This window comes from Struthio camelus, chromosome Z (genome assembly GCF_040807025.1).
Source record: "Struthio camelus isolate bStrCam1 chromosome Z, bStrCam1.hap1, whole genome shotgun sequence".
NCBI classification, from domain to species: domain Eukaryota; kingdom Metazoa; phylum Chordata; class Aves; order Struthioniformes; family Struthionidae; genus Struthio; species Struthio camelus.
The window spans coordinates 83,583,693-83,655,781 of record NC_090982.1 but is presented as its reverse complement, the minus strand read 5'-3'; the positions used below and the strand labels follow the sequence as shown (position 1 = coordinate 83,655,781).

The following is a 72,089-nucleotide window of genomic DNA, read 5'->3' as shown; positions in this document are numbered from 1 at the left end:
GATATGAAACACCCCTGTGCCCACTATTCTTTGGTTTGAGCATTTATCACATATGGGTAAATGTAGAGAGTGACCGGACAGCAAAGACATTCATGAAATGGTGGTGTGATATCTATGAAGACGTTGAAAATGGTGTTCACTTTCAGAAAGAAAATGTGAATATAATGGGAAGGTGAAAGTAAAAAATGTAACTAGTAGCTTTCTCTAATTACAATGTAAATCACTGAGTGTTCATTTAAAGGAAACTGGTCATGAATTCTTAAGTATTTTCAAAGTTTGGATGCAGCCATATGGTAATAAAAAGAATTCAAAATAAAGTCAGACTTCAGAAATGTCTTCAGTTCCTCTTCTCCGCAAACATTAACTCATTACATTGACCACAGATTTAGCTGTATATTCTACCTGCAGGAATATGATCTTTTTGTCCCAATTGTGTGGTGTAAATCTGTATTATTCATATAAGGAGGAAGCTGAATCCCAGTTTTAAGTAAAAGAAGAAGTCACCCCCAATAAGCCCTAATACATACAGTGCAGCACTGTCTTTCAAAAATGCATTATCTCATAGAAATAGAATCATAAGTTTCAAAACAAATCCTGACATGAATGTGGCAGACACACATGAATTTGCATGAATTTGGCCCAGCCTCTCTTCCCTGACTTTGCAGTGTTACTCCCAATGCGTGACATTTGCATCTTACTTAAAGGATTTTTTTCTCTAACCCTCCCTTCCTATCAGAAGTCGGGCAGGGTGACACTACGGATACTTCAAAGTGACCGTGATTTTAGCATCTTTGTCTCCTGCTTCCCTCTCTCATTTGCTATAGGTAACAAGTTAGCTCCCACTCTGGCCCTTCCAGCTTGAAAGGGGCTACAAGGAGGTTTATGACAACACTGTTGCCCCTATTTCTGCCTCCAAGAAAGCCATTCCTAAAGGAGATCACAATAAAGATCCTAGTCTCAGTCATACGATTATCCTCTGCTAATGTTGCCCACTTCCCCTGGAGTGCAAAATTTGTAACTATTACATGACTTTCATTTTTACATATGTAAGGAAAATGCCTTGATTCCCACAAGCTGTCAGTTAATGTTACAATGCTTTAACTGAGAGGCTGCAAGCATCACCCACTCCTTAAAATGCTAATGATCTGCCTCAGATGTGTGATCACAGAAGCCCATGAGCTAGGCTGTTTTGTAGTCCCCTTGTATTTTTAGCTTATAGCAATGATCTTGTGCTGTGTACTTCTGTTTTTTATTGAAGCCTCCAGTGAGCTCACTAGATAGACCAAATAAAAAAAAAAATTAAAAGCTCACCTCTAAATATTTCTAAGTCATAATCAGAGGGAAAGGAAGAAATAAAACATCACGCGAAAAACGAAATGGGATATACTGCAGAGGCAGAGATATGAAACATCAGCTCTATTTAATCTTCTGCTTGCGGTGCCTAGCCCTAGAGAGCTCTCAGATCTGTATCTGAAGCTATCTGTCTTGCTGTGTCATTGAGAGGCAAAAAAAACTTCATTTCTCCTGGAATCTCCAAATCTGTTTCTGTGGTTCAAACTGATTGCTCAAACAGTCGCTATCACACCTACTTTCGATACGGGAAGTTTAGTTTAGTGATCGTGCTGAGGTTACAGAACAAAAGAAAACATACACACCCACTTCCTTTTTCTTCCTACACCAGAAATGAGTGTCTCAGTGTAAATATGAACTATTTGGTTGTCATCTTGGTAAGGGTTAGGTGCCGAGCAGCACAGATACACCAAGTATTTCAGGAACTTAATGAAAATTAGTTTCAGGAATACCTTTTCAGTAAGTACCATTGCAAACTAGACTAAAGTTGGAATTTGGAGACCTACTCAGAGGCTTGCTACAAAGGTGAAAAGCGGTGAAAGAAGTAGATTTGCTCATTCAGTAAAAGTCGATAATCATGCTCTGGGATGCTGCTAGGGGGTTTTGAATGGCCCTTGTGCCTGTCATCCTTCAGAGGAGTTACGCTTACTAAGCACAGCACATTCTGATTGCTCTACCAGTCAGAGCTCTTCTTTATTATGATCTTGGCTTTATTTCCCCCTTTCTTTTTCTTTCTTTCTTCATGATTATGTAGCTTCAAAAAAAGGGAGAGCTGAGGTGAAGTTTCGGACACCCCTTCCCACTCCATAACTTATTTTAGAGGTTCGTCCATCAGATGCGTTCCCAGAACGTCCCCTCGATGAGGCACATTCAGGGTGGCCTTCTCTAGAAATTCTGTCAGAGTAGTGCTGAACGGTGTTGGGTCTTGATGACTTTACACGTGATCTACGTAAACCTAACCAAGGTCTCAGCTGAGGCTTTGAAGGCTTTGAGACATCTACACAGGGAATTGGACTCCCTTTTTCTGGGTCTTACTCTTAGGATACAAAATAATGTTCAGGCTGTCTCTTTTTTTCCGGAGGAAGTAATTGAGCATCCAGTGTATTTCACCTTTATTGGTTAGGAAAAGAGGCGATAAAAGAATGTAGTCTATTCCTTAGCATTTTATGGTGTCATTTCAATGAAGTTAGATGTTAACTACTTGCATGAAACACTTTTTAATGGAACACACTTTCGCCAGATGGGAGAGAATATGCTGCTTGCTGCTATTTTATTTTTCTGCATTTCCCTGAGGCTCCATCTATATTACAGCCATAACTGAATCTGAAAAACCATTTGCGGCAAGGTTGCCATCTTACCCAACTGCAAAATGTTTAACTAAGTTTCTGAAACCAGGTAAAACATTACAGGGTATCTTAATACCCCTTACAGTTCAAAGATTCAACAAGATCAAAGGGAATTGGTTAGCGCTTCCTCAGCCCTCTTGGTTTCTTCTTGTTGAAACATGTTTTCTGGCTGATGCTAGTCGTGCTTCAATCAAGGTTTTAGGTTCAAATATTTCAGCATGCAGCTGGGTGAACAATCACATTTAAGTGAATGGGGTTCCTCATGATACTAAATGCTGATGGCTGAAGAGACCAGCAAAAGTGCTAGTTCTTGTCACTCTTTATCCTTCCCAAGAGAAAAAGCTGAGCTGTAGGCCTGAGTTATTAATGCTTGATGTAGCTCCAAACTTTGACAAAGGTGCTGGTGTGTGGGTTCACATGGGTTTCTATCAGGGCAACACAACCACCTATGGTCAAGTTGGTCTATGCCTAGAATTTGCTCATGTGTCTGGGATGCGTGAAGAGTTTAAAGAAGGGGTCATGTATGCAATACTGTATTTTCAGCCTGTTTTCGGCTGTAGCTTTCAATACCTTTGAGACCGTGGTTGCAAAGAATCAATCGAGGGTTTAGTTGTCCGTAATACTGAGAAACCGCTGTTTTGTGCATTTTCATCTGCAGAAGTAGGTAACTCCTGCCTAGTGCTTAGGAGCGTGAGCCCTCGAGGGATTTCACCTTTCCAAGCTCTTCATTGCCTCAGGCAACACAGTTGCCTAGAAATAGTTAATGGTGTTCCTTGCAAAGTCTTATTCTCCTTTTAAGGGTCGTTGTTATCTCCACTTTAAGGCTGAACTGAGATTTAAATTTAACTTCACATTATAGAGATGCAAATCACTCTGGTCTCATAAGTATTATATGTCTAAACTATATTTTTCATCATGAAATTCTCTCTTTTGTTTAAGTGTTTCTCTTTAAGCACATTTTTCCATTAAACTAAATATATGTTTAATTTTTTTTCTCCTCCAAAGGCAAGGTCCTTTCAACTCATGCCAGTGTTATTATTTCTCAAAACGAGTTTCATCTTGATCCATAAACATTTTATGCCAAGAATAATGCCATTTTAAAGACAATAAGTGCCTATTTCTGCCTGAGGCCATCGGAAGCCCCGTAAAGGAAGCAGTAGGAATTAAAGACACTTAATCATATTTCCCCATTTTTAACTGTTATTTTTTACACTCCGAAGCAGTTTTTCTATCCTTGCTGAGTCCTATTGAACATCATAAATCTTAATTAAAGATGTAATTTTTTTTCTTTATGAAATCTGAGCTGGAAAGAACATTTCTTATTTTTAAGACTAGCACTGTGTGCAGGCTCATAAAACAAACAAGACTTTTACACTCACAGGGTTTCAAAACCAGTTATTGCTGCCATCATGTCGAATTGGTTCCATAATTATTATTATTGTTGGGTTTGTTGCTTTTATGATTATTATTAATGCCTGAGCTTTACATTTTCTATGCACAAGACATCATGGGGAAAATAATAACTTACACAACGTGCCTATCTGTATGGAAAATAGAGTAAGGATTACAGAAATGTGTCCATCAGCACAAGGATTTGTTCTTAATATATTCATTATAGATTTTTTTTATTTGTTTGATGCAGTAGCTATTTCAGTTAGGTAGCCTGAAATATCAGAACTTGCTGTAAACTTTCATCAGTTCGTTGAAGCTAAGAGAATCACATTGCTTTATGCCAGGAGAAATACTAGCTCTGGTAGCATGACTTTCCCTGCTGTGCCACATACTTTTCTTCTTGAGATGAAAGAGGAGAGGAGTGTTTCATTGTTTTTTTGGTATTGGTGGGAAGGAAGAGATCCTCCACACCTCTCAAGCCAAAATTGTGCGTGCGATGTCTTCTTGTACCTAAAATGGAAAACACTGCAGAAAGGTTTTGATCTGCAGCCTATTAAATTCAATGAGAAGATTTGTGCTGGCTCTTGGTAACAAGCAGTATTTGTTCTGTTTTAATGGCACCCACTGGAGGTAAGTCATTTGGCAGTCTTATTCTGAGCACTAAGGCATTTTAACAGCCTGTTCCAGAATCAAGGAAAATCAACATCAATTTCCCCAAGAATTTCACCACCTTTTCAACTGAGCTCCTAATAGACTAATTGTAGAAGATACCATCACGGTGAACTTTCCTTGGAAAGGAACTGTAGCAGCCACTGGCTACCGGGTTATGATGGCTTTCCAGTTGCTTCTTACCCCAGGAGCAATCTGACGTCATCAAAAAGCAAGTCCTTAAACATAAGAAATTATTGAGCGCTCCCGTCACAGGGAATGTATCAGTACAGACGTGGCCATAAATGTAGTCTCTCTCAGTTCAGCATTTTGCAGACACGTATGGAGGCCAATGACTTTCCTCACTAGAGAACTTCCTATCTTGATTAAGGCTAGCAATGTGTTTACCTGCTAACACACTCATGGCCCTGTTGGTTGGTAGTGACGTGTCCGTTTAAATTTGGCTCTTGTACAGGGTGTTTTTCAAATTAATACTGATACATCTGTGCATTTTAGAAAAAAAAACAAAAGCAAGACTGGAAGTATTGCACACCAAGGAGCAAGCTGTTGGCTGAAGATGTAAGCTAGTGTAAAAAAAATGTGGTTCCGAACTTCCTAGGCACATGAATAACGCTGCTCCTATGAGTAATGCTGTTAAGTCAACAATAAAAGATTCATGTGAATAAGCCTACCTATGGCTAAGTCTTTGTGGTGGTGCGAGCTCATGCTCTCACCTTCTGCTGCAAGGTCACTGTGTTTCTACAGCTGCCAAATCAACCAACGAGGCATCAGCGGCTTTTATTAGGTACTCATACTTACTGTTCTTTAACATACCGTGACCTTCCTCAGTGAAGACTGAATCAAAGGCCATTGATTTACTAGCTGTGAAGTGATGTCTCCTCACTAGCATCTAATTACTTATTTAAAACATCATTTTGCCAGGAAAACCTCTAATTATTTTAGATTTGTATCTCTGCTTTCAAAGGCATTTTGGAAGGCAGCAGAAATGCAAAGAGAATGTGTCTTCCCATCACGGAGTGAGCAACAATACTGGTTGCAGACTTTACTTTGTGTATGTTTTATGCTTATGTGTACAGTACCTGACTTTCAGTGGATATTATGAGTTTGGGAGAAAAACAAGAAGTATTAATTCTGTTCTGTAAATCCGTTGCTGTATTTGGTAGCTTCTATTTCATACACGAGAGTAATCATGTTGTTTCGGTGAGCCTGAAGTGGAGGATCATGATTTTCACGCCTGCTATTTTTTGTAAAGGCTAAAGGACCATGACAGAAAAAACAGGCAGTGGCTTTTGCTCAAGGGAGTATAGGTTTTGATGCAAGAATCATAAAAGAAAGATGTAACTTTATTCTGAAAATCCCTTCATAAGTACTAATATAAGGAATTACCAGAAGCATTCTGGGATTGTGCATGAAGGGAGAAAGAGTAGTTCTGGGTGGGATCGTGTAATTAGGAAATTTGGATTTGAGGATAGGCTAGATCAATATTTCCCCATTATTGACCCTAAATCTAGGTCAATTAATCTTTTTGAAAAAATAAAATGAAATCCAAGGATCATCTTGTGCAGCATTGCTCCAATAGTCTTTACTTGCAACAAAATTAGAAAAGGGAGTTAAACACTGAACATTCCGCCATTACTTTTTCTGGTTTTCCTTTCTTATGTTCCTGGGACTGCACTCATGCTTGCTTTTACAAGAATTTTTGCAGTCACTTTACAGGCTCCATTCTGACACCTTCCAGATACTCAGCAGTCCATATTCTACAGACTGAGAAACACTGGACAGGACAAATTCTCCAGGCTCCTGCCAACTCTATTTTCTATACTGCTGTGATCTTGCATGCTCTTGGGTGTACAAGTGATTTAATGCAGGTGAGCAGGGAACTGACACAGGTCATTTTGGGTTATTTTAGCTTAATTTAATTTTTCAGTTCATGACATAACTTGTTGAAAGCTGATTAACTGTGTTTCTGATTGACTGTTATACCATATTTTTAAAACTGATGAAGAGAACCCCTCCAAACTGCAATATTAACAAAACCTCATTTCACTGTCTCTGATGAAGGATAGTTAGGTTTGCCCACGCTTCTCAGTCTTTTGCTCTTGTGTTGTTTTATCAGCTATTCGGACCATCAAGTTATCCATTTTCTTGCCCAAGTCATAAATGTAAGTAAGTGGTGGGTACTGAGGCAGAGTATTGTTAAAGCTCTTTTGTGAGGGGCACTTAAGGCTGGCATTTCTATATGTACATTTTATGTACGGCTCACAGGTCGAAAGAATGAGAATGGCGTCTGGATTGGTGCAGATACACACTTTATTCCAAGTCACTGACGCAGCAATGCCGTTGACACCAGATGGCTGTTCAATATCTGTAGGATGGCCAAATGTTTCTGATGAGCGTCTGCAGTTTATGAGGCTACTTCTTCCGCTGCCAGGCTGGTAAAGAAATCAATGGCTGATTTTTCAGTAAATCTTATACTGCTTTCCTCTAGCGAGTCTGATGCTGCTAAAGAAGACTTGAGTGAGAGTGTTGCTGCTGCTTTCGTGGGAACTAGAATAGGCCTCAAAACTGACATACGGGCAGATCTGTGTGGAGTAGCTTGAACTGGTTGTCAGTCTTGCACTTGTTCTGTGACTCAATAGAAATCTTATTTTTCAGATTCTGTATCGAGCTATTGACTAAATTTACTGGCACTTAAAAATATACGTTCATTTAAAGGCTACTTCACAGCTGAAAACCTTATCTAGACTTTTCTAGCTATCAGAATGAGTTATTGTATCACAACATTTCTTCTCTCTGTCCTGACCTTGGAAAAAGTTCGGATTAATATACAATCTTGCATTTAAATAGATCTGCTGTGGCTTGAATTAAAAAAGTAGCACCCAAAACCTCAGACTTTACAGATGATGGGATTCAGATCTGCTCTGATAGCTAAGGTCTATGGCTCAGGTCCATCTTTATAATAACATTATGTCAACTTACTTAAAAAAAAAAAAAAAAAACACTTTCCAGCAATTTAATAGGGAAATTATAGCAAATGATCAGTTCCTAGCTCAGTCTTTTTTCAGTGGGTTTAAATAATGTGAATATTTTAATTATGCAATTATTTATGCAATAATGTCCCTGTCAAAGTTAATGTGTTAATAAAGTAAAAACAATCTAAGGATAATTAAATAATCAATGAATAAAAGTGTGTATTCATCCTGAGAACTGACAGGCGTGCCTTGAATAGATACAGACACATTTTCACAAGTCTGTGAGCTGTTTGTGTATACTTTTGGATATAAGAAACTTTGACGCTGTGGATGAACTAAACTTCTGGCTCCCTCTAAGTCCTGGTGAAGTCAATGGAAAGAGTTGTTGACATCAGTGAAAAAAGTGGTCGTGGTGCCTGGCTGGGGAGGTGAGCGGGACCCCAGCTGCACAAACACACCATCAGGCTTGCACATGTACAAGCAATGAACCTGATCCTCCGAGTCCAATCCAGGAAGGCACTGTGCACCTGAAACTCTAGACCCCTAAAAAAGAGGATCCCATATGTATCTCTAGGAGTCTACCCAAGTGAATAGGGCTAAGTTGCGTAGAAAAGGCCTCCATTCCAATAAAAATACAGATGCTCAGCTTTCATGATTTCACCCTTTTCATGACCGTATTCCTGCCACCTAGTTTTTCAGCTCTCAGTCAATTTCTTGACTGAATAGTGAGTGTCCCCTGGAAAACACAATTTCATAAAAAGTGAAAAACATATTCCATGGGTTAGCTGAAAGTCCACAACATATTGAGCTGGGAAAGGTAAAAGGCATTAATTGAAAGAAATTGTTGCAGTCAGGTAAAGCATTTCATTTGAAAAACATACAAATATTTTCCTTTGATTTTTTTCCTAAACAAGTTTTGACTGCTTAAAAATGAGAATGTTCTAGAATTTAATGGCATATTATTTGTGTGTATATTTATATATATCTATGTATCTATTTCTATATAAGAGTACAATACTGAAGGTAAACATAGTATTTTACCTCATCGAAAAGGGATTATTTTGTGATTCCAACTAAAATATTTTTTGATGTCTGATTCATTTCAATTTTACAATTTTTAGTGTGATTCAGAACAGGAAAAAAAATTTTACAGTGTTAGAACTACACACATAATGGAAATTCTGCTTTCCAGAGTCCTGCTAGAATATAAATTCTTATTTTACCTGATATGTTTGAAGTTACTATTTTCTGCTCATCAGTGTGGCCTGAAATACAGTGGCACTTTCTAGATACACCAGTAAGCACCATTCCTGTGTGGAGTCCTTGAATTCTAATAGTAGAATTAAACAAATAAAAGATCTCAATAGTCCATACATCCTATCACTCCTTTAGGAGTACACTGCTGTATGTAGCTCTATGTGCTACTAAAGCTCCCCCCTTTCCTTCACCATCCAGTTTGTCTTTGCGCTACCCAGTGCTTCTGCTGTCTTTTATTCAAAAAGCATCTGTCTGCACGGACAATTTGTGAGAAAATCAGCCCTTGGATGCGTTAAATATCTCCAGAAATGTCTGTCTCTCCCTTGACACGGATGTACTCGACCTCCAACAGGCTATGCCATAACACTAAATGCTGTTCCTTTAACTGTGCTGTGTCCTCCTCTGCTTGCCCACTGGAGCACTGCTAGCGCCGGGCGTAGCAGAAGTGACCTAGAAGATGGCAGAAAGCTCGTGTGCTCCTGAGGTCTCTTGCAGCCTAATTTTGCACAGTGAAATCGAGGTCTTCCACAAGAATGTCTCTTAACCAATATATTACCTACCCAATAAAGCCTGTGTCCTGCAGAGGTATTTGAAACAGGCTCTGGCAACAAAAAAAGACAAGAGTGGAGCTTAAGCTGTGTAGAAAACTGTTGCCTGTCTTTGATGGACATGCCTGTTTCCAGGGCACTGTAACGCCAGATACTACGCCATCATGGACCTACTGATGTGACAGGTATCCTTAGGTTTTATTTTAAATGTTTTTAAGTGACATGAACTGAAGTATTTATTTGCTGGGTTACAATCAAACATCCAGGAAGCAGGGTAGACCATTTCCTCCAGTTCGTTAGGATGAAGTACAGGTAAATGAATCAGATTCATCAGATTAGGGTGAAGTTCAAGACAGCCATAATTAAGGTAAGCAAACCCAGCCGAGTAAGCCTGCTTGTGGCCATTCTGCTGAGGGTCCATGTCTTTGTCCAGCACAAGGGATCCTGATTTTGGGGTGCAGGTGGAATGGGAAGGGGGAAGCACCCACAGGGCTTTGGGGACTGAACAGGGGAAGGTGCTGAACCCAGAGAAGTTTAATATGTAGTTTCTCAAGACTGGTTTACCATACAAAACACAGAAAACTTAGGTGTTAACCTGCCAACTGTAGCCATTCTTGACACCCAGTGTTATGCATAGTATTTTGAAGGCAATAAGGCCTTACGCTCATGACAGGAAATTGTCACAGGTGTATTTATACTTATGGCCTGCTTAAATTCCAGTGCAATGTGTGTTACCACCCTGTCTGTTTCCTGGTAAAATGCAGATACTCATAACATGTTATACATTGCACTTACAGAGAAAGCCTTGCCTATGACTCAACAACCTTTATCCACATTAATTGTTACTACTTCTAGTCACATAGTACCTGGGGGATAATTACTTTAATGTTGTATATTCTGAAAGGGCAGAAGTTGTTCAGGCAGCAACTGCCTAAATAGGTAAAATGAGAGCTAGCGGTCTCGATGGGGGAAGAGGTTGTCCACTCAGGACCTTCTTATCAGTTGAAAGGTCACCTTTTAACAAAATCACAGCACAGCTCAGGTTGGAAGGGACCTCTGAGGGTCAACCAGTTCCATCTCCTGCTCAAAGCAGGCTCTGCTAGGTCACATTGCTCAAAGCTGTGACCAGTCAAGTTTTGAACATCTGTAAGGATGGAGATTCCACAGCATCTTCGAGTTTCTGTTCCACTATTTAACTCTAAATATTTAAGTGATAAAATATTTTTTCCTCGTATCTAGCCAGAATTTCTCATATTCCAGCTCGTCTCTGTTACCTCTCATGCTTCCATTGTGCAAGTCGGAGAAGAGTCTGGCTCCATCTCCTCTGCACCCTCCCTTAGGTAGTTGTAGATGGTGATTAGATCCTCTTTCACCTCCTCATCCTCAAGGATGAAGAGACCTAGCTCCCTCAGCCTCTCCTTGTACATCATGTGGTCCAGCCCCCTAACAGCTTTGGTGCTCTCACCTGGACTTGCGCCAGTATGCCATCTCTTTCATGTGCAGGGGACCCCCAAACTGGATACCATGCTCCGGATGCAGTCTCACGAGAGCCAAATAGAGGAGATGAAGCGCCTCCCTCACCCTGCTGACAACGCTGTTGCTAGCACAGCTCAGTATGCAGCTGGCCCCCTTTGCCGCCAGGGCATGCTGCTGACCCCATTCAGCCTCTCCCCCGGGCCCTCTTACGCGGAGCTGCTTTCTCTGCAGCCTGTCCTGTTGCACGGGGTTAGCCATGCCACAGGCGGGACTCTGCATTTACCTTGCTGAAGTTCAAGAGGTTTCTGTCAGCCCGCTTCTCCAGCCTGCTGAACTCCCTCTGATTTGCAGCCCCGCTCTCCTGCATTTCAGCCACTCCCCACAATCTAGTATGGTCCACAAACTTGCTGAGAGCACACCCCATCCCATTATCCAGTTTAACAGTACTGTCCACGGTATTGACCTCTATGGGATGTCCCTGGCAATTGACCACCAGCAGGACTTCATACCACTCATCTCCACTTTATAAGCCTGATGGCCCAGCTAATTTTCCATTCTCATTATAGTACATTTATCCAGACCATATCTCAGCAATTTGGCTTTAAGGATGTACAGGGAGACTGGGTCAAAGATTTTGTTAAAGTCACGGTATAATAACACCCTCTGCTTTCCCCTTGCCTGCAGAGCCAGAACCAGGAGCCAAACCTCAAACACAAAATATTCCACTAATTTTGTAGTGTGAGAAGTTGAGGCATCGATATTTCTATTGCCCACTGATTTCTAGTGTCACAGTGGAGTATATTAAGGAAAATATGGTTTCCTTAAGAGCTTTCTTAAGAGAAGACGGTGCGTCTTTCACAGGAGCAGAGATTGTTTTGCACATTTCATAAATGAACGGAAGGGGAAAACTGTTAAGTATTTTCTATGCTTACTCATAAGGGAGGAGAATTGCTGCACGCTATGGTGACGGTTTACTTGATAGTTCAGACCTGTAACTCCACACGCTCATCTCCTGCAGGGAGGTCTTGTCTGATGAAAGGGAGGTGCCCTGAGGTAGGCTAACTTCTTCCTCTGAGGGCTTTCAAAGGCACCTGCTTGGAGACTTCACAGGGAATATAGGCAATTGCTTTTCAAATATATGTTTCCTTGAAGCCTGAGAGGTAGGGACAACACAGTTGCTTATATAAGGGGGCTGGATCCCAACAGTGCTCCACGGATTTGTAAAGGTGTGTGATGCATCAGTTTAATTACCCTGGTACTACTCTATTTATGAGCAAGTTCTTCCACTATTTGAAATCAGGCTTCAGTGCATTAGCTTACCCCACTGGCACTAGTCAAGAATCCCCACCAAATACATCGTCCTGATGTAACTAAATCATGGCACATCGTATTTTTAGTTAAACAAAGGCAACTTGGCATTTAGATCATCTTAATCTTTCAGCTGCTGTCCCTTGGCGGGCGTGTAAATTAAGAGCTCTCGTGCTAACCATTGATTTTCTTCCCCAGTACCAGGATCCCAAGGGAACGCATCCTGCTGGTTTTATTCTTGAGGAAGCCCATTCCGCCACTGCACAAAGCTGGCACTGTCAGGAAGATTTAGCTCCTGATGATAAAACATCTTTCATTGTGAATTCTTCTCATCATAAGGAGCTTACAAATCCTAAATCACGGTGGGGCCACCCCTTCTTTTGCTCTCCATACACTGTCATAATTCTTCCACCTTAACTATCACAGGAATGTTGTCTATGCTGCTTATCATGCCTGGGTCAAAGGTGAATATGTGAGCTTCTAGGTCACCGTGATATGAAGTGCTGTGAAATACGGTAATAACAATCTTTCAGGAATCTCCGACGCTGTTCTGTAGCCCTGTAAGTGGTCCTGTGTGACTGCTTTTTGTCTTCTACTGCAGACATGATGCTAGCTTGGAAGAGAAGGTTAAAAATCCTCCTGAAAAGAACTTTTGCATATGGGGAAAGGGCTGGTTTTTAGTCACCAATATTATTGAGGAACAGGGGAGTTTACATAGTGTTCTCTGGTCTACAGTTCAGTTCATAAGCCTTGCAGGCTGGATGTGGGTTGCTAGTGTAAATAGACACTGACTACCCATGGAGTCATTCAGTAACCTTCCAGTGCTCCTTCTCTTTAAAATAAAAACTTATTTGTTCATGGGGAAAAACAAAACCCAAGAGCATCGTCCATGAGCTAAAAGCCTCTTCTGTGATCAGTTATCCTTCTCCGAGGTAAGGATATATATATATATTTTAAATAAGGGAAAAGAGGGGACAAAAGGGTTAAATAGCCACCACTGGTCTCCACAAAGAATTGTGTCTCTGGGGAGTGCTATTAGTCTTTCTGGAGCCTGGACAAATCTGGGGTGTGAAGCATCAAGGTGAATGACAATAAGAAATAAGGGGGCTTCCCTGGGCTTGTGGCAGATAGTGGGGAAAGGCTGGAGGAGTGACACTGAACAAAGTGCTCTTAATTAGGTACTGAATGGAGAGCAGTGTACGCACGTGGTAATTAGAGTAGAAAGGCCCGCTCTTGCCAGTGTGGTCTGAACCCATATAATCGTAATCGAAATAAGAAGCACCGCGAGATGGAGCATGATTTCCTATTGCCAGAGATGCAGAGAGAGCGAGGAAGCTTTTTTTTTTTTTTTGCCTCTCACTGCAAAGGCCAGGAGACACAAAAAAAGTCTTTCCCTCAGTATGTTTAGGTAACGGGTAGAATCTAAATAGACTATATTGCTGTCAGCAGCCCTGCGGGAACAGATGTGGTCAGTCCCTCAAAAAACCTGTTGCTTTTCCCCAGGCCTGAAAGGAGTGAAAATAGAGCCGCGCTTCATAGCAGCACAGCGAACACGCTGTAATAATACTGTGACATTAAACCTAACGCTCACTCAGTGGCAGATAGCAGTCACGCTTTCTGCTCAAAATCCTTTTGGTCTTTACCCTCTCCTCCCTGCCCCTCGTTCTCTCCCTCTCCCACTGTGCTTGACCCCTCTTCCCAGCATGCTTAAAATCCAGAAACAGGCTCACTAATTACTGTGCTTATGATTTGCAACCTGTCCAGCGGTGCCAGGAAGTGAAACACAGTCTTTTCAAGTGCAGAGGAATCAATCTGGCTCCAGTCAAAACACAGGGATGTGTTTCCAGCTAATCTGGAGGTTCAGTGATGACAAGCCCAATCGAACAGAGATGGTCGTCTGTTAAAGTGTACAACAAAGTCAGGAGCTCACTCCATAGGAAGGGAAAGGGGCTTTTTCTTTTTCACTTTGCTTTCTTGAACTCAACTTATGCGATCCCACACACACATGCAAAAAAGGAGGGGGGGGGGGAAGAAGGGGGTTCCTAGACACTTCTGAAGCCTGTTTTCAATCAGATTGATATTTTTAATTCTCAAGGTCAGTTTTCCTCCCACTCCTCCCACTCTGGCCTCCTCCCCCTTTTTTTGAGTTCTAGCAGTAAGTTATTTTTTTTTTTAAGTTATGAGAAGAAACTTTGCAGATTTCAGACTTTTGGTATTGTAAAGTGCAACTGAGTATATAAAAAATATGAGTGCTGGAGCAAAACAGATGTCTCAGATTAGGCTGCTTTTGTAGCATATCTTGACCAAAAACTAATTCTTACCGTAATAAGATAAATCATATTAAATAATATTATGGTGGTAACAAAACATGGCAGTGAAATGTAAAAGATTTTCTATGGTATATTGAAAAATTAAATTATGCATTAACTGAATATTGTAGAAAATGTGAGAATGAATCTGAGTTTTCATACAGTTCTGACTGAACCAGAAAATAACAGATCTTAAGATCAGAACCGAACATTAAGCTATCAACTTTTCCAACCTTTCCCCCTTTTCCTTTTCATGTTTTAAAAAATGAGGAAGAAAACTGAAGGCACACAAAAGCGTAAGTATGTGATTTTTTTTCCCTCAGTGGCAGAATTTACAGGTGCAAGACCCACGTTCCCTGGATTGCCCTCATATATACACCCACCGAGACCATGGCAACAGCATGCCCGCTGTCATGCAACCACAAAATGTCATAGCTGAAGAGATCCGTGACAGCTGATAGGCTGGAGGTGACTTCCAGACCCATGTTCCTCAGCCAAGTAAAGACAGCTTAGAACTTGTGAGGTGGGAATCAGCTGGAAGGCTCCCATTTGGCTCTGCACATGACATCGGAGGAAAAACCTGAGTCTTACCTCTTTTGTGGATGGATTCACCAGTCTTGCATAGCAGAGAACGTGTGGATATATGTTATAAATGCTATTGAAGGATCGCCCCTTACCCACTCTGTAAAGAACAACAAGAATGATGTATGGCCAGCGACCTACCTGTGAGTCTCCCCTGGGCACTGGGTGTGTAACTGTGAACTTTCTATACAGGAAGATTGTTTTTTTCCTTATCCTAGCAATACCAAGGCAGTTACGTGAGAGGGAGAATGATATATATAGAAAATGTTCTTACATTGACTATGATTATATAAGATGCGACATTGGTCTGGCTGGTACACCTGAGATCTTGGGGGATGTCTCAAACTAAACAAGAGCATCCCTGGGTATTGAAGGCATCATTGTAAAGGTGGCAAATATTTTTCATGTCTGACTGGGCTATGCAACTAGTCTAAGTAATTTGCTGCTGCATCCTGTTTTCTCTCACGTGTGAGCAAAATTATCCTGAACTGAAAATGAGTAATCAGAAACTATTTTTGCCCTATAAATGTTGCACATAACCTTTCAGATGCATAGACATATATTTAGTCACAGAGATGCAACCGGAAAGAAAACAAGCATCACTCTTTAAAGTAAAGAATAATAATTTGTGCTTTAGTAAACCATCTCTTATGTTCAAGAGAAAGAAAAGAGTGATATTTTTGATCTGCTTAACTCAATAAAGCTGATGGAAAAGTTGTGGTGGTCAACTGCAATCCTTTCTATAAAAGGTACTTCAGAAAAAGCAAAATTTTCAGGCTTGCACAGTTGATGGTCGACTAGAATCACAGAATAATACAGATTGGAAGGGACCGTTGGAGGTCATAGAGTCCAACCTTCCACTCAAAGCAAGGCCTAATCAGGTTAGATAGCTCAAATCTCTACTGAGGTGATGGGAAAAATCAGTAGGGTTTTGTCTCTTGAAATACTTTAATTTGCACATCATCCCTGAACTCGGCTCACTCAGTTTTAGTGAGGTCTGCTGAGTGACAAGGCTGAGATTGCCTTAGCAAGGAGCAGAAGACCAGCACTGGCTATGAAGGGCAGCTCCATGCAGTCTTCACAATGAGAAACTGCTCAGCTGCCCTAGTGCCACTTCCTCAGAAAAGAGATTTCCTTCGGCTTTAGACATCTAAACTGTAGGTGCTTGCAACTGAGCCAGTTTCCTTAGGCTCCTCCGCAGTCAACCAAGAGAAATAGGTAATTTTAAAGCCTGATCCATCTGACCTACTTTAAATGTCCACTTCAGAATGTAATGAATTGCCTCTTAAAAGTGTCTGTTTCTCTCCACTGGCTGCAGAGGGAACCTGGGAGCCGTAGTGCAGCAATGAGTTTCATCTGATTAAATGGGGGTATTTACAAGGCAGGTATCTTTTAACACTTCCAACACTGGTCAACCACCTTTAATTACCTTTCTAGTTGGTGGAACAGAGGGCATGATTTGACTCACCCTAAAGCAGACATCTACACGAGCAGCTGAATGGCCTAAAATTACCCTGATCAGATATCTACTGACAAGAACAGGAGTCCATAATGATTACTTTCAATATAGATATCAACATTGGAGACACATGAAATTAAGTGCTGAATTCCATCATAGATACCTAAATTTGGTCAGATATATTTCAGCCTACGCAGCTGGAACCTTGTTGAGGTTTGGCAAGATTTATTTATAGTTTGACTCAAGAACTGACTCAGATAGTGACTTCTAACTACTCAACTCTGAAATTTGCAACAAAGATAGACACCTTACTGAAAATGCTTGATAGCCCTAGTTAAGAAAATGACCACTTGATCTTCGTATCTTATTCAGGCATACTTTTTAATCTTTACGTTAAAGAAATGAGCCAGCTAGAGACTAAACTAATTCCCAAGAAAATCAATAGAAAGTCTTTATGGAGAGCCCAGAATGTGGCTGAGCTGGGAAAGAGTCCACTGTAATTCCCAAAGTAGTCGTCTTTTTTTCAGTTGCCAATCCTAATACGTTACCGTTGCTTTCATTGCCTGGAAAATTTAGGTATAATTTTTTAAATAAATAAATAGTAGGAAGAATTCTTTTCTTATTCTTGTTCTCAGGAAATACAAACTATATATAAACATAACTATTGCTCCTCACAGGGTCTTGTCCTGACCAAAGTGACCAAAGTAACATATATTTAGGAGGAAAGAAGGAGAATCCCACATGAGGTAGTTCTGGTAGCAATAGCCCTGAGGAGTCTTTCCTCCTTAACTCCAAATACTTAAAGATTAGCTTAAGCTATGAAGCAGAAGGGATTGCTTTGGTACATTAATAGGAAGAATTGCATGGGATTCCCTTCTGAGTTTGTTGATTTTGAAAGCGGAAAAAAGAATTTCAGGTTAAAAGAAAAGGAAATACAGAAGCACCATAAAGCTTCATAAAGCTGAAGTTGTGAGATTCTGGCTTACAAACCTGCCCTCAAATTGATCTTATTTGAAACAGAGCACCATAAGGATGCTGCCAAATTTCGCTTCCTGGTGTTTGAAGCTGAATCTAACACTGTGTTCTGAAGAAAAGGTTGGATAGCATTTTTATTTTACAAACACTAATTTGCTCAGCAGTTGCTTTCTTCTGAGCTCATTCAGCCTTATTTATGACTGCAGCATTCTTGGGGGAAAAAAAGAAAGAGAACAGGACTGCTATTTAAGGGAAAATGTTTCAGAGGCTTAGCAATTTCTTAAGAATTTGGGTGACTTACATATGAACAGGTAGGCATCTGTCAGAGTGGAATTTCACTGAGCAGCTTAATTAGCTCTTTATGCTATTTAATGTTATGATAAATGACTTACCAGAAGTTATTAATTAAAGTATTAAAGTCTCATTATTTGTTAGTAATGGGGCATATGGGAAGAGGAAAAGGAATAGGACTTGATTATTAACAAATTTCAGGGAACAGTGAGTAAATTGGATAAACAGAGGAAATATACATCTGGCTGCTTCCATTTGTTGTATAAATCATTTCATAGTTTACACTTGTTAAAGAAATCCTTTAAATACTCATGTATGTCCAAATAATTCAAACTACTATTGCTATTGGCTGGTAGTTAAAATAAACCTTTCTAAAGCCAACTTTAAGAAAGCAGGGATTCCTCAAAGGGAAGCCTTGGCTCCTCAGTGTACCTGCGGCCTGTATTCAGCCACACATCAAGCCTGCTGTGAGATCGGTCCCTTTTACTTAGGCATTTGTTAAAAGGGGGGATTGCAAGTAATGTGCTTGTTACAGAGCAGATGAAATGCTATGTGTCACAGGGACAGAAAGAGCTGAACCTCAGTCTCATCTCTGCTCACCCCTTCCCGTGTCCTGCCTTCGGGACTGAAGGTCAGAAATTTCCACCCTTAAATCACAATCTTGTGTTTTCACAGGAGGTGAGATTGTGTTTGGAGACGGGTGTTGCAACTTCTCTTACTTGACTCGAGGTGTCTATCATGCAGGGGTGTCCATCTGAGTTTAGATTCCAGGTTCCTGTTATACTTCATGGAGATTTAGTCACTCTATGGACTCAGAATGGAGTTCGTGGTGTAATTCATCTCTTCATAAACGGGGTCAGAGGAATTTGCACCTGAATACTGTTGATAATAGGGTTAGATTTCTTTTGTCTGTAATGTGAACCTAGATAACTAGTACAGACGGATATTGATGCTACAGATATCTTCAGTCAGGAGAGAGGAACTGCACCACAGTTTTTATTTGGGAGTAGTGGAAGTGTTTATAGCACTCCAACAGTTCTTTTGAAAAGTCAATATGGGTGCATTAAGAATGCACAGGAATAACCCAGTCAAAAAGTGATGAAGGCTTGAATTGCTCTGTCAAGTTCACCCTCTGAGAGGAACAGTTGATGCAATGGAGGGAAATATCCCTGCTGGATAGCTTAGCAGCTTGTGTGATTAAAGTGTATCAGCGAATGTAATCAGACCCCTTTTAACTTTCAGTCAGTGATGGAATTCATTTTCCTCAGATGACTTCTCTGTTGTGATCTTCTCATATTCAATGAGCATTCTCATTCAAAGCTCTGTCTCAAGATGATGCTCAGAAAGCAAATATTATTGTTCTGGTATAGCAGAAGCAGTTCTGGTCATGTATAGCATCCCCCCCTATGGGATCAGGGGGTGGTTTAGAGGACCTTCCACCGGACTTCAAGTCAGGCATGCAAAGAAGGAGAGAGAGGTAGAGGAACCCCTTCAGAAGGCTAATTTTCCTCCCTATTGCTAAAGAAATAAGGGAGTATTTCTCTATGAAATTCCATAAAAAGAACTTCCAAGCGCGAACAAAATCTCTAACGGAAAATCTGACCATATGTTCTCATACTTCTGCTGAAGCTCACAGCAGGTCTCAAAAAGACCTTGAAAACTGTGTCTAATGGGCAGCATAATTGTAAACACTTAACCAAAGGAATTAGCACTGATTTTGGTCTTTGTCCAAAGGCAGAGAGAGAGAGAGGGTTGCTTGGTGCTGTTTCAACAATGAGATTAAAAGGAGAATTCTAGATTCTATTGGACATTTCCTTCCCACCACAACATTTTAATGACCTTGGGAAAATAGCTAACAAGATCAACAACAGCTTGAATGCATTGAAATTTGAAAAACTGCATGGGGTTTACATTTTGGCTAATTATGCAGTGCCTCAGCTAGGACAATGAGGAATGCTATGCTCAGCTGTAGAAATATTTCTGGTCACTGAGAAGCATTTTGGCTAGAACTTCTCCCCACAATCAGAAATTTTCTTGTGCCATAAGCTGAACAACTCCTTTTGTAGATAAATTAAAAGTACATGCATTTAGAGAGGAGGAAAAAAAAGTCTATATAGTACAAGCACAAAGATGAATTACCACTCAAGAGGAAGATTTTGGAGTTACCATTGAACAACAATGATAATAACATCTCATGTTCAGAAGTTGCAAAAAATGTGAATTGAGTACTAGAAAATGCTAGGAAAAAAGGAAGGAAAAACTAGTATGTTATTGTATGCATCCATGGATTATTTACCTTTGGAATCAGTGTCAGAATGGGTATAAAAGAATAACAGTGCAAACGTACAGAGGTGCAGACTGACTTTTGAGGAGACGCTAGACCGTGGTCTTAATAGCTTTAAAATGAGAAAACTGGGTTGATGGTGCACTGTGACTAATATCTGTAAAATGTTGAATGTTATAGGGAAAACACATAGTAAATAATAATTAGGCTTTTTAACAATTAAAAAAAACTATCAGAGGGCACTGAATAAAACTGTCAGGCAGTAGGTTTAAAGTCAATATGAAGAATTACTTTGTAATAAAATGCATTGTTAAGCTATTAATTTACTGCCCGAACATGTTGTGGAGGTCGGATACTAATTATCAAATACGGTTGTTGAGAAACAAGCTGCTGCTTGTGCAGTCCGTAAGATGACGGAAATAGGAGGATATACCAAGTGGAGGATCCTGTTCCACTGTCTCCTTACTGAGACATAAATTCCTTTCCTAAGCATCTGCTGTTAATGCTAGTACGGATAATATAATGGGCCAGATGACCCTTTAGTCTGACCTGTTATAGTGATGCTTACATTCTTATGTTATGTTCATATGCCCTGACTGCCAGACCTAGACCCTCCACCCTGAACAGGAAGATAATCCAGACCTGACTGCATGTACCTACCAAGCCAGAAGAACTTGCATTATGAAGCAGGATGGATCCAAGGGCTTCAGACATCCATGTGGTGTTCGATGAGCTAGACGGATGTCAAGGGAAGAGAATAATACAATGGTGAAAGTAAAGTGACCAAAATATATTTGTCTGAGGGAGGGGGTCAGCAAGAACACCCTGAACAAATAAAAGTGAAAATAGTCTTTCAGTTGTTTTCATGACGCCTGTGAGTTCAAATACCCTCTGTCAGAGGAGGCATTCCATCCATGTTTTTCCAATCTGAAGTGAATTTTTAAATAATTAATCTTCTTTGGATGATACATCGCTGCCCTGGAGACTTTTTGAATAAAGGTGTCAACCCCAGTTAAGTGGAGCTCGATCCCACAGCATTTTGCTGGGAGGCCAGTACTGACCTGCCAAGAGGAAGGCCATATGGGTGTTATTTGAAAGAGCCTTTGAGTACCCTGACGTGCTAACTGGGGGCCTTGATGAGCCTCGTCTTCCCTGAGTAGTTAAGGCTATAGTGCTTAATGGTTAAACAACGCAGCATCTGGCCTACTGACAAAGTTACGTTGCCCTCTCTTTATTCCAGAGATAAAAATATTTGACTCCGTCGTGGAAGGTTTGGTCTGAGGGAAAAGTGAGGGAAACGGGTTTTATCGAACAAGGGGTGTAAGGTGCCAGTCACCCCGTCCTTTCTGTGGCGCCGGTTAGGCGGCGGAGACCTCCGGCCGCCGCAGTCTGGGGGCTGCCAGGTGCCCTGGGAGCCGGTAGCTGTCAGTCACGCGGAATGTTCCAGCAGGAAGGCGGGGCTGCGCGGCGGCTGCCCGCAGCTGCCCAGGACAGCTGGGGGTGGCAGCGCACCGCCACCGGCGGGGTCTAGACCAACGCCACCGGTCGCCGCGCATTACCTGCCTGCGGTCCCCAGGCGGGAGAGGGATAACAGGGGCGCACGCGAGCCCAGCGGCGGCTTTTGGCGCTGGCGGAGGGGAGAAGAAGAGAGCTGAAGTCACTGACGCGGCGGGGGGCGAAGCAGCCTCGGCGGCCTTTTTCCAGGCTCGAAGGCGCCAGGCAGCCTTTCCCAAGGCTCCCCCGCCCCGAGGGAAGCTCTGCTCCCCGGCGGGCTGCGGGCAGCTGGGACGCCGGGTCAGGCAGCTGGGGATCCCCCCGCCCCAGCCACTGAGGGCGGCGGACACACGAGCACGCCCCCCTCCAGGGAGTAATAACCGAAGCGGCCCACCGCCTCGGCTGCGGCCTGCTCGCCCTCGGAGCGCCCGTGGCGGCGGCACGCTGCGCCCGCTGCGGCCTGCTGAGGAGCCCTCGGGCTTGAAGCGGCACCCCCCTCTCCGGGCATGGCCTGCTTGTCCCTTCCTCCTTCTCCCCCCACCCCGCACCTTCCAGCGCAACCACCAGGCACCTTTTCCCTCACGTCATCAGTCGGCGACATCATACCCCAAAGTGAACCGATCCGAGCTCATGTATATACACATACATGTGCTTGCAAATATTGTAACCAGTCCTGTTATGTGTGGAGTTTGAATGTAGAGTTGTTGATTAATTAACTGCATGTTATTATTGTCATTGCTAGTTCTCAACTGCTATTACTGCTGGTGACGCATATTAAACTTTGTTATTTGCTCTGGGCTGTTAATTGTGAACCCATTCATAAGTGACAGGTGGTTCAACTGCCACCTTGAACCTTTTCCTGTAGCGTGGAGTGCTGTGGGGACCAAAGTGTCAAGATGCTCCGTGGATGGCTCAGCCACCCACCTGAGCCTCCTGTAACAGACCTATGGCTTCAGACTGCATTTACTAATTCGTCTGCTTTTCGTCTTTCTGTCATTCAAGCACAGGCGAGGACGATGAGGGGAAACAACATTGCAGTGCAAGCAGAGCACAAGAGCACAAATATGTCATTATTTGAATGCCGCAAAGCATAAGTGTAGATATGAACAACACGAGAGAGACAAGTTTAGTGAGAACTTACGCACTTGACCTGGAACGTTGTGCATCTTGGGATTATACGAAGCCCAAAGGAATCAAAATACTAATAAAAACTGGTATGGAAGAATATTTGGCAAGGTGTTTGAGCAAGCATCTTGTTGGGGATATTCATTCCTGGGAAAAAATAGGATTATGAGAAGCCAACTATGAAAGGGAAGGAGGGAAAGGGAGGTTTTTGAAGGAGGACTTCAAAAACCATCAGGATGGTTGATAATGGGACTGTAAATTGTCAGAAACTGACATTTGATTATTATCATACAGCTTTTGCAAAGCTCTATAAACAAAGAGGTTTTTTTAAATTTGTACATAATTACAGGACAAGAGGCAATGGGCATAAAAACAGGACAAGAGGCAATGGACATAAACTGAAACACAGGAAGTTCCACCTAAACCTGAGAAAAAACTTCTTGACTGTGAGGGTGACACAGTGTTGGAACAGGTTGCCCAGAGAGGTCGTGGAGTCTCCTTCGCTGGAGATATTCAACACCCGCCTGGACGTGATCCTGGGAAATATGCTCTAGAGGACCCTGCTTGAGCAGGGGGGTTGGACTAGATGATCTCCAGAGGTCCCTTCCAACCTAAACCATTCTGTGATTCTGTGATAATTAAGCACTGTATTAAAGATGACAGCATTAAGGTATTGCTGATATCTGTGCAGGGTGGGAAGATATGAATGAATTAATTTTTGTATCTATATCTTAGTAAAAATATTTTACATTTTTTAAATCCTTTGCATCCCCAAGTTTCTCAAAGCATTTCGCATAGTAACTATAGAGGAAAAAAACCTGCCACCTACCCACATGTCTGTTTGTACTATTAAGACAGCATGAGAGTGGCCCATATTGCACAAACCCTGAGCAAACACTGATCTTACCTAATGTTTTTGATTGATATGGGGAAACCTAATATGCTTATTAATGAGAGACAGGTAGGAAACGATACATCGTTTCCTCTTTCAGTCTGGAGATGCCCAACTGCACTACTCAGCTGGCTATCAGGAAGAGGCTTAGCCTCTTACCTCCTCAGTTCTCTTCTGGATTTCACCAATAATATATTGTTATCTGTAAAGATAATAAAAAGTGAAACTGTTTCTCTGTTGGGCATTGACATCCTATTAGCTTTGCTTCCAATACAAATTCCTTCATTTTCTTCTAACCTCCCTGATATCTAGAGTGTATGCTGTAGCTAGAGGAGCATGGAGACACCTTCCCTAAAAGCTGAGATGAATCCCAGAAAAGGTGCAGGTAGACTGCACTAAGTTCGAGATGTTAGTGTAGCCTAGTCTGCAGTGGGCTATCCATGAACAAGAGAGGCTTTCTAGTTTGAAAGCAATGCAGAGATAGACTTCAGGACTAGCGAAAGGACTGGAGGAGCTGTCACCAGAAGAGGAACTACCTAATGAGTGGAGATGAAAGCTCATGTGACTGTTTAGCACAGCAAAAACAAAGGTGGAAGGGGAAACGGCTGCAGTCTCTAGGGAACAAAGAAGGAGAACTGAAAGGACAACGGTTACACAGACGTGTATGAGCTGACTGCAAATAAATTTTGACTGGAAACAACAGAAGCTCCAGATAAGGAGGAATTCAGGAGTAACATCCTAACAGAAGGATGGGCAGGAAATATATTTGTTTTACGTGGAACCCTTCACATCCTCGGAAAGGATTTTTTGAGGTGGTTATTGGCAATATGAGAAACATGAACATCTGACCAAGAACATCTGATATGGTCTTCTACTCCACAGGCAATGTCTTCTAGCACTTTAGCAAAGTGAGGATCTTTGTATCCACCTAAGGCTGTTGGCATCCCTCTTACTCTTCAGTCCCTCCGACTGTCTGTTCCAACTTGTAAGGTCCCTTGGGATTGAGACTGTCCCCTTGTATGCTTAGACAGCCTAGTCCACTAGTTACTACAACATTAAAAGACTATTTTAATGTTGTAATAATCATGATGTCAAACTTAGAACTTAGTAAGCACCAAAGCTCAAGTCTTCCGTGTAACCCTAATTCTGAACTCCTATGCAAATTACGTGCAAATTTTAAGTCCTTCTTTTTCTTTCTTTCTTCTTTCTTTCTTTTCTTTCTTCATCTTTATTAATTCAGTCCGTAAAACCAGCAAGTTAGTCCATCTTACAGCCGGTCACATTGACTTGACAGATAGTCACATTTCCTTTCAGAATCTGGGTAAGATTTCGTTTTCGCAAATGAGCTGCAGTGTCTATCTTGTTTGCACTCTAAGCACAGGTATATATATTCAAACAGAACATATGAGCCAGCCAACAATGCCAGCTCTTCACTCATTTTCAAGCAGGCTTATGATGTCCTTCTTGCAGGTTCTACGTTCTGTTTTAGATGACAACAGAGTAAGAAGCTACAGGGCAGCCTTTGCTGCAAGAAAGTTCATGGCTCATGTGTGTACAGTCACACAGAGACAACTTCACTGGCCGTATATAGTAAGCCTTATAGCTTATTACACCAGGGAGGTTGTTAGGGGGAATATACACCCACACCACAAGGAGGTCCTCCAGTCTCCTCTCACTCACAGTTCTAGCACTGGCTGCTGCTGTAAATGTATTGGAATGAGAGCACTAAAGTTATTTAGTTCCCCTCAAAATTGGATCATATGACAAAACCTGCACGGAAATAGGTCTATAAACAATGTGCAATTCTAACCAGCCAGCCGTAAAAACTAATTAAAGAGGTAGTCTAAATCACAACAAAGTGCACAGAATTTTAAATAACATATCTATGTGTATTCCTGTCCTTTAGCTTAGTCATTCACAATCACTTATCAGTTCTTTTATTACATTAAAACTTGCTTATTCTACAGAGTGAGCTTTCATATATTCACAGAGATCAAACTCATTCCCTCAAAACTCTTCACTTTAAACTTTCTGAGAAGGTGGCAAGAGACTGCAATTAACTGCAATTTGACTTTTCATCACAGCAAATCTTCAAATGCTGGGTCTTCAAGATCTGCTGGGATGGAGGGTAACCATTTACTGTGCTGAAAAAGCAGCCTCTGGAAGATCTCATGGTCTTTAAGGATGGCAGGCTCTGCCTCCCACCCATCTCGTAGCCATACACAGCTGCCATGCAGATAACCCTAGGATTTACAAATGGAGGAAGCCAGTGGTGTATTTAACAGTGGTGTGCTTGGGCTACACTTGCTGGGACTCCTCTGTTAGCAAAGGAGCTGAGGCTTACCTTGAGAGTGGCCACAGAGCCATGCATAGGTAGCTAGATTAGGAGCAGATGTTGGTTCAACCCATAAATTTGCTTTTCATTTAGCAATGCTGAACCATCCCAGATCCTCTTACAAATAGTTAACTCATGGATTGGATTTAGCCGCTGTGATTAACAAAGCTGAAATTCAGTGAATCTCCATGAGTATCCACAGCTCCTAAGAGGTCTGAAAAGTCTAGGGATTGTCAAATCACCTCCTTTGTGTGTTTGTCCTTGTTTTGCTATTGTTTACGACATCTTTGGTTAACCTGCTCTCCTGGCTTCAATTTCACACCATTTTATTTTAACTCACTGTATGCCTTTTATCCTCCCATCGATATCCTTTTCACCAAGTGATATACTCTCTGCTCTGGCCACTTTAGGGTTAATCTGGGATGTTTTGGTCGGACAGCAATTGCTACAAAGCCTTCCCTAAGCTTTGAAGACATGGAACTGATATTTTTACAGCTCTCTCAGTGCTGAGTCTCTGCTGGTTGTAATCCACAGCAATGCACCTGGATGCAATTGTGCTTGGGTAACTAAACCGAACTGATGCGTTTCACTTAGTGGGGACTCCACTTGTTTCATTGTAAAGATTAGAGAGTGATTCAGCATTCATGAGAAAATGTAGCAACAAAAGGTTAGCTGAGCAGTGCTAGGAGTGGAGCCATATTGGGAGCAATTGAAGGAGGAAATGGTCTGGATTTATTGTCTGCATTAAAGATATTGTGGGTCCCATGGATACCACGAGTGTCATGGAGACACAGCTAATAGGATTTTTATTGGATTGCTGTCAGGCTGTTGCACCTGCTTTTGAAGGGGATGGTGCAGTTAGTTTTCTGGCACAACCCTTGAACAAGGAAACAGAAAGAGCTACAGCAGCTGGAAGCTCCAATATTAATTTTTTCAGGAAACTTTTACAAATGCCTTCAAGCTATTCAAGCAAACAATCAGCCAGTCCCTTCTTTCCCTTTGCAAGTACACATTTATAGAAAAATATATTGCAGAAAGGAGTGAAGGTACCGAGGCACCAAGGATTAACTTTTAAGTCTCTTCTCACCGCAGTCCAGGTCTCCAAAGTGTTAGGTAACATTACTTTCCTCCTCCATAGCCTGCTTTGAAGCTCTTTAACCCATCCGTGTAAGTATTGTAAGTTTCTGATCAAGGTGCAGTCTGAGTGCTTTTTAGTGATCACTTCAACCTGTGCAGATCTGACGTATGGTTTACCTCTACGCTTCACATTCAGCAAACCATTTCTTGGCTCCCCATCTTTCTTTTTATTTATTCAAAGCAATCAGTGATCATCTTATCCAACAGATAACTGAGCTGTAGGAAAAAAAAAGAAGAGAATTTTCATCATCAGTTCATTTTCATTATCACCCTGCTTTCTAATGAAGTTGAACATTAGAGAAACTTGGAAGTCATCTAAATTCAGGTCTCCAGTTAAACAAGTCTAGTGTTGATTTAAGGGTGCCTTATTAGATTTTAAGTAGGTTTGGATGAATAATTTGTAACAAGCGATCTCGAGAATTGTATCTCATTTCCTTATTCAGGAGTTACTTGCAAAGGGATTCAAATTATTTCATCCACCACCTAATCCAAATCTCTGTAGTTAAGGGAAGGAAATCAATGCATTCTGGATCAGGACACAAAATATATTTCTTGAATAATTTTGGTCTTGTAATTTGTTCACAAGAACTCACTCCTAAAATCATCCACTCGTGGAGTTGTCATGCTTGAACATCTCTCTAAACTACATGTTGTATTTCTATCCCTGCGTATCTGAATGCTGTGGTTTTTTGGTCTAGATTTGTGATATGAAGACAACACCTCCTGGAATTTTGTACTAGTGGCCTGCAAATGTTTTACATCCTTTGCTTTGAAGGTGCTGTTCTAGAAAATATTTTTACCAATTAACACTTTTAGGTAAAAAAAAAAAAAAAAAAAAAAAAAAAAGACAAGACTATGATTCTCCGAAGTCAACTATTTTAACCTCTGACCGAATACTGAACTCTTGTTTTCAGTTACTGTTATGCTCAAGGAAAACAGTCAATAGCTCCTCTGCATCTTTTTTTCCCCATACTTTTCTTTTTATTCTTTTCCGTCAGTAACGCTACTTACTTGTCTATATACTGATCTCTTGTTGCAACAACTCCAATATCCTCAAGGATACTGAATTTACTAATCTTTTCTTTCTTATTGAACCAGTTACCCTTACAGCTCTCTGATCTTTTCTTAGCCTTCACATCATACTCTACTCACTTTCTAGTAATAAATTCTCCAGTTCCCATATTTCTCTTTGCATTATTCTCCCGTCTCCTTTTGTTTTCATACATATTTAGACTGGTGGTCAATCTAGTCTGGGTATGCTCTGTCTCAAGAGTGACTAGTTCCTGGTTCTGCTAATGAATTTAAAGAAAGCCTGTGAGAGGAAGGGAAGTCATATGGTTAAAAACATCTTTTTGTGTTGAAAGAGATATGGCTTCAATTCCAGACTTCCTTTTTGAGGTCATATCCTGTCCCTATGATAAGTTCCTCATCTCCAAGAGGTATTTCAGTAACAGTTATCCTCAAATACTGTGTCGGAGATAAAAGGATTTAAATTGTTAGTGAAGGATATTGGAATGATTTGCCTAGATAAGAAATTTCTTCCTAAATCCTACTTATATTTTAACTTACCTTTTCCTTTGATATCATACTGCAAATTTAGGATAAGCGAAGTCACTATTAAAATCTATACTGGTATATTGCTAGAATTTTCCCTGGTGTGACATTGTGAGTTTGGGAATTAGACTGTCCTTGAGCAATTCCTAAAAGTGAGCTGGTGGTCTCCCTAGTTTGGAGGGTAAAAGAGCTTAATAATAAGGATGTAGGTTCTTCATGACATCTGCCCTCCTGGCCAGAACATGGTCCTGCATGTGTTTAATTTACTAGTACAGATAAGTTATTTATTGTATTTTCATCATTTAGAGCGGAACTACCTTCATTCAAGGACTGGGCTTTCTCCATATCTTCTGTGAAGCACCTACCAACGTTTCCAGTTCTTTGTAGTAGCTAACAATAATAAAAGAAAATCTAAAAAATATCTCACCTACTTTATAATGTGGATTGACTTAATTCTGGTGGGTTAAACTACATCTGCTTCACGATATATTTCAGAAGTATCCTTTTGCACCTGAAGAACTCTGATGGTTAAAATTTAACAGAAAGACTTCAGATGAGGAATTGCTTACATTGAAATACTGTCAAGGAATATAAACTGTGACTTCAGTTACACACTTGCTTTGATAACATTTTTATCTGTACACAATACATGTGTGTATTTATATTCTGGCAATAATAGATTTTTATAGTTAATGAAAGTGAGGGAAGATAATTCATCTCACCCTAAGGTATGTCAAATAATTGACTTCTGCAGCTGCCTTCTGAAAAAAAATGTGGCCTAAAATGACTAACTCAGGGATCTAACTCTAAGATGCTTAAAGCTAGGTAAGGCAAATCCTAACCGTAACATTTTTATATCTCAGTTTTTTCCACTTGGAAAATACAGAGAATCTGAAACCTGTACTCATTATCTCACAAACATGCACATAGTATTTAAGGGGCAAGCTTGAAGATGTGATGGTAGAGCATGATGTAGAGTTAATTAGTCAAGCAAGAAATCTTTTCCTGGCTTGCTAGAGGGAAAGCGAAGGTTGACTAGACAAAGGGAGGAGGGCAAGGTAGAGTATTCCTGTATGTGACCCGTCTGTTTGGGCTATGAACTGATTAGGATATAGACTGTATCTTTTAATGGGCCTATCTACTTCATGCAAGGCAGCACAGACACAAAAGTTGGCCACGTTTAAATCAGAAATGATAAAATATATCTGTAATTGTTCAATAAGACAGTTGTGGGGTAAGATATAGTCACTCCTCATGGAGTTCCTGTACCCTGGGGATGTGCTCTCTCATGTTGGCACTGGAGTAGGTATAGCTGTATTTCACTCCATTGCTTAGTGTCTATATGCCCTCTGTGTCTTCAGGCAGTCACTCAAGATAGGTGGAGCTAGAAAAATCTACAAAGGAGAGGAGAGGGATGTGTATCACAATAATAGAAGCATAGGTCAAAAGGTTTGAAGAGAAAAAAGGGGGATCACTGATACTCCATGCAGTGTCCTAGCTTTGATTGTGTGTGAAGTTAGTGTCTGTAAAATCTGTCAGTTTAAGATTTTTAGCGAATCGTGTTTTATTTATTGGCCATTCTTGAACCTCCTGCAAAAAGAATGTAAACACCCTGTCAAAGTGCCAACTCTGGTCAGGGATATCATATCACTAACTGAGACAGCAGTATTAGAGAGAGACACTCATTGGGATCAAAACATCAGCTTGTATTGATATAATGGCGATTAAAGATAATGAAAAAAATCACTTTATTTTTGGTTAAAACTCTTTCTCAGCTCTCTCTTTTGTCAGCTGAAAGTTTTGACCATGTCTTTCCTGCAATTACAAATATAAATACTAAGACTACTACTAAATAAAAGTATTGGCTCATAATACTCACTCATATGGTTCCTGAGAGAATAGCAGGCTCATTAGAAAAACATAGTCATCATGTCTAAGGTCTGCTATGGCATCAACCCAATCTTTATAAAAGAGTGTTTCTCCCATTGGGATTGTGAACTCATTCAGATTTCTGCCAGTTTCCAGGATCAAGCCCATGAGTTCAAAGGCTTCTCCTTAGCAACTGGCAGCCAGTTACAGCACTCTTGTTCCAAGGTGGGAACGGCCAAATTCCCACTGCTCTCAGGACATAACACGGGATATATGTCCAGAGTCAAAACCAACAATGCCCCATCTAAGACAGGAATGCAAGAAAAACCCCTCTACATAGATTCATTGATTCATTTCACCCAACTTTTGGTCATCTAAAAGAAGGAGAAGCACATTTACGGAGCAATTCATCCCATCCTGGAAAAATATCTGTGAGATTTTGGGTGATATGTCCTTTGGAGATGTGTATTTTTCTCCAGTGATTACAGAATGACAGCCTCTGACTTAAAAACAACTACGTACTGAATCCAGAGTTAGGTGAGATCCCATCCTATAAGCAATATGCCATACTGTTACTGAGGTGGAAGGAAAAGTTTGTCCCGCACATGCCCTCTTCTTATTTAGTTATTTGTTTTGCAAAGCACTGGGTTTAGGTGTTTAGTTGTTATATAAAGCAGCAAAACAGAGGTTCTTACTAATCAGCATAAAAGCTATGCATATTAAATCATGCCATGGATCCAGGCCCCTCTCTAAAATTGTAAATATATGGCAAAGTATTATCTGTCCATTTCTCCAGCAACGCAAGCACCTGAGGTGGTACTATCCTGCTGAGTCAGCCAGTAAGCCACCTGGCCAGTGGTGACTGTGGTGGTGGCTGGTGATCTTAAGGCTGGTCCAGAAAACAACAAACTGTCACAAGTAAGAATCACTTCAGTTTCATGCAGACTCCTGAGCTGAATTCAATGCAGGGGTGTGAGAGATGAGGTAGATACGAATTGGTAACATAGCAAAAAAAGATTTCCCTTTATCTTTGACATTATCAGACATGAAGATTTAGTAAGCAGCCAATAGACTTTTCTTAGGAAAACAAAGTTATGCTAAGAAATCTCAGGTTGAAGTTAATTTACCAAAAGGTTCATGAACCTTTCAACAAATATAGGTGAAATATCTACAGAGCTTGACCCAAATTTCAAGCTAGACTGTACCAACCCCATGATACTGTGAACAAATATCATGGATATAGCTAATGTGGACTGACAAGCAGACTTGGTTAGCAAAACATTGGTATTTAGTCTTCTTTTATGTAAGAAACCTGTCACTATTCTTTCACTCGTATTAATTTTAATATTGTTGGATAGGTTCACACCGCAATTTCAGATGACGTATCTGACTGACAGACAGTAGGAAAAAGACCTAAATTAAAAATTATAAGGAGGGACAAGTGGACATGACATTACAAGGATCAAAACACAAATTGTCATTTATGTAAGATTTGGGTAAGCCTCTGAACTTTCAGTCATATTAGCTGAAAACTGCTTAGCCTTAGCATCTCCTCTGAGATTCATTTATTCTTTGTACAGAGTAAAAAAAAAAGTTCACGTAACCATGCATTTTATTAAAATGTTATCATTGAGCAGATGTATAGTCTTAAATACAGAGACTCTCTTGGTATATTCAATGACAGTTTATTCAATTACAGTTGGAAAGTCAAATAGAAGGTTCTTCAATCATCCTGTTTTGGTTTTAAGGACAAAACAATACTACTTTGTATCACACAAGAGGAAAAAAAAGAATTACATGATTCAAGGAAATATTATGTCAGATGATGAAATTTTTGCTTCTCTAAAATTATCTCTTAAATTTAAGTGGTCTCTAGGTTCACCAAAGGTCAATTGTATATTTTTTTCCAGTGGTCACATAAAATCTTGGACTTCAGAAAAAGAACACTCCTGCTAAAAAAGTGTTGCTTAAACTGCAGAGCAATATTTGTCATACATATTATATTGGAGATGTCACTGTTGCTCATTAAGCAATTTTTTTTTTCATAAATAGTACTAAAACTATAGCGGCTGAATACTTCATTAGATTGCTTGTTGCATGAACTCCCTGAATTTTGCTAACAACAGACCTGTTTGTTTTGGAATAGTGCAAGAGAAGCTTTACAACGCAGTCTTACCGTTGAGTAACAAATGAATCAGTTCAAATGAAGAAGAAAACTTGTCTGGAATTTTTGCTTAAAGCCAATGTGAATGTGAACTGAATCTTATATTTGGAAAGGTTTGGTGAACTCTTTTTTCCTCCTCATCTCACCATTATTTTTCAGTTCCCTCTGCTTCTTGACTGCAGTTGATAGTAAAACCACAAATGCAGATTAAGTTTGCAAAAGGCTTTCAGACTGCAGACTCCCTTAGAAAGCATCGGACTTTCAGTGCTATTTTTCAGAATCAAAAAGTTCAGTTAGAGGTGGATTTTTCTCCATATCAGCCTTTTGCCAGGGACATTCATTCATCCTACCTGCTGCATGCATGTTCAAGGGACAATTAAAACGGTTATTCTTTCCCCACCGCTCCCACCAATACTGATTTCTGCTCAGATGACCTCCTTTCTTTGCACCTTCCATTAGAAATAGCAGATATGAGCTCGGCTCTGCAGCCATGTCTAAGCACATGTACGTTCACATGCACTCGCTGCAAGATGTGCTTTGACAGCCCCCTGCTAAGGCTTTTCCCAGCTTAAGAAATCATAAGCAGCTTTGGACTGCTTGACCCTGCTGGTTCATCATTTATGATGTTCAAAACATGTACATGGCCAATTTGAGTTTATCTAAACGCTTAAGAGGAAACTCTTCAATTAAAGCGCACACGAGGTGACACTGACAGTAGCTCCCTTACCAATTTGGTGTGGCTAAATCACCATGAGACACTTCATTTCTCTTCATTGCTCTTCATTTCATAAAACCAGAGAGCATCGTATTTGGTGTGGCTGTTTCATAGGACTCATTTTTCATAACCTTGAAAGGAAGGAGTGTTTGCCTATCACACGTTCCAGCAAGATTTCACTGTAGAGTTTGGCTTGGGATATAATTTCTGAGTGCCTCGGGTTCAATAGAAAGAAAAATATGTTTATATATAAAAAACAATGATACCATGTTTTTTCAATATCAATCACACAGAACACTTTATCATTTTAGTAAATGATACTGAATAGTCTTTGTGTCACATCAAACACCAAAGCAATAAATTCACTGGGGGATATTTAAAAGGGTATCTACATTGAATTGAGATATCTTCTAGTCCTTTTTCTAAATTGTCACATTTACTGCCTGCTGCAGAAAGGGGAAGCCACCAATTGATTTCTAATTCTGCAAACCCCAGGGTGTAAATGTGATTAGCAGTAATTGGAGAAGTTCAGCAACTGTTAATTTCTCCTCTCTTTGTTGTTTTTCCTATTTAAAATATTAACGAAACGCGTATGTAGGCCAAAACTGACTCCGATGCAGCTGAACAAAGGATACATATTTAATCAGAGCTGTGGGACCCCGATGCGGTTGTCTGAAACAAATGTGACATGTGCTTCCTCTCAAAAAAGTCAGGCAGCTAATAAACAGCATCAGTATTTTGTTGTAATGTTCATTGTCTACATGATGTCGAGTTTAATGGCATTACACTATGTAAAAAGCCAGAAGTACACTGCTAAATTTGTCTTTCCCAGTTGGCTGTCCCTGAGGAGATTATAATGCAAGCAGTGGCTTTGTTTGTTGCATGCATAAGTGTGCACATGTTCCTAAGTTTTGAGTTGTAAAGGAAGGTGGCAAGAAGAGACATTAACCCCTGCATGACTGAACTTCCCTGTAGGAAGATGCGGTTCTACAGGAGCATCTGTAAGATGTGTGAAAAATAAAATTTGCACTCTTTTTTTTTCTAAACAAGCTTCTCTCCCATCACTAGGTACAAAGATTTGCTAGTACTTTTCATCCTTAGGAAAGACCTTACCTTACCTCCCAGTATCAATGTTTTTCTTTAGCAAACTGGCCTGTCCTGACCTCATAGGACTGTGAAGTGGCTGGAATATTCTAAAATAAGGACATTTTTTTCATCTAGAATTGGTCCTACGTGTCTGGAGTAGCAGTTGCTTTTCATCTCCCGAAACCTGAAATGTGGTTCAGTGGTTGCACAACATTATGCAAAATGCTTTGAGCATCTCAGGAAGCCATTAGATGTCTTGGTTAGCTTAGCCTGGATCACTCACTGTTAGAGGGATCTCGTCGATAAGACCCGCAGCAGTGACAGATGCCAAATACCAGTTTGAAAGGCTAGAAGATTAACACAGCTAGACATAGATATTGTTGTAATTAGTGCATTGCTGACTACCAGCCTGAATGAATACACGTGTAACAGAGATACACCCCAAAACAGCTCCCTTGAAAAGATGTGAAAATGTTGGAAATAAGAACTTTACCATAGCCAGCTGGACTTGAGCTGCAGAGCTCACTCTGGAGTTTAATCACAATCTTGCCATGCTCCCTGCCAGCCAGGAGCCCTAATATTTCAATTTACTGCTCTCAGAGGAGATGAGTAGTAAACTAAAGCCCTTTGTAGTAATCCCTCAGATTATTCCTTAGCAGGTTTTACTCCTACAGGAAAAGAATGGATGTAAAAGGCTTTATTTAACTCATTGCTCCCATTATCCGATACTTGAAAGATTTGGGAAACAGGAGTTCTAGGTGTTCAAATATAGAACTACTGCAGAGAACCTTCTAGTTTCGGGATATATCTTTCTCTTTCAGACTTAACAGTAATTAACACCTTTACAGGTGGAGTAACACCTGTAAGTAAGTAAAACTTTCATGTCTGCCTGATGCTTGTTGTAGACTTTAGCAGGAAATTTCCATGGCAGAGCATAGAAGCCATTTTGATCTCAGAGCTGGTGGCCAGGGGAATATGAAAATCCAGCTGACATATAAAAGAGCAGCTCACAGAAAATAGGTCCCCATCACCTTGTAAGATGAACTATACATCCCCAGGTTTCAGTTCTGAAGTCTTTGAAGTGAGACTGTTCAATTTTCTGAATTCAGATGCCATTTACTGATCACTTATAAATTTATTTTGTCATTTACTCTATATTTCTTTCACTGGAAAACAACTCTGAGTTCTTTTGAAAAGAGAGGTCAAAAGAGTCATTGTCCCTCTGTTTACCTGACCGTAACCAAAGCCATAAGGACCCCAAGCACCATTTCAAATTGGGTTTGGTACTTATGGTCTATCTTTTGTTAGCAACAGCAACTTGACTTTAAAAAAAGGAAGGTATTGCTAAAATAATTTATATATGCAAACACATGTGTATATATGCGTACACACCTGCACACATATATATTTGCAACATTTTCCATAAAGCAAATACTGAGCTCAGGAACTAAACAGTTACAGGTGGGAGTGCTTTTCCTTCTCTAGCAAAATTCAACACTTGTTGCTGTTTGTTTAACGATGAATATTTCTAAGATGCCTTTTTAACTGTAATAGAGTAATTTTTTCCTTCTGTTTTCTTTGAATTGCATCCCAGATGCAGAAAGGAACCTTCATACTGATAGTTAGAAACAGGAAACCTGCCCCTTTGCCGGTGTCTTGTCACCTGTATGAAGTAAGATGGATTTATCCAAGAGTTTTGTTTCATCCTTTGGCTGCTGTCAAAAGCAATTTTTGTACGGAGTGTTTTGCTCCAACGACCCTCTGCACAGCACTATTCTCTGCATGGCGCACACGAGCTTCCAGGAGAAGGCACTGCTGAACACTTCATTGTGCAGAGTAGTCCTCAGCATAGATCATTCCTTAGACTGCTCTGAATACTTACACCATGCACCAGTCCACCTGTGACCTGAACTGCCTTTCAGAGATATTTGTCCCTTTCTGTTAATATCTAGGATGACTATGTCTATATGTCTAAGTGAAGTGAATCTAGGCCCTTGCTCTGCAGTCATCAGAGAAAGATAATAATAAGCCCCCACTGAAAAAGCCAACTGCAGATTTCTTCCCTGAATTACCTACTGGAAGAAGTAATACCATTCACCTCACTAAATGCTAGCTCCTAAGGCAGGAAAATAATCACCACAGGGTTCCCATATACGGAAAAGATATAAACGTTTCCAGAATATGTGTCAGGTTATAGGTCTCTAAAGGTCTTTTCTCTTTGATTAGTGAGGGAAGCCTGAGGTAATGAGAGGTAGGACTAAGCTGGGTAACTCTCACATGACTAACTGACCTGTATCTGTATATATCCGGGTTTATCTTTCTAGAAAGAAGGTTCAATACAGAAAAGAAGGTTGAATACAAGGTTCTTCTTGATTTTGGAGGGCTTGTCAGTATAGTCAATCTTGTCATGATTCATCTCATGAAATAGATCCGTAATTCAGGTCATATGAAAGCACTCCAGGCTCCACTGACTGCATTGACTACTTCTCCAGGAGCAACTGTCTTAGATACAAACTTCTACACTACAGAAACCTGAGGCAGAGGGGAGGAATCCCATCAAAAGCTCCCAGATCCCAAAAGGCATTTTTTTCAAACTAGAAGTCATTGTTATGAATTTTGTTCAAACCTCACATTTTTCAATGAAATAAAACATTAAGGAGAACAAATCCCTTCAATTTTCCTATCCCTCTTTTTTCCAGCTTTGCTATAGAAGAAAAAAGTGAGAAAAGCAGAGAAAAAAATGAATAATTTTTTCATGAAAGAGCTTGAAAACAACAGTTAAGCTTCCTCTTTGTTCAGGAGAAAAGTCTAGGTCTTCACTGAATACTACAGTAATGGAATAAATGAAGTTTAATGAAGTAAAATTATAATAAATCCTACACTTCTTAGAACAGGACCCAGATATAAAATATATAGAAATGCCACAGGAAATGCAGGCCTTGTTACATTCACAAACTAAAGCCATTGCTAAATAGTTTCCAGAGTCAGAAGTTTGAATTTTTCTTCTGTCTCTTGCTATGTATCCCTTTTTCTTCCTTTCCATTTCTGACGTTAGGCATTATATCCTTTCGCTCCATCCTCCATCTCCTCGTATTGTATCTCCTTTCAGGGAGTGTTCTTACTAAAACTTTTTATCATGCTAACCTTCTGCTTGTTTGGAGACCTCTGTTAGGAACTCATTTTTCTTGCTGGTAGCCAAAGGGCAGTTCTAACTAGAAAGCATACAAGAAAATGTAGTTAATAAAGATGCTGAGAGGTATCCATACCTAAGTGAGTCATTGAGATGTCTATACTGCTAAACAAAAGAAGTCAAGGACCAGTCTTTGGCTCAGCGGCTGCGTGACAGTGACTGGCTCACACAAACACGTTGTTTAGAGTTAGATCTTTGTCTTGCAGAATTGTCCCGGAGAGTTCATTGTTGTGCTCCAAAACAGAGACAAAAGACAGCTAACAGTTGGTATGGTGTCAGTTCTTATGCTCCTTTTTTGCTTTCCGTCATAATGAAGATGAACTCTGTGTGTCTTGCTCAAGCCAGCCATAAATCTAGGAAGAATACCAAGGGTTTTTCATCCTAGACTGTAGACAGATGAAGAACACTTGCTTACAGTATTGTCCATGGATTTAGTTGTCCTAAGAAGTCTGAATGCACCTCATTCCCCACGTCAGCGATTTACTGCTGTATTATTTCTGCTTTTAGGCTGATACTATGGAGATAGGAACTATAGAGCTTTGCATGCAAATAAGTTTGGAAAAGTTTGCAGCACTAGGCTTGTATTTTTGGTCTGAAAGTTTTCAGCAATATTGAACTTCAAAGATGGTAGAAAAAGATTTTTCAACCAAGAGAAGAAAGTCTTGGTATAGAGTAAATGTTATTCCTTTTATACAAGAATAAGAAGATCAGAGGAAATTTTTACTTTAAGGCCCTTCAGCTGCTATTATAACTAGTCTGTGTCTTTATTTCTCAATTTGCCTATTTTCTCTCTTCTTACAGTGCACTCCACCCACATTTTCTCCCTAGAACAACCATAAAATTGCATTTACAGTTAATTTTCTATGCTCAGAAATGCAATTTGGATACTTTAAGTAAGGCTGCCTCTTTCTAAAAATGAAGGTCTCTCGCACTGCATTTTTTTTAACCTGGCATACATCTAACTGTGCTCCTCCTGAACTGCAAGCATGATAAATGTGTCAAAAACATTAACATCAAAACCATGTGGTACAAGTTGTTATTTTGACTTCTAATGACACCTTCTGCTCTCTCTCACCGAGATGTTTCCATGAAGTAGCTGAAAACTTTTTCTTATTTTTTGTTGTATGTAGAAACTGGCATTTCGGTTTGTAGTGAAACTCGAAATCTTTCCTTCCTCTATTACTGCGAGGAGAGTAGGGGAATGGCACCTGCTTTTATGCAGGTGTGCATTTATTTGATGGAACTATCTTCAAGACTTGGAGAGCGTTTCTGTCCAAATGCATCCTTAATTCACGATGAATTATCTATCTGACTTTGAGGCTCAGTTCAGTTCAAACGCAGCTGCATACATTTAGCTGGAATGGACTGCTCCCCATCCAAAGAGATCAGGCTAAAAATTTTGCAGACCAGAGGGTACGTTTTTGATAACCTTTAAGTCATAAGACATAGGCCACCTAACTGCTATTGAAGTCATTGGCATCTAAATACCTGCAAAAGGATAGTTCAGGTGATTATCAACAAAAAAGTTCAAGACTCTAACATTCAACCAAAGTCTCGTGATATTACTCTGGAATATTCAGAAGCTCAGGATCCTTCTACCAGGTATTGGTGAAAGAGGTGCCTAGGAAAGGAGGCTCTGGCAATCAGCAAGGAGCTGCCTAAGCTAGCCCCAGTAAAATGCCAAAGCAAGGGTTCAAGACTGCCTACCTCTGAATCTGAATGCAATGCCTATTTTTATTCAGTCTTTCCTAACATGAACCTCTCCTGAAGTCAGGGCTTCAGCCTGGGCATCTGGACAGAGGTGACTTTAAATCCCGTAAACTGACCACGGGTGAGGAAACTCATTTGGCGAGTGAGAATACCGTCTGCAGCCTCTACCCATACTTGGCCAGATGCAAGAACTTGCACCTCAGTGGAGCGCCCTGCTCACTCAGTTATTGCAGATGTGGGGCAAGTCCACCCTCTGCTCACCAGCTCCCGTGCATTCACCCCAGTTCATGAGAGAGTATATCCTAAAATGCATCTTTAAAAGTTTTTCATAACATTAAGACCAGAAGGCATCACTGTAATAACATAGTTAAGCCAGAGAATTTTACCCAGTTCTTACTGTGTTGAGATCTATGCCTTGAAACAGAGCAGGCACCCTTAGGGAAAGACTAGATTTAAAGACTCCACATGATGGCAAGTCTACCACATGCATTGGCAAAGCTGTTCCAGTGATTAATTGCCCTCGCTGTTTAAAAAAAAAAAATTACATCTTGCTTCCTGTTGAATTTTCCAGTGCTAGTTCAATTGTTTCAGTCACAAGTTTCTTAACTTCTAGGTTCTGGCCACAACAGGAAACAGAAGTGCCAAAATACCATGAAAAAATATTTTTGTCCTGTTTTTCCTCCCTCACAAGGAGGAGGAAGCAATGAAGCTAGTGAAAAAGAAGCCAGAGATTTGCTCGGTCTGCACGCAGCTTCACCTCTAATCAGAGTGTGTGGAGAAATTATTTAAGCTAATCTCTTGTTATCAAATCTGCCTCAGCAGTTTCTCACCTAAGTTTCTGAATCTACAGTATCACACAGATAAAGTAGCTTAGCCGAGCTGAACCCCGACACTGAGGTTCAAACAGCATTAGCAATTGCACAGATGCGTACGTGCTTTTCTGACACTGCTGAAAAATTTGGCAGGTCTCACAAGGCTGAGACTTTCTGGAATTCCAGCACATTTTCCTTAGGGTGTAGCTGATGCCCCTTGTTTTATTACGGTATTTGACTATTATTTCACCTGCTTTCTTCCCATCTGGGTTGAGGGGAAGATAGCTCTGCTATGGGCATATTATTCTGCGGTTTCCTACTTTCTGCCTGTATGTTTCTGTGCAGCAGCTGGCAGGAAAGCATGCAGCAAGGGCACTTAACGCACCCACTGAGAGCGAAGCATGTGTTTACATGCCTTCCTGAGCTAGGGTCAGAGCAAAGGTAGATCGTTTGTTTTATTCTGGCTTCCTAACATCAGGACCTGAATTTAACTTCTCCTCCAAGAAATGTTTCGGTGTCAGCTTGGATTCAAGGGTAAAATTCTGGTCATATGTAAAATCATCCACAATATTTGGAGTGTTAGAGAGATGAAAATTCTTGAGGTTTCTTTTCACTTCTTTTCCTCCTTCCTTTCCTTTTAATGTGCTGCTTTAATAGCAGAATGAATGTATGTTTTGCGTTTCAGTTTACACATGGTTATACCATTAAACACCTGGATTTGAAGTAGTTTCGTCCCGGAGGATTTAAATAAATGCGCTACCCCAGTTTCAGAACCCAGCTTACTATGAGTTAGCCATGTGCTACGCAGAGGAATAGTAGCTCAGAAAATGCTATAGCCGTACTGCAAATGTAACTCTCTTGCTGGTCATAATAAAAGAAATCAGCTTGTATTTCTTTAACAGCAAAGCCTCCCTGTGTATTAATTTGGTTCTGCACGACAATACGTCTTGTCAGAGCAGCCAGACAAATATGAAAACATAGACTGATAGAACTGTCAGCAAAGTAATTTATGTCAAAAGGTTGATGATCTTTTCCTGTGCGTTGCCTGGATTTACTTCTGTTTAGAAGCAAGGCAGAGAAAGGCTCCCTAGAGTGGGGTGCACCTATAAAGTTATTTGTTGGCAAAATCAACTGTAAAATCAAATTAGATTTTCAGCAACTTTTTTCAAAATACAACCGAGTGCTCATATTAGATGCTGTGATATTAGCATATGGAGCCTGATTGCCTGATCAAATGTTTGCTTATGTCTTTGGGTTACATTTATCGTATTACAGAGCTAGGATGTGTCCAGTAAGTAATGACGTTTTCTGCGCAATTTGAAAGGACTTTTTTTTAATTATTCCATAAACGTTATGGTAGTCTAGCAGACCAAGAAAGGTGCAGGAAGCTGGATGCTGAAATTATGACAATATCAAATTGGGAATAAAGTGGGAAAACAAAATGGAATTTGGATTGAAACCAGACATTCAGTTTGGATCTGAATACAGTCTGAGTTATTGAAACAGTGTAATTTGCCAGAGGAATTAATTTGTGCCTTAGCAGTTGACTCTCTAAAATTAAGGTTCTTTTATATAAGATATGCCATACCGACAAGCTGCTGATCTCAAATACTTTTTCTTTTTCACAGGTGGGAAGAATTTGTCTCCTGCAACCCAGGAATTTCTGGGTGATGTTCTGCAGTTTAAGGAGTTGATGCAACAGGTTAAACTTGATGATTACAACAGACCTTTCTGACCTGAAAGCCTATAAACTTCATATTCCATGATTTTAATTCACTTTCAATAATATATGCAACAATACGTCCTTTGAAAAGACTTGTGCGTATAGAAAATATTAGATATATATCACCATGGACCAAATAAATCATAATCTATTCTATTTTAGAGAACATTTTTAGCATCCCATTCTTTTAGGTGGGGATGATTCATCAGGAAACATTTGCAAATCACCGGAATTTGCAAAAGGGTATCTTTGTGTAAGAGAAAGCAGACAAAAATCCAGAGTTCTGTAACATCTGTGGCAGTGCTTGTCTGCCTGTTGCTTCTGAAAGTTTCTATCCTGAGGACTGGGTTTTGAAGGGGGAGAAGAACATGAGCATTGCAATACGGAGTGTGACTTCCAATAAGAGCTCTGCAGTCGCCCTGAAAACAGACTATGGTGTGAGAGGTCGGGCCATCTCAATAGTGAAACAACTACACAGATGCTTTCTTCACCACTAAATTTCTGGGAGGACATAGTAGCTGCTGTGTGACTTGATAGCTCGAGCCAGCCAAGTTTTCCACACAGCCCCATTGACCAGCCATCAGGCTAAGAGTGAGGAAAACATCAAGCCTACAAGGAACCCAGTTTTAAATCCCTGTTTGTTTAAAGTTATGTATGGACTGAAGTGCTTCAAAGGAGCCCAGCTTAAACTTGCATGTGCATGCCAAGAAATCCTGCCTGTGGTTTCTTGCATTAGTAGCTGGTGGTATCTCAAACACACCTCAATATTTAGGAGTGACCTAGCATAAGAGGGGGAGATAAAATCTCAGTTGCTGATATGCTGATTTGTCTTTAAAAATAATATTAAATCAAGCCCAGAAACATATAACTAGAGACAAATATCTGAAAAGGAAGAGGATCCCCTCCACTCCCTTTCTCAGCTCGCTGGTCTTGGAAAATCCGATGGTTTCTCTGAAGCCCAGGCTCTGTCAACAAGTCCATCATTGCGTTCTGACTGTCAGAGCTCCCTTGTGGGAAATTTTCAAGCCATGCTTGTTTGGTTTTCCTCTTCCTGTTTGACTTGTATCTTTAAATAATGTGGTTACTTCACAACAGCTTGTTTTTTGACTGGGGCACAGGGCATATTTTTCTAGCAGATAAAAAAAAACTTCCCACAATTTGCCTTGTGTTATTTCCCCTTTTGAAGGGAGAGCTGATAAATTCAGGGTAATATGTAATAGATGCTTTCCTGTTTTTACTTATTGCTCTGTCAGGCTTGTCAGCCAGAAATTTATTAGCTCATTTTGTGGCTGTAACGTTTAAACAAGAGAGGGTAAGCAGCGCACTTACTCTAAAGAGCAAGTGTGAATAACAGAGTGCTTATGTTGTATCCTGCTCCATAGATAGGGGGTGGGCAGAGACTCTACTTCTTTTCCAAGCTGATTCTCTTATCTATATACCTATCTTCATTTTTAATGTTTATTCTCTCAGTTCTCCTCTGTGCTATTCTTACCTTCTAACTGACTGGGAAAATGAGCGAGAGAGACTAGGAATAATCATCTATCCTAATTTTAGCCATCTGAAAGTGAGCTATCCAGTCCAAGCAATCATTGAAACTTTCTCTGTAATCAATGGAGTGAGAACACGAGAGATCTCCACGAGTTGGTTTACCACATTTATTTCTGGATAGGGTAGATCATCATCCAGATCTACGTAACTCTTCATTGTGTATAGGAGATGACTGGCTGAATACCACAACTGAAGTGGCAAAAGTCAGGGAGATGAGTACTTCTTTCTCTTGGTGAGTTGGCCAAAAGAACAAAAGGAGTCTGAGGAAAAATCCAGTAATTGAGTCAGGTCTGCTCCTGACGCTCCTACATCCTTCCATCACCTCCTGCTGCTTATGGGACAGTTTGTGTCAATGTTACATGCATATATTTTCTTTACCTGATTGAGACTGACTCCTACTCAGGACTCAGTGCCACAGCCCTCCTGCCATTCAAGGGTGATTCCTTTTGCTTGGGGTGAATACCCCAGATTTAGGGGGGATTGAAGGTTTTGTTGTTTTGTGTGTTTGTTTCTCTGGAACCAAAATCCATTTTTTATAAAGGGAGGATATGAGGAGTGAAGATCACCTGGCTTAGAAGCTGATGTGATATGGGTGGTGATAAGGAAAGCTGGGGGCTTATACTGTCAAAATCTGGAGAGGAGAGACGGGGGTGAGTGAATGTAGCAGGCAGGTCTGCCATGTTGAGTTGAGTCAGTAAAAATCTTGCAGCAGTCAGAACCATTTGAACTGAACTTTTTCCTTTCACCAAAATGTGAAAAAACAGTACTAGTATCCCCTTGTATTTCACATAAGCCATCAAAATGCGTCCTTACCTGGAGTTTTTCAGATTCTAGAGAGAACTGCTGCATGCAGCAGGCAGAAGGAAGCACTGGGCCTGTGAGCGGCTGTACAGATGGCACTGGTGTCCTGTCAGACTCATACCCGCTGGAAGGTGTTCCATGTAAATACAAACCTGGCCAGCACAGCAGTCTTGCCAGGTGGGTAGAGACCTAGGAGGCAATGCACAGAGCACTTTCTGTGGTTGGAAAACACCCCATTTTCTCTGCTACTCAAATAGCATCCACCTAGGGCTTCAGATCTTGCACATTGCACAGAGACCAACTTTCTTCCACTATTTTTGCAGCTCAGGATTGTGCCCTGTTAAACGCAAATTATCAAAGACATCCTTTCTTCCAGGCTGTAGACTGAGCAGACTCATGCACCATAGACTTCTCTGCGCACAAGAATTTTGTGGCACCTTTGAGACAAGAGGAGATGAAGAGAAAGCAAAATCATGATGGCCAAACTGAGTCAAAGCAAGTCTCCTTCTTTTAACACTGTCTGGTAGCAAATGATTAGGGAGGAGTGTAAAAAGCACAGTAGCTCCAGAGTGATCTTTCCCTGGTCTTATTTTTGGGTACGCTAATTCATCCTCCACATCCAGTAGCGGCGGTAGGAACCAGACAAGAGATAGCATCTGGACTTCTGTTCTGAATCAGAATTATATATCTGCTAGCTTCAACCCAAGCCTCTATCTCGCTTTGGCATTGCATCCTTCTGGACACTAGGGTCTTTTCCTTCCAAAGCTTCTCTAACCTAAAGATTGTTTTGTTCAGCAGCTACTGCTGTCCTGAATTTGAGCAATTTTAGCTCTTCACATCCTACTTCATCTACTGCAGAACCTCCTGGGTATCAGTCCTCAGTAAACCAGTAAAAATATGCCAAATGTTTGTCTTCTTTCCAAGAACTAATTGGAAATCCAGATGATGTCGTTAGCTTCACCATTTTCCATAGTCAATGGCCACTATATTCCCCGTGCCATAACTATAGTAAGGGATTGGCCAGGAAGTCATTTCTATCAGATTTTCTCTATTGGAGAATGCCAGCTCTGAAAGAGAAATCATCTATGGACCATTTTCTAATCCAAACAGATACTTATAGGAAAAAAACAGTATCCTTTTACCATGAAAGGATATAAGGGAATGAAAGCACGGTTTTATAGCACTAGAGAAGAAGGGACCTCTGCAGTGCAGCTATAATAAACTTCAAAGTACATTAGAATTTACTTTCCATCCCTATACCCAGACACTATGTCTATACATTCAGTCACTACATACATAAAATTAAAACACTTTCCATCCAGAGCAGGAAAGGGCTCTGCTCCTTGTTCAGCAGTTAAGATGTTCTGTTATGGAAACATTGTGCATTCTTCATTTTGAAAAGAAGTAGTTTCTTGCGGTGCCCTCACACAGTTCCTTGCGGTGCCCTCCATTATTAAATCCACATTAACAGGACACAGCTTACAGAAACAGTGAAGTCATATATCCAAATGGAACGGTACCCTAATCCATTTTATCACACATTGTGTTTTCCAAATTACAGCTCTTCATAGTTGTAGATTGAAGGTTGTATTATTTTATTTAGCTAACAGAAAATAACTTCTACCATCTTTCCACTAGCAATTCCTAAATCACCATAAACTTGGAGCTTACCTAGAACTTTGTGGATATATACTTTTGTAATTTACTGGCCAAAAAAGAAAAAAAAGCCAGCCAAACAAAATACTCTCTTTTGGTCTAAATGAAATGTTACTTATGACCCAGAATGTGCAATTTCCTTTTCTTTTTCATCTGTTTAGTAACAATATGCCATTAAAAAAAATCAAAACATTTTGTTCTGAAATTATTAAATTCTTTATGTAGAATCTTCCCATTCATTTTCCACACTGAACTATTCATTCCAAAACCTTAGAAGTTTTTACTGAGAAAATGGAGCCAGGCTCTTCATGGAGATGCAAGGTGAACGGATAAAAGACTATGATCTTAAACTAAAACAGGGAAGGTTCTGACTTGATATAAATAAAATATTTCTCAGCAGAAGGATTGTCAGGCATTGGACCAAGTTGCCCAAAGAGTCTATGGAATCTCAATCCTAGGAGGTTTTCAAGATCAGGATGGACAAAGCCTTGAGAAACTGGTCTGAAATAAATGTTGACCCTACTTTGAGCAGGAGGTTGGACTACCGGCCTCCTAAGGTCTTTTCCCAACTAAAAGATTCTATGATTGTATGAATTTGGCACAAACAAATAATTTTGATTAGCCACAATTGTTCAGGAAATAACCTTATTCTATTGAAGTCATCTCATTTACAGATGGTCGGTCATGCACCCACAATTTTTTAAGCTGAACTATAGAAGGCACATTGTAATGGATTTGCTTTGTGGTGACAGCTCAGCAGGAGATGGCATGACAGAATTCTTAAGGCAGAATTTGTTGCTGTAATTTTCCTTTTGTTCCAGAATTCAAGTCTTTAGTAGTGTTTGGTGATATTTAAGTGAAAATAAGTCACAGATGCTCTGGCTCAAGTTAGCCTTCCAGGAAGGAGATATTAGTTTTAGGCAGTTGCACTAGAATCTACCACAACTTTTACAGTGAAAAGTCTTTCCTGGAATGTGATTAGAGCTGGCTAAAGCAATGAAATACAGAATTCTTCATTTCTTTTTTTTTCTTTAATAAAACTCACTTACTCTCAAGAAAAATTCTGGACCATTGCTCTTCCTTTACAGCTTGCTACATTGCAGAAAATACTCATGTACTGTGTTTTACTGCATAGAAACAGAGCAGCCTAAAGAGACCTCTGGAAGAGTCACTGTCTGCATGTGATCAGTAGCATTTTATTGGCTAGTAAATTACAAAAAGTTTATATGCACAAGGCTGTAGGTAAAAGTCTAGTCAGTAGCTTTGGGTACCGATTCAAAAACTGAAGTTTGATAACTAAGATTTGATGGAGTATATTCACCAGCCAAAACATATAAAAAAGTGGAGGCCTCAGCTTCTTAATCTCTAACTCAATTGACTCCTAAGTGGTACCAGCAGGTTCTGGGCTGACCTTACTACAAGGGGACACAATGATGTCCTGATGGTTTCCTTCTCCGTGTCAGCCTTAATGTAATCTGGAAAATTATAAGACATTTGAGATTTCAGTTCCAGTAAAGAAATAAAAAAATGTCCATATGTCTTTTTGTAGAACGAATTTCCTGCTTTTGGCCAACAGTAATTAGTTTTTTGGCAAAATCTGAAGGAGACAGGCCAGCTGCTGCAAGTTAGGTGATTCTACTCACATATTGGCTCTTTATCCTCCCATACAACAAAGCCAAGATACTATTGACCAAGTTAGTTGGGCAACCAGCAACAGTCTGACTGATTATCCTGTGCTGTTTTACTGGTACGAAGATGAGAGTTTGCCCAATGATGCATGAACACTGCCAGAGAGTTCGCACAGCCCTTTGTGGCACTGTACGGAGGTCATGGCTCAGGGCAGTGGGATGTGGGGAACAGGATCCTCTTCCATCATGACAAACTGGCACTCCTGTAAACTCTAAGCTCTACAGAGTCAGAGTGAGCATGACTCATTTTACTACCTCTTCACGGGTAGGGGCTTCAGAGGAGGGACTAAGATTACCTGCTTGTTGATATATCTACTTCCATTGGAGTTGGCATTCCTGAATACTTTGGTGCAAATAAACAACAATAAGAACATAAAGAAGTCTAGGTTGGTAGAATCTGTAGGCCAAGGGGCTAGCAAAAACATGTAGCCAGAGAGACCTTATGGGAGAAAGGAACTGCTTTACATTATTCTGATGCATTTTCATTACTTCCTGTGGTGCAATATGACTGGATGAGTCATAACAGCAGCAGGGACTAAATTTAGGACGACTTTGAAATAATGAACCTTTACTGCCTACGTTAAATGGCCTCTGTTTTCTGACTCAAAGGCTGCTGATTCAAACTGTGAAGAAATAGAGACTTAAACTTTGATTAACTTGAATCTTTTGGCCCAAAACAGGGTTATCTGAATGAAATCATAACATTCAGAAGGTAATAAAATACTACTGTCTTTTATCAGTAAATTCTTTGAAGTCATACCATCTAAAGCTGTAGTTACTGAATTCTTTTATCTTCTGGGTCATTTATATGTGAATTACAGCAGCCCAACGTCCTGAGACACTGGTCAGTTAGATGGGATCATGTGTAAGGGAAAGAAAATTCGCTGAACATTATTGCAAGATAGTAGGCTAAATAAATGAAGCATCGACATAGCAAGGTGAGTACACTAGCAGGAGCACTTCCTAATATATTGCTATAGCTTTGAACTAGTTATTATGGACAATAATAACAATGATAGAGTCACTCAAAGTTCTCCTCACCACACTTTCCGTAATAAGCATGCATTGGTTAATGATGCTAGCCATTAACTTAACATATACCAGCTATCCGAGGTCTCAGAGGGTTGATCTACACACAAATTACAGTGAAAATCTCGGACAATTTCCCTTTTCACTTTCCCTCTGCATCCTCATGCACCCATTTTTGTCATGAGGGGACCCAAAATTATTTTTTAAAGATGGGGCATTACACCTGGCAGGCAAGTATCTGTGGAGTTGGAAAGACCAGGAAAAGCTGTCAAGGAAAGCTGGCGTTTGGGAGATGATGTCAGCCACAAAGCATCTTACAAGGCATATGATCAGAGTTCCCTGACTATGTGCCAGTGACTCCTGAAAAAGACCAGCTGTCCGCCATGAAAAGGAAAATGGCTCCTGGAATGGTGGCTGAAAGCTAAAAACTGTAGCAGTCTTGGGAGATGCGGACCTTGGAGTCTTGGATTTGCTAAAGCACCTGCAGAACATCATCAAAGAGAAAGCAGAAAAAAAAAAAAAAAGAAAGAAAAAGGGAGGAAAAAAAGACTATTAAAAAAGGTTGTTAGGACTTGCCTGGGGCTTGGGGAGTGTGAAATATCTTCCAGAATGGATCACTCTGATAATGAAACTTTAGAACCCGATTAAAGCTCACAGCACAGTGGTGAGGCAGCTCTATCAGCTCACAGCTGTGGCTGAGGCTGCAAGGAAAGCAAGTGCTGCCTTAAAAACCATCCAGTGAGAATACAATACAAGGAACATCTGGCACACTGGAAGAATAAAACGGAACAGCGAAAGTGGTAAGCAGGGGACTGCACCTAGCAATTAGATCATAATACATAGCAGCATATACCCACATATACGGCAAGTCTGGCCACTGCCAACCTGGGAGCCTGCAGAACAGCAAAGGACGGAAAAGGGGTATTCATGGGCAAGAGTGAGAGTGTGTGTGTGGGGGGGGACAGTGGGGGAGAAATGCAAAACCAGGTGACTTCTCTGTAACATGCGTATTGGTTTGAAATAATTGACAGGAAATATTAAAAAAGAAATCCACAGAGTAAAGTTCTGACCGCATTAATGCAAAATACATTTTATGGAAAGTTGGAAGGAGAAAACAGGAAAAAGTATGGATGCCCCTTCGGAAAGTGAATGTGGCAGGAGAAAAGAAGTCAGGATGGAGACTAGATATCTGAGAACAAGGAACTTGATCTTTTCTTCTTTTTTTTATTTCCTTGTATTTCCAAATCCTTGCAAGTCTCCTGGCCTTCTGAGGAAGGACATGAAAGCAGAACTGCAAGTAATTTGGAGTGCTCAAGGGGATTTCTGAGGTGTATGTAGAGGGAAATAATTTTCCAAATACTGCAGACTCAAAGTGAAATGGATGACTTTCTGGCCTTATTGAGTCCAGTAGGTTGCTACTGACTACTTGCTCCAGGCGCAAAGGCAAAAATCTGAGTAAGGGACAAGCGGAGGAGAGTTATCATGAATACCATGATGCTAGCACCTGTTCTGCAAAGTAGCATCTCTAAGTATTTCTATTTCTGTACGAGGACAGCTCAAATTGTTTGGAATCATGGTGCACATGATTAGGTATTTTCTGTAGTCTGCATAACGGCAGACAACCTCATATATTTGAAGAATCAGGGATCTGTTTCGTTTGTAATATGTACAGAAAGCGAAATCCTAAGATGAGAGATTCCGGGAAATCTAAGGATGATTTTCAAAAGCTTTGTTTTCTGCTAGAACCTGGAAACATTCAGGAACAGCCAGAAAGCTGGAGACCCCCAAAAGCAGCTGCCACAGAAATTAGGTAATTTAGAGAAAAGTTCAATTGGTCCAGATAGGAGTCATCCTGGAAACCTGCAAGAAAACTATTTTACTCTCCTGTGTCATAAAACTATTCCAATGATGGACGGTGGCAGAGACAAAGTTTTAGGAAAGGCAATTTCCTTTCAGAAAAATTCCCCCCATAAAGCTGTAGAAACCTGTGCTTCGGGGGCCTCTATTTGCTTCACTCCACCCTGCCTAGGAACTTTATACAGTTGAGAAGAAATCTAAACAATTGGGAGGAGATTTGGCTGGGAATGCTGAGAGCTCGTGAGGCCCTGCTCCCTCTCTAACTGCAGTGGTTTGTGACCATTAAAACTAGTCTCTCTAGGAAAAAAAAAAAAAAGAAAGACAAAATGTGGAAGTGCATGAATCATACATTCCAAGCAGTAAAAACATAAAATTATCGAAGTCAGACTGTATGATTTTCCTGTCCCTTCCCCACTTCGCCTCCATTCCCCAACTTAAAATAGAGAGAAGAAAACAGCAGAGAAGTGAGACCAGGGATTAAATGAATCAAGAAAATAACTGGCAAAACTGTTCTGAGATCTGCAGGCAAGTCAGACAGTCACTGAGCAGCCAGAGAAATAACTCTAGCAACATCTAAGGGGAGGGGGGGAGCAGAATAGAAGGACCACAAGGATTTATCTAAATTTATTTAAGATCCCTTATTCTGTTCTGTTAAAGCATCTTAAGAGTCTGAACTGGTATGAGATCTCATTGCATGCACTGCAAGAGTGAGTCCTCCAGCTTCTAGTCTAAATGGGCAAAACAGAGCAAAGTGGAGCAAAGAAAGCCAAATAGAAAAGAGATTTGTGGCCCATGGCAGCTAAGAACGCAGAACCAGCACAGAGCCCTCCCAGGGATGACAAATCGGTTGTGAGGATCAGTGTGCTATTATATCACAGATTGCTGTATTGATCGGTGGGGTCTCTTGCATAGTGTGCTCTAACTTCCCAGAAATGTACATCACCAAAAAAGTGGGCAAACTTATCCATTTTCACATTTCCTGCCCTGGATTTGCATTATTCTAATTTATGTACCAGTCAATCAGGGTTAAATCTGAGCTAAACCCAAGAGTAACAGTGATTAGAGGGAGGGCTTTTAGCTCTGTTTTAGCAATTTGCTGTATTAGCTTTTGGAGGACGTTTTAGTTACAGCTGACAGCATTTAGGTCTGAAAGACTTTGTGAAATGAAACAAAACCAAGTGCAACCAGTACAAAAATAGGCAGACAACATTCTGCTCATTTTCCTTTCAGCATTATTTTTTCTTTTTGGAAAAAGCTGCAAACCAAATTCAATGAAACTGTATCTCCAGTTGGCACAAACTACCACAGCTTCGCTGAAGTGAATGGAGTTTACACCTGCTGTGGATCTAGCTCAATGAGGAGAAACCTGTGAAAACTTACACTAACTAGGAAAGTAGGCAAAGCAGGGTAGCAAAGAACAATCTTTTCTCCTGGCTGCTGCATGTGTGCTTTTGTAGAGGTAAGTAACACCACTTTCCTTAGAGGTGAGGGAAGTCAGTTTAACCAAGCAGCTCTGAGGAAGAAAGCTGAGAAGCTGCCAAGGCTTGGAGGCCATCAACATATTAATGATGGTTCTTTAGAGGAAAATCCATGGGAAAGGGCAAATTTGGATTTTCCATGCTTTGTTGCCACTTGCAGAACTCAGTCTAAATCCTTGTGTTATTTAATAGAAGAGGTTTTGTACAATTAGAGGCTTCATGATGTTCCCACCAGCTCTTCACTTTGTTAAATCAAAATGACCACGGAAGCCAAGTCTGACTAAGCCTCTGAAGAACTGGTTAGATGTGCCCAGTATGGAGCCTGATTAAGGGTGAAGTTGTAAAGCATGAGCACAGCCTCGGAAAGGAGAGCTGGCTCGAGTTCAGCTGCTGCTGTTTCCAGCACGATCCTGCTTCACGATCTCGGGACTGCCCCCTTGCCTTTCTATGCCACCCTTCTTTACTTCCATGTTTAAAGCACTTTGAGATCTAATGAAAAGCGTAGCCCAAGAAGTAAATAGTCCTCCCTGCTCCTACTCAAGAGCTTTGTGATTTTAGATGAAAAACAGATGTTTAGAATGAAATTCACAGTCTAAAACCTAACTTTAAGGTGGCTAAGCTACCCTGAGGCTTTACATCAATACTTCAAATTACCCGTTTAACAACACTTTGCATGAGCAGTTCTGCTCAAAGAGCAAAACACTTTCTAAAGCCAGAACAAAATCGTATAGGGGAGATTTGGGTCATCTGTAAACAAAGGATGTGTACACCCAAAACAGCAACCGCTGTCTAAAACATTAATAAACCCAGGGTTTACCCTCCTGTTCTGGGCTCAATAAAACACAAAATTTCAGTGACACACCCCAGCCTATGATGACACCCCGGCAGGGTAATGATGCCAGCAGTGCCTGGGCTCTGAGCTCTCACATGCCTCAGGGGAAAGGGTAATAACTGGTCCTACTTTTGATAGAAAGCTGAAGTCAGGAAGCTAATGAGAAATGGTGGCTATGCTCTGCAGTGGAGTGTGACTTTTAACAGTTTCCCTGTGGGGACCTGAAAGCCTCTGGTAAGGTGAGGTCATGTGTGCAAGAAATCATCCTTTTTGAAGACATCTGGGAACATGAATTGTAGAAGGCAAAGCCATTCTTGTCCCTGCAGCAGGGACCCCCTGAACACAGCTCTTCCCCTCAGGGACTTTTTCAGGTTCCATCTGCCTCTTAATAGCAATGCCAGGGATCTGACCTGGCAGTGAGGATGATGAGAGGGTATAGGAGGGGTGTCTGTGAACAGGGTTGACCAGAGCATGGGCAAAGCAGGAGGGACAGCTTGTGCGTAATATCTAGGAGAGCTTGGTGGGAGAGAGAACAGGAGAAGGTGCTAAAATGGCAGGAAATGTGAATACTACAAGAGTACATATGGGTAATGTGTTAAAGCTTAAATTCGATCATCATTTCCCTCCCCCCACCCCCCACCCCCCCATTCATTTTACTGCGACTGTGAAAACTGCCAGATTTTATTTGCTGTCAGCAGCATCCAACTGCTGGTGGGAGGATGAGGCAAAGGTCCCAGTCTAGTCACAGTGTTGTTGAACAGAGTGCAGTGGTGTGGCATAGCTAGGACAAACCTACCAGCTGGGATGTAATCTGCAAACCCACTGAGCACTTTTGGTCTTGCAGCATTATTTTGCCTTACATCTCCACAGCACGCGTGGGAAAAATGAAAATTTGGCCAGAACGAGGAAGGAGGGAGTTCTGATGCAGGTGAAGTACCGAAACATCAAGAATTCTTGTCTTTTTAAAAATTCTTTAATCAATGGCTATTTAAAACAATACTGCGTATCTGTATATCTCCTTCTTACAAACAATTTCCTGGGCCAATATTATAGAGTCCTCTGATATGCACATTAAATCCAAATTAGTGTATTAAACATGTTAAACTGCATGCAACTGTCAGCTAATCTGACGTTTAACTCACATACCTGATATACTGCCACCCACGTCTTCAGCAGAATTCCAGTTGCATTATGCTTTCAGTATAGGGAATAAATGTATTTTATACAATACATTATAAAAATTCTTACGGCTACATACATATAAGTGGAGTTGAATACACCACAGATGCAGTAATTATATCCAGAATGATCAGCTGACACTAGCTGCAAATTCTGATGTGGATCAACCCTCTACCTGTGTCTAAAACTGCACGCTCCAGTATAGACCATGAATGGATGGATGGGAAAATGCATAGGTATAGAAACCTTCACTTCTGGAGACCTAACTTAACAGCAGGCAGTTTAAACACTCTCTGTCCAATGCAGCAAAAAGATACTGTCCTAAACAACTATGCAGACAAAATTGTGTCATTTAATTCATGGGAATTTGAATATTGCCATTACTCTGAGTGCCAGGAAGTTAGTCAAAGTAGCATCTTTAATCAAAGTGACAGAAAAAGGCCAAATAAGAACTAATTTCCGTAACTGGATTAATCGGATTTAAACTATGTCAATAGCTTGTTTGACAAAACTGTATGGAAGCAGTAGGTGGACAGCATATAGAACATGGTGCTACAGGTTGGGACAAAACTTTAGCAAGTGAAAAGTCTGTGGCCTGATGGAGAGAACAGAAGACCTGTGGCTTTGCCATTATCCCGTAGAGTTGTCCTGGGCAAGTCACCGCAGGCTTTTGCTCCAGTTTCCCACCTCTTTTATGAGAACCATTTTGCTACCACTTGTTATAACACACTTCAATATCAGCTTTTGAAGTATGCGCCATAAAGTCTGATGAAAATTACCACAAGCTGTATGGATCAAAGATTATGTAGATACCGACTGCACATACATCTGTCTGTAGACTTACAGAGAGCATCTCATCAAGATCTCTCTATCCACTCAGAGCTGTCTAGGGCAGATAGGTCAGTGGCATTGCACCAGTAAAGGAACACATTTCCTCCTGAGCATGAGCAAGATACTCAAGATTTAAGAGAGAGATCGTTTTTAGAAATACTCTTCTGCCACTCATTAGAAACGCAAGGAGACCAATGTCAGCCAGGAGCTGCTCTTACTGGGATAAAGATGAAAAAGTATAATACTTACAGCAAGGTTGTCGGGGCTACTTTTACGTGCTGATCTTACAACAAAGCACACATCTTGCATACAACAGACAGAGCATTTAATCTGTTATAGATACAAACAAAGGACGTTTGGGGAAGGCATGTGGCAACGGAGGAAAGCTGTTGCCTTTTACAGTTCATGTAAGACAGTATTGAGAAAGATATGCCTTTGCTTGGAAATGCCCCTTCCTCTCAGGTCCTGCATTTCCTGATTTAGGAATATGAATGCCCGTTTACCAACAGTGTCCGTGCAATGCTTTACTGTCATTCATAGGTCAAGGGTATGGGAGAGATTTGTCCAAATTCACATGCAAAATTCACATATTAATGCTTTCAATTAAAAATCATCGTTTACCATAGGCTGACCAAAAAGGACGTCTGAGTTTTCCAGGTATTTGTACTCTGGTAGCAAAACAATCAGAATCACAGCTGTTGAATAAGTAGTGGGAAGATATTGTGTTCACTGGTATGGTGCCAAAAGACGCTCTCAGCTTGTCTGTTTTATGCATCATCCTCTACCCCACGAGGTTCCAGCCATGGCGCAGACACTCCACACACAAACCCTTTTTCTAGAAAAAGAAAAAGAGTATTAGGGGAATAGAGGAGCACTGAAAAATGCTTTGAAGTGCCACAGCTCCTCTCCACCACTATCACATCCCTTTCCCTCTCCCCTCTTGAAGGGACCTTGGTAACCAGTCCCTTCTCTGCTTCCTGGTATACTTTCCAAAGGGGCTCCCTTCCAGTCTGAGAGCTTCTGCTACACTAAGGTTAAAACTACCGCTTTAGTGGACGTACTCCTTTGAATGTGAATAGTCCAGCGTACAGTGGTCCAGATCTTCCCATGAATTTCATCTGAACTTGAGGAGCTCCTCTGAGGTCTAGTGAACGCTAGAAGATGCAGTGGTCACTGTTACACAGCAGCAAAGTCTTCTGTTGAATCTGGGCTTTAGGAAGCCCCAGCAAGGAACTGCGCAACACCAATACTTCCGTTTGTGAAATGCCACATCTCCGTTTCACAACAAGGTACTCACATTTCAGACAGTTCCTTCATGGATATTACTTTATCAGTTGCCTGGTTAATCACTAGGTGACAGAGGTGAGAAGCAGAGTCTCTCTAGAGCTCTGTGAAGTGGTTCCTGTCCATTACCCAAATATAGTCAGGAGAACTTTACTCAGCCACAACGCCACCAGGCTTTTGTGTGCTAAGAAAAAAGTTTGCCTGACCCACTCTTCATCCCGTAACAGCTAAATTTCAAGATGACAAAACAGTCTAAATTCAATTTTTCCACATAGTGGTCTAAAAAGTTCTAAAGTGTTTTCCAAATAACAGGAACACACAATGTGCCATTAATCACAGCTGACAAGTTCTCCTGAACAACCCCTGATTGATCCTGATGTTGTCAAACTTTCTTTTTCTTTTGACATCTCTCTGATTGGCGTCTCTCTTTAGTGCTTTTGTGACCTTTCTGCTGTATCGATCCACACAAATCACAGAGAAGAGAGCAGTTTCCTGGGAGGGCAAAGTTGATAAGAACAGGTCAAATGGTTACTGGGACCTCTGCACACCACTGTTTTAGTGATTGATTAGTGGGAGTGTGGAAGAAGAGGCAAGACATCAAAATTAGAAAATGATAAGGTCTTAATCATGAGGTTCTTATATTCTTTTTTATAGCTCCTACGAAGTCCCTTATCCTTCCGGGTTGATTAATATTAGGGAAGATGCGGCTAAGGAAAGAGAATAGACTTTATATGTTGCACATGGAGATCATTTTAACAACAATTTTATTGGAAGATCTGGGAATTGCATGAAATGAGTTTGGTGGCTCCAGCTCTGAAGGGGCAGGGCTTGGCATTAGAAACCTCCCTTCCGTCCCTTCACATGTTGGGTTGCCCCCAAGAGGTTCGGTCACTGCCAGAAGAGGAGCTGAATTGCCCTTAGCGCTAGAGTCAGGGCTGGTGTGTGGTTGCTCACCCATCTGGGTAGCTCACGGGATGCTGTGGCAGAACCACTCAGTGGGGAATTGTCTCCAGCAGAGACCTTCCTAAGACCCAGACATGAACAAACACATAGTAAATTAGCAAAATCTTCAGACAAATTGATAACATCCACCACAAATGAGTGCACTGGAATGTGTTAGTGAGTGGTAGGGTGAACCTCGAAGAGGACTGGCTGGACCTGAAGGTGCCAAATCCTCAAGCAAAAGGAAGGACACTGCAGAGTCAGCCCTGCAGAGCTGTCACAGCTCAGAAAGTCTTGCCTCATTCCTCTTTTTCTCCTCATGCATCACTCTAGAAGATGTGTTGTTCAGAGAGATACGTTAATCAGGAAGAGCACACTGGTTCAAAAAGAATTTGTAGGCTGGGTATCTGAACACTCAATTTTTAATATTTCTTTCACTTCAAAATCCTGCACATTTAATATGAGAACATATATGAGAACATGCAGCTGAGGATTCCTTTCCTGAGGAGCAAACTACTTTACAAGTGTATTTTATTACAAATGGCTAGGGTTATTAGTTTCTATGATATACCTGTTGCAGACTGGAACATTTTGAGTTCTGTGGCAGAGACATCAGTGTTGCTTTATAATGAGTACAATTATGGATTCAGTGCAAGGATATATTCACTGCACCGGTGCAAGAAATTATAGCCCTCCAAAATGGGAAGAACATACTTTCTTTAATCCATCTGTAGCCCTGCTAAGTATCTAGCACTGATCAATAACTTTCAGAGGTGTGGTAATGGTCCATATTTAGATCTCAACCAGCATAGCCCAGCGGTACTTTGTACTGAGATAGCTGGTTCTTAAATTCTCATATTTTCCTCCCACTGCACAATCCAAATAAAGAAAGTAAGACATTATTTCATCCTGAAAATTTGGAGGAAAAAAATCCAAGACTATTGAAATAAAACATTTTCCTTATATCATATCTTAATTGCACTCCAACTATATTTCTTTCTGTGAGATAAAAATGTTTTGTTTAAATTTCATCATTGAAGTGGTGGCATCATCACTCTGGCTATAGCGCTTACAGAAGGACTAGCAGTTTACAGTATGGCTGTCTTTGGTGAGGCTGGATGCTAAGTGGAGTTTAAAAATATATAATGACATTTTCAATATAACCGAATTTCCTAGGGCAGAACAAGCTGAGAGTCAGGGGAGCCGAGTGGTTTACTTCAGGTTTATAGACTAGATTTTTGGTAATAAGAGTAATGCAATAATATGTGGCACTGTAAAGACTGGAGGCAAAACTATCCTGATGTCTATCCTGCCACTGCTAATTATGTTCTGTTATTAATGCAATTATAGATTGTACCATAGATGAAGTGTTGTTTATTCAGATAACTCCTCAACAATCTGAGTTTCAAAGAGATTGCCTGATACCAGGCCCCCACGCTAATACCTTATCTCTGCCACTGGCTGGCAGTAAATGACACAGAGGAAGGGACAAAACAAACCTGGTTTGGCAAATACGCTTGAGGCTCCCCAGGGACAGAACAACTGGGATCAGTACTGCAAAGCGGTGACAGCCCAGTTATTTTTCCCTCAATATTAGGTTGTGTTTGGCTCTGTTTCATACGTCCCATGCCAGTTTGCAAAGCCTGGATCCTGGGGGAAACTTTTCTTCTGGGGTCAGTGTTTAGAAGTGCGGGGTGAGAGCCCAAAGTAGGTGACATTTAGGTGGCTGAAAGTCTTGCCCATTTTTGTATGCCTTCCTGTCACGTTTTCCCACCAGTTTGCCCTTTATGCAGTTGTCTTTAATTTTCTCTTTCCCCTGGTCTTTCTGTCTTGGCTTTTCGCACCTTCTCTCACCAGTTCATCCTTCCTGCCCTCCTCTGAAGGTCAATAAAGGATAATCCTATTAAAATAATCTGTAACCTATGTTTCATTCTGTCTCTCCCTGCAAAAAGCCTCGCCTACATTTTGTCCACTTGCATATCCCCGAACCTCATGAGTCAGGAGCTGCGGCTGGATCTGCCACCTCTGATCAGGAGGAATGTCTGAATACCCTTGTTCCTGAGCACCAGCTATACTAGGGAAAAACAGCTCCTTTACACATCCTTCCTCTGTGCATCTGCAACAGCATGATGTGATGATCACATGGTACCAGGAAGTGAGGCTCGAAACTCATTTTAGTCATCATCTTAACTATGCCTTGATTTGAGTGTGGTCTCAACCCTCATCTTCTCATCTTCAGGTGTTCTTCATTCTCCTTGAAAATCCTCTATAGGACTCAGCACTAAGAGCTTTTTTTGCTATACCTTGTTTCCCCTGCACCTCTTTGGTAGATCTCACATTAGGATTGTAAATGCAGAGCAAAAGTCTATTTGACATGGCCCCCTTTACCTGTACCTTTGGGTCCATCATATGACTTTCTATAAAATATGATCTAAAAACTACTGAATTAAATGACAATTCAAAGATTAGGGCTCTTCACAGTGGTGCAGAGCAGAGGACAAGAGGCATCAGGCACGAGCTGAAGCAAGAGAGGTTCAGACCGGATATCCAATTGACCCCACGGTCCTTTTTTCCCTAGATGCAACTGCTACCTGCTATCAAACTTCTCAAGGTGTCATTTCACTTTCTTCTCCCTAAGTCTTTCTGTATGTAAGATAAGGATAATGTTATGGACCTCATTTCCCAGTGTCTGGGAGACCAGTGGGTAAAGTAAATCAAGGACAATTATACAGTTACATGCAAGGAAAGGAAGAGATGAGGGAGGGAATCATGGCAGCGTTTTCTATGTAAGTGTCTAAGCATAATTTTGGATTTAAGCTTCTTTTCCTTGTGTTTCTGCTTCCTGTCAGAAAGATTTCTCTTGTTGAACAAGCAGGACTGGGTGATGATTTACAGTTTGTTAGAAAAGCTCTGTCTCAGCCTTTGCAAGGCCTATCATACAAAGGCTTGTGACTCTCAAAATACAGACTTGTATGAACATGGAAATACAGCTGAGGTAAAAACAAGCTGATTTTGAAATGAAATACAAGAGAGATATACACACAGTTTGTGATCAGCAAACTATTGCCTGAAAGAGTGGCTTCTCCATGTCTGAATGGCTTCAAACATGGAGAATCTCTTAAATGAATACAAAAACTCAGCTTCTTCCATGTAAAAAGAAGTATGACTAATTCCATGCCATGTATTATATATGACTGTTTAGGTGGATTGACGGTCAATCTCCCTCTTACAATTGTATGACTTTTGCCCACTGTGGGGTGGAAGTTTGGAATCTCTATATTTTCCCATACTCAAAATCAAACCAGTTCTGCCTCAGTCAAATAGCCAAACTGGGGCAGCAGGGGCAACAGGGCTACTAAGGACAAGATTAGTAAAAGCACTTATTTACTCATTGCATTACGTTAACTTCTAGAATCACTTGCCATTAACCAAGATTCCATCATATGCTAAAGTAATAGAATTTTTGGATAACTACAGTGCAAGCACAGTGCCATGTTCCTTCCTGTCCATCTCAGATTAGCTTGACCTCTAACTGTTGAATAATTCTTATCTTTACTGAAGTCTTCATTTTTTAATTTTTCTTGACCTATATCTCTTAAAGACATATAAAACGCATCTTCCAGTAGCTTGTTCAGCTGGCACTAGGATAGCATGGTACAAAAGCTAGTTGTTCTGTGCCTGGAAATCCTACTTAGTAATAATCATTTTATCATCTTCATCAGGAAGCTCACAGTAACTGGATCTCAGAGGAAAAAATCTGACTCTATTTAAATACTATTATTGATATCAATTTTTTTCCAATTTTGGAGAAATAGCTGAAAAAAAATTCAGCTAGATTCCCCCTAGTTTAAGGGAAGATAGAACCATGGAGACTTTTTGAAAATAATTTCAAATATTGCTTTTTGAGTTCTATTGAGTGTATTGATGTGTGGCTGATTATTGACTGCATTCTGTTTCTGCTGACTCTGCTGATTACAATGACACATTCAGACACCCAACTTCCTGCTAGAAACCTACAGAGCTGAATCTGGTCGCTAACTCTAGCAGTAAACCTTTTTTCAAATTCCCTTTGCTGTGATTAATTTGCGGTGGCTTCCCATTTTCTATATTATTTTTTGAATTAACCTGTCCTGGCGCCTTTACATACCTAACTCCAGGTTTTGGGTCTTAGTCACAGTATAGGCCTGATTTTTAATTGCCTGCAGCACCTACTTACATGGTCAGTGTCCATATCCTGCATTTATTCTAGTCCCAGAGGTTCTGTCTCACGCTTATGAAAGCTCCCATGGTACCTTCTTGCTAGCATAAGTTTATATTTTGTATTGAAACATCTTTAAGTTTCATTTTAATGACCTGTAGACTATTTATGTAAGCTGCTTCCTCTACTGACATGTTATTACCAGGTTTTGCTCCAGATGTGACCATTTTCGGAATGGGTCTAACGGTCTAACTAAAAATGTGACTTGAAACTATTTTTAAAAGATGTTCTGGACTGGACTCGAAGATACTCAGAGTATCCCTGAAGGCGCTAAGGAAAATGAAACTAAAGAAACAAGCAAGCAGGCATACTCACCCTTGAATGTGTTAACGTGTATGATCGAACTATCAGGGCTTCCTCTTCGCCCCATAGTTGGTCTACTTGAGGCATCGTTTTACTTTTAGGAGATGGAATGCTCACTAATTCAAAGCCACAAAACCTTTTTTTTTGGGGAGGAGAGGAAACAACAAGTAGTTACTGTAGGCCACCTTTTAATCCCTCCATTACTCCACAAAACACACCTTTTAGGCAGGACTTCTTCCATGAGTTTATAACCAGATGCACAAAATACTGCAATGCTAATTAAGCAGGCACTTTCATATATGTTTTTTTAAATTAGATTACACTTTAAACCAGGGTTTCTTAAAAGTATATCTATATTTAAGTTATCAGTGACAAATAGTAGCATTTACAGCAAGATGTGAAAATGTTGCTGAGGATGGTTTAGTGGGAGGCGTAACTACACCCACTACTACATCTTGCAAGTCATGATGAGCCTTGCACTGGGCAATACTCGACGGGTTGCGAAGGGGGGAGGAGCAGCTAGCAATGTACACCCCTTTTTTTCTCATAAATTCACAACTACTTGGGCCAAGATTAATGAAAGAAAGACTTACTTACAGTTTGGAGAAGACTACCGTAAGTGCTGTCAATTTGGTAAGCAATATTTGAGATTCACATCCTTCAGAGGCTCCTGAATTTGGGCTCCCCAATCTTCAAAATACTGACTTAAGCCAAAATAATGGCTTTTGATTCTTCTGCTAAAGTGTCTTCAAACATGCAGACAAGCAACTCTGGAGAAAATCAATTTTGGTGTGTTAAATAAATGACACCAATGATCTGTCACCAGCTTATTCCTCCTTTCATACGACCTTCGATAAAATGATTAGCCTTCCAAAGCCTCAGAATAACCTTATGAGAAAAACAGTATAACTAAGAAATATCCACCTAAAATTGTGGTGCAAAATTTTAGCTATTGTCTTTCAGTCATAATTTTTAGTTAGTCTATGATGGGATAAACAAATTTTGTCAGGAATATTATGACCCATTGTCTAATATGTGAAGATACTTACACTGAAGTGCTTATTATCAATTTTATGAGGTTGGTACATTCTACAAGATATACTGTAACGATTCAGAGGGTTGGGGAATCAATCCCTTCTCATTTCCTTTCTATGCAAATAAGTTCCCTGTGCTGTCTTTGGAGAAAAGAACCAGTCCTCAGACTAACACATTTTCCCCTGGCATGATTGCATAGTTTTGCTCATCTAGAAAGCGTATGAATCTGATTTTCCTTGATTAGATGGGAAAGTTTCTTCAAGTTATTTAAAATCTATGCAACAGTATGACACTTCCACTCCTCTCTGCCATCAAAACAGAAATGAAGATGTTAGTTTGGGGAGCAATCAGGCAATCTAAATTATTCAGGTCTGAAAGTTTCAAGTTAAAACAGATTTTCAGATTCATTTGTGTCTGGATTACAACAGGCTCAATCCATGTCTGTCTAATGAAGCTCCTGCTGAAAATCTCAGCTGGAAATTCAGGGAATCAAGTCTATCCATCATCTCAAAGTCATGATTATTTCAAAAGTAACATTCAATTTTCAGTCAAGTCTTTAACTCATCATTCCAGTTACCAGAGTTTAACCATACAGGCATCTTTTAGAAGAATTCATGCTGAACATTACTTGATGAAGCTAAATCCCATTAGCAGAACAAACAGAACAAAAGTCTGTGTCCTGACACCACAATAATGTATGTTTTAAATATTCACAAAGGATACAGGTACAGATCTCTCACCACTTATTGGAGCACTTCCAAAGCCTGTAGGAAGAATACTAATAACCCCTTCTCTTGCATTTCTGTTGGAGAAATAGCTCAATTAGTTTCAGTCTGCTGTCTTTTCCTTATCTATTATACATCTGAGTGGTTATACTTTGTTTCTGAAAGTGCACATGGCAAGACATGCATTAACAAGGTAATTGCACACAGGGGAGCATATGGGCATCCTATATCAAGTTTCTTGAGTTGACGTAGACTGCTAGGCACCTGCATTTCTCTTTACTACTTTGCACCCTTACCCCACATTGTTTTGCACCTTAAAAACATCAAATGAACCTGTCTGGAAAGTCCAATGATTGCTGCCAGTGCTCCAGATAAGGCCATCCCAGCTAATTTTACGTGGCTTACTCTAGAGGCAGAAGGGAATGAAAAGGAACTACAAAGAAGGATGAAAATTTTACGTGGCTTATTCTAGAGGCAGAGGGGAATGAAAAGGAACTACAAAGAAGGATGAAAAGAATTAAAGGAGGGGCAGACCTGGAGTGGAGAGCTGGGATGTCGATGCGGAGCATTATTGATGCAGTAAACCGCAGCTCCAGCGAAGAAAATGGAGGTGGGAAGAGGGAAACAGTTAAACTTGACAGGAAACACAGAGAAAGGTCACTTCTTTTTAAACTGTGCCCCGAACAGTTTTATTTATTGTAATATATCTGTGGGCTTGTAAAAGAATGGGTAATCTGTTAGCCTTTTGCCTTTTGATTTCCACTTCTATTGAGTCATGAAGGAGACTTTGATGATTAATGGTGCAGAATCATAATTTGTGGTATATGCACGTCCCCAAACACCTTCTAGAGTTCAGTGAACAGGTCAATTAATAACACCTATCACCCCTTAAAAGTGGGTTAATCATCTGTGGGGGATAATACTGTACATATTTCAAACTGTAATTACCTAACGTGATGCTCTAGCAAGGTTCATTTTCTATCATGCCACCTACCATAAATGTTTCCCATGTGATATATATAACATGATTTGACTTTTGTAATTCTGATAGACTACCATTATCTCCTAGGATACATATTAAAAAAAAGAAAATAGAACATGTAAAAAATATGGAAAGAATGTCATTTAAGCTGGCCTTTGGTGCATCCAGTTAATGAAGGCTAGCTTAAGTTAAAAAATAACCATAATAGCTGTCAGAAAAGGTTTACTGAGTTCTGCATTAAAATACTGTAGAACTTCCTAGGCAGAAAAAACATATCTACTATTCAGCTTGAAAAAACTTCACAACTTTTATGGTTTGCAGAAATAACACTACAGAACTCCTTCTTCAAAACACAAGACTATTCAACTGAGGCTACAGAAAAAAATTACCACCATCTGTTATCAGTATAGAGCCTATAACACAACCAACGAGTTCTGTTTCTAGGCAGAAGGAAGGGTACCATGTACTGCAATAACAAAATCACTATGCTCACTAGGAATGAATATTCTAAATATTCTAAATATTCTGTTTGAGGTAGCTCTGGTGCGAGGCTAGGGATGTGCCCTGAGTCATCTCTTGTTCCTGTTCAGAAAACACATTGCTGAGGAGTAAAACAGTCTGAAATGCTACCAAGACTGCTTGCATAGGGGATTGTGCCTTATTTGTGCTACATTCTAGCAATTTCTCAGTCACAGCATTGAAATGACTTTGTGAATTTTAGATTTATGATTTGGTCTGACTTAATTTTACATGCCTGTGTTTCTCATCTGAACAGAGTCGAAGCACAAATGTCACTGTCACTTACGCAGTACCCCCTTGCCAAGGCTCCTGAGTTAGAGACTGACCTAAGACTCTCAAGTTATAGTAACAAGCTGTTCTGGCTAGATCATCCTTCTTTCCTACCAAGAGTGCACTCCCATTTTAAAGTGCTTTATGGTTTGCAACAGTCTGAAAGTCTTGTAGAACTAACATCTCAAGTCTTTTTCTTCATCCCAACACTGTTGCCTGCAAAATGCTAACTGTTTCTTGGAACATGAACCAGAAACTTCTCATTTCTATCAAAGGAGAATGCTGTGACCTTTAGGCTAATGTTACACTCAATATTCCTCTTAATGAGCCAAACATTTATTTTCTGATGGATGGAAAATGTCTTTGTTCAAATAGCTAGTGGCTATATGGGAACTCTCCAAGAGCAAGCATGGGCGGAAGAAGGCACTGAATGTAGGACTCCCCTTCTTGATTTGTGAGTGCTCTGACTCACGAGCTGTTCTATTCCCTTCTCCCCTACATGCTTTGAAAGAGAAGAGTGATGTCTTGTTCAATTGTTTGAAGGAAAGATCAGAGGGACCTACCTACAGAAGAAAGCTCTGAACTGTAACTTCCCTGCGAGCAGAAGTGTCTTCTTCAAATACAGAGACAGGCTTCTGAGAGGGCAAATCTGAGACTTGTCTCCTGCTCAATATGTAGAAACACTGTTGGGTAGCAGTTGGCTGCTCTTTGCTCGGCTTACTGACTGATTTAATTCTCCTTCTAAAGCATCTTAACTCTCTTCCTTTCTTGTATAAGGAGTACTGGGACCTTATTCTGGGATATAAATTCCAGCCCACAGAACAGACAGCTGAAAATTAAATCAGACACTATAGTGTTCTTGGTATGTGTGTGTGTTGGGGGACTGGAGGATAGAAAAGGAGAAGAGAAGATGGAAGGGAGGTTTAACTTTCATCCTTCCCATATAATACTTTCTTAGCTGCCAGAGCTGTGATGGAAAGATACATTCAGTAAAGCATGTGCTATACGCTCCTATAACAGCAACCTTGAAAATACTCACAATTAACAGTGAAGCTTTACCTTAAAACTTGCAGAGCAAGCACCTATGAAATAAATTGTGCATAGAGACAGGAGGAGGATCACATCCTTTGTGTTGTTGCTGAGGAAAGGCCACAGCAGATGAAAAGAAGAGACAGTTTAGAGCATTAGCTCTTTTTCATCCAATTTAATTTCAAGTGTCTACTTAATTCTGATTTTTGCAGTCTTCCTGTGTACAAACTGGAGAGAAACAAGTTCTTTCAGATTTTGATGTGTTGACTTAGCTTCCTAGAATGAGGTTGGGAAGGTTACAAGACCAGGTCATCACAAAAGAGAATTATCCTCAGTCTTTGCTCTTCTGTGTGTTGATTCAAGTGAGTTACCATACAAAAGGTATATAATTTTTCTGAACAGCATCAGTCAAGAACACCAGCCTATAACCTACCTAAGTATTGCATTGCTGGAGTAATACTGGGACAGGGGAACATTGATCTTCAAGCACTAGCAATGCCCCAAGGGAAGTGCATTGCCACCGGCTAAACAAGTGACTGAGTTATTTGCTTAATTTCTCTCCACCGCTACTTCAGCCTGAAAACCTAGGAGAAAAACTGTAAGACATTATTAATTAACAGTCATGGTACACTGACTGAGTTTTGAGCATTCACATACATTTTTGTGGTTGCTTCTGTGTTACCAGGAGTCACAAATCAAGAGTCACCGGGAGATTAGGCAAATTAATCTGGCCCTTAGTGCAGTCTAGGGAGAATTCCATTGACTGAAGGTAGGGGTTAGCTTTAGGATATGCTGAACCACTCTCTAGATTTGCAAAATAATACAGTTGCCTAAGCAAAGGTGTCTAGGGCTATTTGAAATGCCCTAGGATACCCTGCATGGCATCCAGCTGCTGTTCCAGAAGGCTATTAATCCCCATTGAACTGGTTTTATATCCACCAACCCCATGTAAACATCTCAGGTAGATGCTTCAGGACATCTGACATAGAACTAGACATCTTTCAAGCAAATGAGTTGAGCTTTAGGTCTTCACAGACAATAACGGGACCCAGTCTCCTAGGTCACATGGCAAATCTACGTTAGATATTTAAATGAAACACATAATCTGGACACTAGCGCAAACTCAAGTGACTTGCCCAACTCCAAAGGAAAAGTATGTGGCAAAGTAGGTGCTAAACCCTGATGTTTCACCAAGTGATGCAGGGTCTTAGAAAGGAATGCTTCCACCTTGCATCTAATTGTAGCAAAAATAAGTTGTATTTGAATTGATAAGACTCTCATATGACTTTATCTGCTGATGCTAAGATTGTAATAAAGAAGGTGGTTAAGAAGTTAATATTATAACAGTGAAGCATGACAGATGACATCATTAAAATTCAGGGAATCTTGCTCTGTAGGAATGCAAAATGTGAAATATAAATGGCATATTTAATTCATTTTATTAGGCTGCAAAGTAGTGTTATGATGGAACCACAGGATCTTTTGGTGTGTTTTCTTGGGGGATTATTACCCAATAAAATATTTATGCTCTGACTCCCCCAAATGGAACACATATACTCACATCCCTAAATTGAGGCATTTTCTGTATCCTTGTGCTAGATCAGGGTCTAATAGCCTGGAGATTGACACGTGAGAGCAAAATGAGCAACAGTCTCAATGCCAGAGAATGCAGTGGTTTCCGTAATAATTGGGCTCGCGGCTAGTGAGACCAGTGATAATTGGTTGCAAAGAGTTGGCGTGGGAATCAAAATAAGCCATGTTAGGGAACTGGGCATCTTCAACTGACAGAATCACACTTACATTGGGCCTTTTGGTGTTATCTTCACTCTAACAACCAAATGAATTACACACCTGCACTTCTAGACCGGTAATGTTTTAAGGGGATGCTAGCGTTAAGTGCAGAGCAAACACCCAGCCTGCAAGCAATCCTGAGAGGTAAACAGATTGGATCAAGTAGGCTGAATCCAAGTTGCTGAACAGCTTGCTTTGACATGCAGGGTCCTTCACCATGAAAGGAAGATTCCTACTGAAACTGCTGACAGCTCTCAAGTGTCTCTAGTACCTCTTCTCTGAGGGAGGGGACTTAACCTTTGCGTTGCTATGCCACCTCGAGAAGAAAGGCTGTGAAGCTGGAAGGAGAGATCAGAGCAGAGAATAAGTCACTTATGCCAGTAAAAATGGCTGAGTAGAAGAGAGGGGAAAATTGTGCTCTTTTGAGCAAAACAAAACAAAACAAAAAGAACTTGAGCATATGGCTCCAAATCTGTGAGTCTGCACATATTCCTATCACTGCGCAGGCAAATGGTCTTATTAGCGCCCAAGGATGTTCCTGGTGCGTGGCACCTTTGCAGATCAGGGTCTAATTTCTGAAGTTATGAAATGGGCCAGGTCAGAGTCCATGCGCACTCCTGGATGAGTTAATAAAATATGTCTCCATTTTTTTAAATCTATTTAGACTGTTCCATTTCTTATTTGTAGTATCTTTACCCGTTGGCCCAGGGAGGAAAACAGAGCCTATATGTGGTTTAAAATATCTATTCATTTTCCTTTACGTTATATTTGTCTGTGTCCATTCAGTCTTCCTCCAAGGAAGAAAAACTCCCAGTGTCTTTCCTGCCATCTTTTCTCCATCCCATTCTCCTTGATTTGAAACTGATATTTTTATATTGGCAGGTGTCATAAGCAAAAAAAAAAAAAAAAAAAACTTAAATCAGGAATGCTAACAGACAGCAGATAATTGGGTATATGTACATGTGGGGGTGAATATCTGAAACTAAAGTTTTAAATACTTAGGCAGAAACCTGCTATTCGCTAGCTGCAGCTGGTATCGGCTAGCTGTAAATTTTGTTAACACCTGGACTGAACAAAAGCAGCACTTCCCAAATCCTCTAATTAATAAAGACATGTGAGACAGAACCACCAGTTTTGTTGATCATACATTGTGCTTCTGCACATACACTATTTAGATTGGGAAAATGAGGGGCCTGGTGCCTATAAAGAAGTTGGGCCAAAAGAAAAGGAAGGTTTCCCAAAAGGAAGGAGTGATCCTGGAGGAAAGAAGGTGAAGATAAGTGAGGCAAGATACAGGATATCCCTCCTCTGACTCCTCAGTGTGACCATGCAATAGGAGAACATCCTACCAAAGCAGTGCTTAACAACGGATGATTTCACAATGATGACACAGCTGGTGAATTAATGGGCTGGTGGGAAGAATGAAAAGATCATATAACAGAAGAAACAGATGTGATCTCATGACTGTGAGTGGTGAGCTCTCATGACTGTGAGCTGTGGTGGCTGAGGCATATGTGACAGGGATGACTAAATGGGGATTCAGGGCTCCCTTTTAGCTGTGTTCCCATAGTGTGGTGTTGTGCACTTTCACTGCAGTGACAGGAGAGGGGCAGTGTCTCTGGTCAGTCCTCCTTCTCCTTCCCATGCTGTATCTCCTCCCCCAATTTATAGCTGTTGAATCCAGCCCTGAGTTCAATGAGATATATCTCACCTAAATTTCACTAACCAGAAAGTGAGCATCTGTTGCTTTCAGTAGTCAGGGGAGATGTGGAACAAACTGGCCTTCAGAGGACTTACCACCTTGTCTGTAGATGATATAAAGACCTAAGTGAGGTAACAAAGCTTAAGTGAGGTGACTGCTGAAAGATACTTAAGTAGGTACTGTCCTCGCAAATGGCCTCTGAGAAGTACTTGGACGTTCATTGGCTTGTGCAACATAAACAGCAGTAGTCTAGAAGACCTAAGAAGCTGGTAGACAAACAAAGCGGTGAAAATTAGGCCAGCTCCATGGTGACCTAAGCCTTTTGACAATTGGAAGAAAAAATAATGCAGTGTTATACCCACAATTGGGTTATTTATGTGACATCCACCACACATTTCCACATGTTTGCTCGGAATTATTTATCTTTTCCTTGTAATTAGAGACTCCCTTCACTCCTCTGTTCCTCACTGTTTAATGTGACATCGTATCGATTAGGTTTGCAGAGCATACCACTCCAGATATATTTATATGGTTCTTTCAAATGATTTACAATAACTAATGTCGTAACAGGAATATCATTTTAGAAATAAAATACCAGTCAATAGCAGTAAAGGTTCTGCTAATGGCCAAAACTCCTTGTACCATGGGAATAAGTTGCCGCTAACAACTTATCACCTGATGGCCATATCTTCAAGCTGATGTAAACTGGCACATGGCCAAATTTCAGTGCTCAGTGGAGCCATACAGAGTTATCTCAGCTGAAAATCTATCTGTCCTAATTACCCTGATAGTAAAGCTGGATGGAGCAGAAGCAAGATACTTGCAAAATAGCAAATTGGTGTGGAAGCTTGTTACAGTGCAGGAAACTTAAATTCCTACTTTACCTCTTTCCAGGGGAGTTCCACCACTATAGAAATAGTCTGAATACTGAAATTATTTCTATAATATACTGAAGTATTTCTATGAAACATTGGACCTCCAGTAGGGGAGATGGAGATGGAGATTGAATTGGTTTTAATCCAATATAAAACACAATTTTACAAAGCTTTGGAATTTTGTAGGAGGGTTAATACCTCTCTAAGTATTATATTGTCCTCATTCCTACATCACCCAGACATAGAACTGACATTAATGATTTTATTTTCAAAAAAGACCTATCAGAAGAAAAAAATATTGCAGATGTGGGATTATCCAAAGTTAATGGCGGATTTATGCCAGAACCTGGAATGACATTCATATCCAGCACTTTTACCAAGAAGTGAATTCTTCTTTTAGGGATATGAGCATAGTAAGGAGTAATTACAAAATTTAACTATTAAAATTTTATATATGAAACCAACATGATGACAAGAAGTATATTCCTGAATACAAGCTCCTTAATAATGCCAATACAAAGACATTTTTTACATACACCCGTAATCTCTAGTTTGCAAAATTTGCAAGACTGAATGAAATCTAAATGAATGAAGTCTACGGTCTATCAGAACAACAAGTGATCAAAGCCTTGGTAGCTTTTTAAATAAATGAATGATGTTCCAAAAGAGGCTCTTTAGTGCTACTGGAATCTAGTTGCTTTACCCTCAAATCTTTTTGTAGTTTTACAGCAAGCTCCTCCCAGAAAAGTCTTGCTGTTTTTCATAAGCTACATTCATACACACAGATATCTCACATGAAGTGGAGAAGATGTTCATTATGTGGCACAACAGTAATAGGAAGGACTTTTTTGGCGTTCAGGCTCCGGACAGCCTGACTTACATGTGAGATTGTGGGATTTCAAACCAGAGGTTCCATTGAGGAGATCTTTTACCCCACAAATGTAACTTGTGAATGTTTTCCCATCTAGGCTGAGAACAGATTGGGCAGATTCATTTCAAGTTTCTGCACTATAATTACAGAGAGCGTAAAATTTTTTTCCCTTCAGATCCATGAAAAGCATTCAGGGAAACCTTGTTCTTACAAAGATAATTGACCTTTCTGAAAGGTCAAACTGAAATGCGGTACCCTTTAGAATATTTTGGTGCAATCACTTTGCTTTTTTGTAAAGATGTTGGTAAGCAGAAAAATAATTGCCTCTTCCTATCATAATCCAGAACTGATTAACCAAGTTGATTAGAGACATCTGTGATTATAAATTCTGACTCAAAATTCCAAATGCGCCTTTTGTTGTCAATGGGTTAGAGGCTTGGCTACATTTAGTAGTCTATGACTAGGTGACAAAGAACAAAAAGTTATCTAAAAGTGTGCTAAATACATTTAAAGATCACTGCACTTCTTCAAAAGGCCTGCAAATTGAAAGTGCCAGTTTCACATGAGAATGTAAAACCTG

The 72,089-nt window shown here is 40.5% G+C and overlaps 1 long non-coding RNA gene across 2 annotated transcripts; it reads right to left on the bottom strand.

The window, feature by feature from the left end:
- Positions 1 to 25,689: 25,689 nt before the first annotated feature.
- Positions 25,690 to 56,414, bottom strand: LOC138064797 (uncharacterized). 2 transcript variants are annotated; one of them, XR_011138050.1, is made up of 4 exons: positions 55,985 to 56,414; positions 55,173 to 55,758; positions 44,386 to 44,562; positions 25,690 to 27,417 (listed from the first exon to the last, which is right to left on the bottom strand). It is a non-coding gene; the product is annotated as an uncharacterized lncRNA (long non-coding RNA). The 2 variants fall into 2 exon arrangements; XR_011138051.1 differs by having other exon boundaries at positions 55,545 to 55,758; positions 55,985 to 56,401.
- Between the last annotated feature and the right edge of the window lie 15,675 nt (positions 56,415 to 72,089).